The 71,914-nt window shown below is 38.1% G+C and overlaps 4 protein-coding genes and 1 pseudogene across 5 annotated transcripts in view; 4 read left to right on the top strand and 1 right to left on the bottom strand.

Moving 5' to 3' along the window:
• GLYR1 (glyoxylate reductase 1) overlaps window positions 1-5,901 on the top strand; it is a 10,191-nt gene extending 4,290 nt beyond the window's left edge. Inside the window, exons 5-8 of the mRNA XM_086254029.1 lie at window positions 597-712; window positions 4,678-4,756; window positions 4,825-4,995; window positions 5,613-5,901. Of these exons, the coding sequence (XP_086110155.1) occupies window positions 597-712; window positions 4,678-4,756; window positions 4,825-4,995; window positions 5,613-5,708 (462 nt within the window). The 3' untranslated portion in view covers window positions 5,709-5,901. The remainder of the gene's footprint in view (window positions 1-596; window positions 713-4,677; window positions 4,757-4,824; window positions 4,996-5,612) is intronic.
• Window positions 5,902-27,672: 21,771 nt separating this feature from the next.
• CRD1 (dicarboxylate diiron protein, putative (Crd1)) lies at window positions 27,673-30,314 on the bottom strand. Its single transcript, XM_086254737.1, has 5 exons — window positions 29,793-30,314; window positions 29,542-29,606; window positions 29,119-29,446; window positions 28,715-28,813; window positions 27,673-28,164 (listed from the first exon to the last, which is right to left on the bottom strand). Exons 1-5 carry the CDS (start codon window positions 30,252-30,254, stop codon window positions 27,901-27,903), a joined length of 1,218 nt encoding a protein of 405 aa, XP_086110863.1. The 5' UTR covers window positions 30,255-30,314; the 3' UTR covers window positions 27,673-27,900.
• A 9,331-nt stretch (window positions 30,315-39,645) lies between these two features.
• Window positions 39,646-43,313, top strand: LOC147299940 (uncharacterized). The gene is made up of 6 exons (XM_086232890.1): window positions 39,646-39,674; window positions 39,760-41,307; window positions 41,400-42,028; window positions 42,113-42,397; window positions 42,477-43,191; window positions 43,296-43,313. Exons 3-6 carry the CDS (start codon window positions 41,427-41,429, stop codon window positions 43,311-43,313), a joined length of 1,620 nt encoding a protein of 539 aa, XP_086089016.1. The 5' UTR covers window positions 39,646-39,674; window positions 39,760-41,307; window positions 41,400-41,426.
• A 205-nt stretch (window positions 43,314-43,518) lies between these two features.
• On the top strand, window positions 43,519-45,660 carry LOC147299939 (uncharacterized). The gene is made up of 7 exons (XM_086232879.1): window positions 43,519-43,530; window positions 43,697-44,098; window positions 44,194-44,409; window positions 44,533-44,625; window positions 44,720-44,830; window positions 44,920-45,168; window positions 45,262-45,660. Exons 1-7 carry the CDS (start codon window positions 43,519-43,521, stop codon window positions 45,658-45,660), a joined length of 1,482 nt encoding a protein of 493 aa, XP_086089005.1.
• A 24,889-nt stretch (window positions 45,661-70,549) lies between these two features.
• The window catches only part of LOC147299938 (uncharacterized), a 1,399-nt pseudogene continuing 34 nt past the window's right edge, over window positions 70,550-71,914 (top strand). The window contains exons 1-2 of the transcript XR_015119989.1: window positions 70,550-71,073; window positions 71,514-71,914. The exon at window positions 71,514-71,914 is cut by the window's right edge and continues 34 nt beyond it. The product of XR_015119989.1 is annotated as an uncharacterized LOC147299938 (transcript). The remainder of the gene's footprint in view (window positions 71,074-71,513) is intronic.

Below are 71,914 nucleotides of genomic sequence, written 5' to 3'. Positions count from 1 at the left end.
GTTATCCTGCCTGATAGGCTTGCATGCATAATATTTTTCTGTTCTGTTGCATTACATTTTGAGATTTTATAGGGAATAAAATCGTTAAACACCTACCTGTACTTGGTTATCAAGTATATATATTTGGTTTCATAATACTTCTTTTATGACATTTGTCCTGGAGTAAAAAGGCTCTGTTATTAGATTTGGGCAGCGGCCTTAGTCTCAGGCTTCCAAAGAGGATATTTCCTGAACTGTGCAAAGTTACAACTTTTACATGCTCAGGACATGGGATTCACATATTTTATTACTTAGGCCCACAAGAAACACCTCAAACTTTATACAGCTTCTTCAATTTAATGAAAGAGAAGTTCAGGCAGGAAAAGATAGTGAAGAAGAAAAAAGAAAGCAATAAACAAAATTAACCATCAGCTTATTACAAGCTCTTTCTCCTGGGGTCAGGGAGTTGCAGAGTTTTGAGTAAGGGATAGGCCACAAATAACTATATCATAGCTTAAGTAAGGAATAGGCTTCCTTTATATGTTTAATCCAGTCTACGGATTATTAATGTTTTTATCAGTAACACTGGTGCAGCATTTCATTGTTTATAAATGTAGGCACTGTATGAGGAAGTGATTCCAGCTTTTAATGTCATGGGAAAGAAGTCTTTCTACCTGGGGCAGGTTGGAAATGGAGCCAAAATGAAACTTGTTGTCAACATGATAATGGGCAGGTAATGGTTACTTTTTGCACAGAAATGATCTTTAATATAACGGACAGTCATTTTCACAGCTCTTTTTGGTAGAAAGAAAGTGAGCAATATTGTTTGTTGGAAAAACAAGTTTGTAGGGGGTGAATTTGCTAGTAGGAATATATAATATGCTGATGTATCAGGTTGATATTGTTCTGGAAGTTCAGAAGCAGGATTCACAATATCAGATATCATACAATATCCTACTGTATTCACAATATTTAATATCATACTGTCTTTAAGGGAAAATATCACACAATATCCAACGCCTATTGCTTTAAAAGAATGCATTAAGTTGTTTAAAAATATTTTCATGTTCATGGAATGAGTTTGTGCATTATGTGATATTTATGTATGTAGTGAATTAAATCCCCTTGTGACCTTGTTCTTTGATGTATTTAGGTTTTGGCAATAGGTATAAGCAGCGCAAAGAAAACAGCAAAAGTAAAAACACATGAGAACACAAGAGATTTATACTGGTTCGGCAGAACTTTTGCCTACTCCAGTTGTGACCTCTCTTGGAGAGAAATCACTGCACTATAGAATTAGATTTAGAGATTACATAGACTTTTGAAACCCTAAAACTAACCCTAACCCACAGCTTCTTCTTTCTCTCCCTATCACTCTGCTCACCCCTTCTGTCTGGTGCTTGAATTGATTAAAAAACAAGGCTTGCCGCAGCCTACGGCATACAAGCAGGTTACAACTGGGAAACCTATTCCTACTAGAATTAGGTAATAGGCCTAATTTCCTAATTCTAAACCTTGTACACCTAGGAAACACTTAGAACTGCTTTCCTTAATGTAGAAAAGTCTTCTTAGCCTTCCTCAAGTTTGCACCCTTCTCGGAATTACCCAAACTGCAACTTACCTGTTTTTGTCATTTTCCAGAAATTTCCGTCGAGCCAAACACAACAATGTATTCTGTAGTAACCTACATAGTGATTTGACAAATTTTTCAGTTTTGGCAAGAGAAGTACAAAATCATAATTTTCAATTGCATTTCTATGATAAATTTTTTCTACCCATGCATTTAAATATAGCAATCATTAAATTATTGAAGTTTCAAATGAGTTCTTACTTCAAGAAGGGATTTTCCTTTTTTTTTTTTTTTTTTTTTTTTTTTTTTAATAAGAAACATACTTTTATTAATAGAAAACAGAAAGTACATCATAGTGGACAAGCTATCTACTTTTGCAGAAACTAAAAAACTTACACAGTAAAGAACAACTAAACAGAACAAAACATAGCAAAAACCATCAAAATCTAGACACCACAGCCTTCCAATCCAGCATAATGATAGCAAAAGAAAAGTCTCTAAACTCTGAAGAAACTGAAGCCCAAAAGGAAGCCCATAATCGGATTCTCTACCACAAAATTTTCCAACTCTAACCCCTTAGCATTTCTCTCCATCCAAACTACCCAAAGTACAGCCATCACAGCATACCTCCCCAATACCACACCCCTCTTCTTTCCTCCTATAAACTGATACCTCTGGGACAGAAGAGCAGCAGAAGAGGTTGGGATTTCCCCAATTCAGATCAGTCTCCTTAAACATTTGCAACTACAAGGACAACACAATTGGACAGCGCAAAAAAAAAATGATCCGCACTCTCGGCATCCTTCTTGTACATCACACACCAATTGACGTAGCGAGATCACGAGAAAGGGTTAAACTAGCATATAGCCCATGAAAAATAAAACTGGAATCCACCAGAAAAAGAGAGAAAAACTCTAAATATTTTATTAAAACTGGAAAACTGATTAAATACAAATCAAGCGAGGCCTTTATATAGGCACCAAACCCTAAACCTACTAGGAAACATAAAGGGAAAGTCTAATTAATAAAGAAAACTAACATGAATCCGAATGGGATAAGAAAACCGAAAATTAGAACTTTCCTAAAAATTTACTAAAACCTAAAAATACGATTTTGATCAGTTTACTATGAGTCTTGTGGATCTCGTCTTTTCCCTTTAGATCGATTATTATTCGCCCAATTATGTCACTTCTACACTAAGATACGCCATCTCAAACTATTCAAAAAAACCACCTTCGGTCTTTTTCGGCAGTGCACAACCTTCTTGATTTTGAATTTCCTAACTTTGAACTCTTTTCTTGACTTTGAATTGCCTTAATGTCTTTAAATATTTGCGTATGAATTGACCCCCTTCTTGTTGTACATCACCAATGAGGAGAAAGACAAAAAGGTCTTCTCCTTTGAGAAGGTGTCCTTGTTACTTTGTTTCAATTTTTACAGAGAAAAAATCAAGTTTTTTGTTGCAATACACTTAATTATAGCAAATTTCGCCACTAATGTATAGCATCCCAACCATGATCATAAAATGTTAAAAATTAAAGTTTCTTTTTTTCTTCTAGAATCCTGTGGTAGAGAAGGTGGAGAAGAGGCTTCAAAACTGGAAAAGAAAGTTCTCTCAGAGAAGGAAGGCTCACTTTAGTCCAAGCGGTATTGGGGAGTGATTGGAAAGTTGGAAAGAGTGACGATGAAATTTTTTGGGAAGGGGTTGAGGAAGGTTAAAAGGATCATTTAATTAGGTGGGAGATAGTTTCTTGAAGCAAGGAAAAAGGGGGATTGAGAGTGGGCAATCTTACAGTGAAGAATAAAGCTTTGCTCGCCAATTGGCTTTGGAGATACCTGCTGGAAACTGAGAGTTTGTTGTTCGCCATAATTAGAAGCAACTATGGAATTTCAGATAATGGGTAAGATGCAAAATCCGTGGGGTTCGAATCAAAGCCCTTGGAAAGATATTTCACAGGGTATGGCGTCTTTCTTGGACACTGTAAGTTTGCAGTGGGAAAAGGGGATTTGGTGAGGTTTGGAAGGATGTTTGGTTGGAGGACAGGCCTTTGGCAGAAAGGTTTCCCATATTATATTTGTTGTCTTAGAGACACAATGCCAAAATTTCCAATTTTGTCTTTGAAGAAACCTGAATGAGATGGATGTGGGTGAATTCTCGGAGCTGATGATGCTTCTAGAGGAAGTACGCTTGTTTTCAGCTAGAGGGGATGTTAGGAAATGGAGTCTTGAGGCCTTGGGGGCGTTCTCATGTAAATTTACAAGAAGTTTCAGTGTAATCAGCCAGAATTCCTCTGTTTCAGCCTTGGAGCAGATTTGGGAAGTCAGAGTTCCCTCTAAGATCAAGGTATTTACATGGGCTTGTGGCAGCACGCGAGAGGGTTAGCACTTGTGATCTAGTCCACAAATAGAGGCCTTATTTGTGTTTTTCCCCACAGTGGTGCATTATGCGCAAAGAAGGAAAACAGTGCGAGGATCATGTTTTTCTTCATTGCCCACTTGCTCTAAAGCTTTGGTGGCGGCTGGTTAAGGTGGCCAATGCAAGTTGGGTTATCCCTAGAGGCTGTTAATACATAAGGCATTGAGAAGAAATAAGAAAGCAAAATATATATGGGGATGTATGGTGTTAGCAATTTTTTGTGTCAGTTGGATGGAGCAAAATAGGACTTTCGAGGACTATAAAGAGTGTAAGAGGAGGAACTCTGCGAGAGGATCAGATTATGGTGAACTTTGTGGGCATCATTATCTTCAAAATTTTGTGGGACTTGTTTCTCTGCTATCATGATAGAGTTGAAAGCTGCTATATGGTAGCGTTTTAGTTAGGGGGTTGCATTATATTTCAGATGTAGTGCTGTTGTGGACACCTTATCCCAAACCCTAAACCCTATCAATTTTAACTGTAGCAAAAGCCTAATTCCTTGGTTTAGTATTACACCGCCTCTCTGCATTGAGCTTTTAGAGAGGTTTTTTCTATATTTAGAATTCTATTTATTATATAAATTTGTAACATAAAGAGAAAAAAAAAAAAACAATAGAATGGAGTTGATTTTATCCCACTATTTTTAATTATTTTGTTTTACCATTTTACCTTTATTGAATAAAGTTGTGTTCTTATGTTGTCTCCATTGCAGTATGATAAATGCATTCTCTGAGGGACTTGTTCTTGCTGGCAGAAGTGGACTGGATCCTCGTGTTCTTCTTGACGTATTGGTGAGTACGAACCCAAATTTTGTTTAACTATTAATGGATCTTTAGCGTTGAAGAGTAAATTCTGGCAGGATCTTGGTGGAATTGCAAATCCAATGTTTCGGATGAAAGGACCCACTATGATTCAGGGCATTCACTCTCCTGCATTTCCCTTGAAACATCAGCAGAAGGACATGAGATTGGCTCTTGCCCTTGGGGATGAAACTGCTGTATCAATGCCAGTAGCTGCTGCTGCTAATGAGGTTGTGCTCTTCATTCTTCCTTGATAACTATCTACAAACTTACAAAGTCAGTCAATAGACTAAAAACACAACCCAAGTCTGCTGCTCTCCCTTTCTAAATTTATTTAAGAGATAATGCTATAGCAATCACATAGAATAGAAGAATTCATAAAGTACTGCGATGAGTTTATGCTTAGAACTAACTGCATTTATATATAGTTGAACATAGATAGTCATGAACTAAAATTTACAATGAGAAGATAGTAGAATAGCATACACAATCTTAAAAATAACTTAATATTTTGGGAAACTTGTAGTTTATGATGCAGCAATGAGATTTTATTAGCAGCTTTCAACTAGAGTACCTAGATTTTGAAATCACCGTAACTAACAATGGAAGGTTGTCCCTGAAACTATTGTCCTTTCTTTTTCACAAGTTCATTGTTTCGACATTTCTTGAGGTGGACATTATTATAATTCAGTATGTGCCATTATGTAATAAATACACGTGTTGTTATTATATTGTTATTTGTTAAAAAAAAAAAAAAAAAAAAAAAAAAAAAAAAACTACTGACATTATTTTATTTGAAGTAGATTGATATAACAGAACTAAAAAAAAATTATATTTATGTCTTTAGGCTTTCAAGATGGCTAGAAGCATGGGGCTTGGGGACCTTGACTTTTCAGCTGTCTATGAGACCGTGAAGGGTCTTGATCCATCTCCAAGCGGCTAACAACTTGAAGCAAAGGATTGGTGTAGAAAAATCGAGTGTTAAATAAACGGGCATTTGTTTCATTACACTCAAAATTTGTTCAAGCTTAACGGACCTCTCCTAGTATGTTCTCTTGAAGAAAATATGAGATATATTTTGTACTCAAGCATTTTTCTTTTATTTTTTTTAAAATTTTTTTATGATTCGGAAAATTTAGGCCACTATTTACTCCACAACTAATCTGGTCCAGATAGAGCTTATTTGAAATAGTAGTTGGAAATTTGGAATGTTTAAGATCCACACAGATGGAGTGACAAAAAAATGACCAAGGAGCGGAAGAAGCGAATGTCTAATATTTGCTAAAATGGAATTTGATTTTCCAAGGGAATTAGCATTAGTAGCGAGCATGTTTGTAAGTACCTTGGAATCACTTTCAAATGTGAGTGGCAATTTTTACATGACATAATAGCATGATTCGTTACTCAATGTAGCAATTATATGATTTGCAAATGGGTTTGGGCTGACCATTATTTGAGACAAATATGAATATGGACAACTTGTTAATAAAAATAACCAATTTAGTTATGTCAAATGTGAGTAACTTGATTTTGACACGATAAATCCATTTACTAGTATTATACGAAGAATATAATTCATCTTTTCCATTTCTTATTATGTACTACGGTTTGAACTATTGATTTACGTAATTGGAAGTAACCAATTAAGTTTACAATGAAACCTATAAATCGATCACTCATCCAATTTGAGTATCTCTACAAAATAGATCTCAATAAAAAACTGAAGAGTAACGGCAGCAAGTGATTGAGTTAAGTAATTCCTCATATAAAATTATTGACTAGAGATAATATGAAAAAGACAAAATTGTTTCAAGCACCTACAATACTAGAAGCGCCCCTTGTTTCAAAGAGAAGAGGACGGGTTATTCACCTTTCATTTGATAGTTAGAGGCAAATCGAAAGCTAAGCAGTGGTCTATATGAGTCATTGCATGTATAATTTTAAGATTATTTTTTATGGCTTTGTTAGAGCATCACTAATGGAGGTAGCAAATATATAGGCCAAAAGTGTCCTTTACTAACCCATGTGGTACTTTGATATGAAAATTTGCTACCTCAAAGATATGTCACTCTAATGGATGAGGCAAATAGTTAGAACAAATATTATTTTATTGATTTAGTAAAATCTACTTTATTGGAATTGATGAAATAATGAAGATGTTAGATTTTTTTATTGGTTGAATAGTAAGTGGGCCCCAATTTGGTCTAATTTGACATTGGGTCAAATATATCTTGATTCAGGAATGCTATCCACCTTCTCCACCGATCTTTTTCTATATTATTCTTATTCCACAGTGTATTTCCATGATCATAACCGTTTATTTTTTAGATAATTATTTGAAGATCATCTCTACAAAAAATCAACTAAATCGAAAATCATTTGGTCATGTAATCGTTATCAAATAAACCAACAGTGAATCCAATTGTTACCAAAACCTTCTGTTTATTTGATCATAGTTACATAACCAAACGATTTTTTATTTGACTGATTTTTTGTAGAGATGATCTCCATAGTTAGATTTTAAAAAATGAATGGTTCTAATCATGAATTTACATTGCAGAATGAGAATAATAAAGGAAAAGGTTGGTGGATAAGGTAAATTGGAGAATGTGGATAACATTCCCCTACCATGATTTTCCCTTGAATCAAATTTGACAATGAGTTTGCAGATAATCACCCAAGGACTAGAGTCGACCTCACCACACTCGGGGGGCAAACTGAGAAGTGTGATGAGGTACCTCCATGGCCAGAGGGGCCGGCGGTTTTGTGCACAAGGTGTAAATGTGAAGTAGGTCCTGAAGAATTCCTCAAAGAGACTGTTGGAATCAAAAAGGGGCCAACAAGAGAGGAAAAAGGAAAGGCCCTGATAATACAGGAGGTGAAACCTTGACGAAGGTTTTTGCCGAGTCAAGTGGAAAGAGTACCAGTAAAGGAGTCGAGAAAGGCATCGCCAGAGAAGAATTTTTTGAAAAGGAAAGAGATTAAAACCTGGCAACCTAAGGCCACGACGCAAGAAAGGTTTGGTGTGCGAAGGCATTTGGAGTTCGATGGGGTGCAACACGATTATTCACCTCAAGAGGCACGACGAGAAGAGCCATTTAAACCGCGATTGCCACCAAGAACTTTTAAACCACCCGTTCCAAGAGATAATAGGTGGTATCAGCAAAGAAGGAACGGGCATTGAGGCCATGACTAAAACTCAATTTAGGAGGTTTCAGAGAGAGATGGCTGCATTCAAGGCAGCAAAGAAGAATGAAGGCTTAACTCTGGAAAGAAGGATCGAGTTTGAACCAACTATTCAAATTGCCCAGTCAACTTTGGCGGGTTTGTAGGTAAGGCTTGAAGGAGAAAGCCCAAAGCAGTCAAGGCCAAAATGGATTCTAACTAAGCAAAGAAAGCTCTCACTCGAGGGGCAAGAGTCAAAAAGGATCCCGGCCAAGGAGAGATTGGGTAGCCGAGAACTAGAATCAGCCGTAAAGGAGACTCCTATAGATCGAGGAGAAAAGAAAATCCTGTCAAAAGGAAGGTTGGATATCCTCAAGCCAAAGCCAAGATCTGACGAACCCCTAGCACAAGACCAAAGGGAAAAACAGAGACCCAAACGAAATAGGGTTTGGAATTTTGGCTCGATGGAATTCAAAGTCGAAGATGAAACTAGTGTGACAAAAGCTGAGTGCAATGTGGTGTGTACCCTACCAGCAGAATTTGAGGCTCCACCTGGCCAAAGAGGATTGCTTGAGGGGGATTTTGTTGATGAAGGGTTGTCAGGAGTAGAAGTCAATGACATGGATATCCCGGCCGAAGAAGAGATCATTCAAGTGACAGGCTTTTGAGAGAATAAGGAAAAACAACCTAAAAATGAACCCTCATAAATGTGCCTTTGGAGTCTCTGCCGGTAACTTCCTTGGTTTCTTGGTACAGTACTAGAGAGGGATCGAAGTCGACAAGAATAAGGCACGAGCTATCATTGAAGCGCCGGCCCCAAAAAATAAAAAGGAATTGCAATCCTTACTTGGAAAAATTAACTTCTTGCGGAGATTTATATCAAATCTAGACTGAAAAATACAGTCATTTTCAACTCTTTTAAAACTCAAGGGAACAGACGAATTTGTTTGGGAAAATGAGCACCAAGGAGCATTTGAAGCAATTAAGGCTATCTGGTTCAGCCTCCAGTTTTAGTGCCTCCTTGCCGTAATCAACATCTAAAATTATACATCTCCGCGGCAGAAAAGTCAATTGGAGCATTATTGGCTCAAGATAATGACGAGAGAAAGGAACAAGCTATCCACTATCTCAGCCAAATTCTTCAAGAAGTGGAAACAAGATATTCACCAGTGGAAAAACTTTGCTTAGCTCTCTATTTCGCCGTGACTAAGCTTCGCCACTATTTATTCCCAACTACGGTTTTAGTTATTTCTCAAATAAATGTAGTCAAATACATGCTTACAAGGCCAATCATATACGGCTAGATCGAGAAATGGACCATGGCATTGTCAGAATTCGATTTGAGATACATTCCTCAAAAGGCAATGAAGGGACAAGCCTTGGCTGATTTCCTGGCACACCACCCGTCCAAGGAGATTGAAGACATGGGTAAGGTCGGCATAGGTTTGGCAATGTCAAACTACGTGGGGATTGAGCCATGGAAACTTTGGTTTGATGGGTCAAGCCCAGATGGCTCGGCAGGAACTAGAATAATCATTATGTCTCCCCAGGGAATGAAACACCAGTTTGCTTTTCAATTAGGCTTCGCGTGCACAAATAACCAAGCAGAATACGAGGCGTTGTTAATCGGCATTGAAATTTTAAGGGAATTGGGTGCGAAATATGTGACCGTGTTCGGCGATTCGTTACTCATCATTAACCAGATGATTGGTTGGTACCGGTGTTTAGATCCAATTCTCAGTCAATATTGGGTAGTAATTACTCAAATCGTGGGAGATTTCACTGAAATTACATACAATCATATATTGAGGGAAGAAAATTTTGAAGCTGATGAGATGGCCAAAATCGCGTCAGGAGTGACAATTCCTGAGGGCGCCGAATCAAGAACTGTCAAGATAGAACGGTGAGAATTACCTCATGCACTGAAAAGAGTCAAACCCGGCGCAATATGTTGCATCCAAACAAGCATGAATGATTGGAGATGGCCGCTTATCCAATACTTGAAAGATCTTCACCATCTGCACCCAAGGAAAACAAGATATCAAGCTAGGAATTATGTCTTGGTGGACGAGGACTTATACATAAGAAGTAGGGATGAATTTCTAATAAAGTGTTTGAACGAGCAAGAGGCACGGGCTGTTATGATCGAGGTCCACGGCGACGTTTGTGGTGCCCATCAGTCGGGTCACAAGATGAGATGGCTAATTCACTGGCACGGCTATTATTGGCCGAGCATACTGAAAGATTGCATTGAATTTACCAGAGCATGTGTTCCATGCCAGATGTGCGGCCCAATTCAACACGTCCCGGCTACATCATTAAACCCAGTAATTAAACCTTGGCCTTTCAAGGGATGGGCAATGGATATGATAGGTTAGATCACGCCAAGTTCAAGCGCCAGGCATAAATTCATCTTAGTCGCTACTGACTATTTTACCAAATGGGTAGAAGTCGAGCCTATGAAGAAGGTCACTCACGCTGAGGTAATTCAATTTATCAGGGAAAAGATAATTTATCGTTTTGGGTTGCCTGAGACCATAGTAGCAGATCGTGGCACAATGTTCTTAGCAAGACAGATGCAAAATTTCGCTGCAGAATAAGGATTTGTTTTACAACATTCAACGCTGTATTATGCGCAAGCCAACGGCCAAGCTGAGTCAAGCAACAAGATCTTTAAGGCCATCATTCAAAAAACAATTAAAGATAAACCTAGAATCTGGCATGAAAAACTATCTAGTGCTTTATGGGCTTTTAGGACTTCAAAGTGCACGGCGACAAGGACCACACCATTTGCATTGACCTACGGCCACGATGCTGTCCTTCCTTTGGAAATGACAATTAAGTTTTTAAGGGTAGCTGAACAACATAATCTTTCGGCCGAAAATTATAATCAAGCTATGATGAAAAAATTAGAAGATCTGGATGAAGCACGTCTCGCCGCACTCAACAGGATGCAAATACAAAAAATAAATGTAGCAAAAGCATACAATAAAAAGACTTGGCATAAATTTTTTGCTCAAGAAGATGTAGTGTTGAAGGCAATCTTACCCATCGGTCAGAAGTGCCGAGTTACGGGCAAATGGACCCTTACTTAGGAAGGGTCATTTCTGGTAGAACAAGTTTTAAGAAAATGTGCTTACCAGTTAATGAATATTAATGGAGAAGTGCATGCAGTGCCAATCAATGGCCAGTTTTTAAAAAGATATTTCCCATCTACATGGGAGAGCTAAATATTAAAAAAAAAAAAAAAAAATTTTGCAAACATTCTTTCAAGAAATCTCTTCTTTCATTAAGTTGGGAAGTGAAAACATTACATCACGGCCAATTAGGGTCGAAGAAAAGAAGAAAAAAAAATTACAGGCTAAATATATGGCCGCAGGACCGATTTTAAAGCCTCTCAGCTCCCGGCACCAGCTTGCTCTATCGAATCGTGCTCCCTTTCTTGTTGCCGAAAATCATCCACTGTGGGCTTCAGCGTTTGATACACGACAACATCATCTTTGATATTCAAGAGTGTTTGACGAAGTTTTTGGGAGTTTTCCTCCTTTTCCTTCTTCAATGCTGCCACCATAGCCTCAGCTTCGGCGATCCTCTGGTCGATAGTAGACTGGGCTAGTCTCAGCTCTTTGTATTCTTCAGTTTTAGGCTAAATTTTAGCCACCAAGTCTTCAAGTTGTTTAGTCGCCTTACACTCCACTATGATCTTATGAGCAACTTTACGAGTAATCTGGAGTTCAATCTCGGTGGCAGCAAGTCTGCTCTTTATCAACTTTGCAGAGGAGGTTTTGATTGAGGAAGAGAGGCGCACAAGATTTTCTTCCTGAAGAATGATAGGTGCGTCAAAAGCAGGCTTTTTATTGTTTCCATCGCCGAGATCACGACCGGAGTTTTTGGTGGGCTTGAAACTTTGGGAGAAGGAGAAGAAAAAGTTTCTAGGAATTTAGCCAAACCTGCCTCCATATCCGATGTGAACTGCAAAAAAAAAAAAAAAAACTAAGGTCAAAAATAAAAAAAGGGAAACAAGAAATCCTAAGTTTTAGTTTAACTTACATGTTCAGCATGAACGGCCTCTGGCTGGGAGATTTCAGCCCTAAAAGATCTAATAGGGCTAACGACTAGATACCCTTTAAAGTACTTCTCGATCCCCGGCGGACCACGCCGAGATGGATCGCTCGGGGGGTTATCTAACCCACTTGAACTACATGAGGTTTGAAGATGGGTATGCTTAGATTTTTGCTTTTCAAGCCAGGCTCTGGAGTTATGGCGAAGGTGGTCTGAATCCTATTTAAATAAGGTCTGAGTGAGTGCTTAGCTTATGATGTGGACAAAAGACATTGAAATGAGGAAAGGAGTGCTTACAGAAGAATCGCTGATATTGACTGTTTCTAAAGGATTTGCCGAACCCGACGCGACGCCTTTTGTTCCCTTAGCCGTCTGAGATCAAGAAAAGGTTAACAAAAATCTAAAACAATGAAAAGAAAATAGAGAAGAAGAAAATCACCACTGGGGACTCCGCCGGAGACGGAGCTCTCAGTGAAGATCGTGAAGGAATATGATTGCTCGGCGGGATATATAGCAGGGGGGATGGTTGGTTGATCGGCCGAAGTCTGGTCGAGAGGTTCCTGGACAGAGATAGATGGCGGGTCGTCACCGGAGACATTGACTAGAACGACACATGCACGGCCACATTCTCTTGAAGTTGTTCAACAACTTATTCTTCGAGAATGGCACCATGCACGGCCACGTTCTCTTGAGATTGTTCGATGACTTGATCTTCAGGAGTAGTTTTTTTAACAACCTGCTCCTTGGCACTCTAAAATAAAATAAAAAAATAAAAAAGAAAAAAAAGAAAAGGAGCTTTAAAATAGTTGAAATATGAGAAATCTAAGTTAAAGTCGTTTTTGAATATGGTACCTCAGGTTCGCCTGAACCTTTCACGACAGCGTATTTTCACCAGGTATGTTTGCGGCGAGGGAGTTCCTCGTGATCACTTTCATCTAAAACAAAAAGGGATGTTAGCAGCTGCCAAAAGAAAGATACAAAATTATAAATACGGCCACTTAACAACAAGCAAGGGTTTTCTCTTGCAAGAAATTTCGCCGGAGGGTTGAGGGGCCATATTAGGTTTGCTCGGCATGTTTGTTTGCATGGCCGCCATGAGTTCTTTTCCTTTTCCAAGAGCTGCAGCCGAGAGAAAATTAGAAACATAAACAAGATGTGTTTTGGGAATGAATGTAATTAGATGAAAAGAAGTGTACCTCACGGCGAAGCTTTCTGAGACCTGTTTGGCTAGGATTTGAAATCCGGGATGCCTTGAAGGGCCTTTTCCTGAACCTCGCTAACTGCCCGGCCAAAATTGTTAGCATAGAGAAACAGAGCCAACTGTGGTAGTTTGAAGTAGTTGCCGAGGAAGCACGGCAGAATTTGACGGTCAGCTCTGCACTATTCTCGTCCAAGTCCTTTTGCAACTCCTCGAAGACTTGGCCGTCATTGACGACTTTTCTGAAGGAGCTGAAGTGGTTGTGCGCTTCAATCAGAGGCAAAGGCACAACTTGGAAAGATCCGAACTGTCGAGCACAGAAATGAGAAGCATAGAACTCCACGCATCCTTTTTGGCCGGGCCCTTGCCAGTCGCGCCGCATGCTATTTCACGGCTGTCAAGTATGCTACTCCATAATGCCTTCAGCTTATCCAAACACTTTTGGTCCGTGGGGAGTTGAATGTTGTGATAAGGAATGAGGAAGGATGGATAACTCCTCCTCAGGCAAACATGCCATTGGTCTTCACTTCGCCCTTCAAGCTCATAAAAGAACTTAAAGTAATCTTGAGCCGAGTAATAAGGTACGGCGGTGAAAGCACGTTTTCCGTCGAGGACTTCATTATTCTCACGGCAGGCATTGGTGACGCCATTTCTGGGAAATAAACTTGGAGCCATACTTGGAACATCCATAGTGGCCTACCGCGTTTCGCCATCATCCCATTCGTGGTTATGCCGTAAAGGCATTTGTACATATGAGCCAGGATGAACAGTCCAAGGTTGAAGGCGTCGCTGGATGCCAAAGCCTTAGCGAGGGGAATAAATTCCTTGGTAATTTTTACACTTTGGGTGCAAAAGACAAACTTGCAGAGCCAATAGCACATGAATTGGGCGTGCTCTTCTATAGTCACTTCGCCTTCAGTTTTGGCGAAGATGTTCAACCAAGACTCGTAGTTCAAAGTCTTGTCGTGGGTGTACTCTAGTGCCACGTCATAGTGGTAATCATTGACATGGATGTCAGTGATGTTACCGTGCGCTCGGAGGCCGAAGATTGCGGCTATGTCTAGGACAGTAGGTGTCCAAATTTTAGATTAAGGGTGTTGGTCGCAGAGGACCAGAAGCATAGTGTCGCCAAGAGTAAAGCGCGATCCACAAAGACTTCTTCCAGACACATCAGGATCAAGTCTTCAATCCCCAACTTTACCCATAAATCGCCGTGGGCGACATCCATTCGCAAAACTCATTTCTGCCAATCAGTCTTGACTGTAGGCCATTGAGACTGTGGCCAAGCAGTATTCCATCCAGACCAATCTGCATACTTGAAGAAGCAAGAGTTATCTGGCCAGCGCCTTGTAAGAACATCCTTCACACTTTCTGGAAGATTCGCTGCGAAAATTGGGCCAAGACAACGTGTTTCACCCTTTTTGCCGTTACTCTCGCCGTTGTAACGTTTGGTTAAGACATTGTGAGTCTCACTCTCAGGCAAAGCATCCACGGCGCGAGCAAGGGCCTCTTCAAATTTAGCAGAATGCGCAACAATTGTTTTTTGGAGGTTCTTGGGCATGTTTTCCATCACCACCACAGAGCCTATCATCAGCGGAATAGGAACAGGTTGCGGGGCAACATTCCCAATGAATTCAGGTGCATTGAGAGGATTGTCAGCAATGGTAGCTTTCACAACTCTCCGATTCTTTGGCATGGGGATAGGAATTCCAGCCCCAACAGCGACGGTGACGTCAGAACCAGCGGCGGCGGATGCAGAAGAAGAAGCCATTAAGGGATTTAAAAGAGAAAGAGTTTTGGGATTTCTGGAAATCTCGAAGAACAAAGAGAAGTAGCAGGAAGAAAGTTGAGAAAATTTGAGATTCTGAAGATTTTTGAAAGCGTAAAGAGAAGAAAATGGTGAAATTGGGTTTATATAAGAGATGTGAAGATGAAGGGATGCGCGTAAGGATTGGTGGGAGTTTCAAATTTGATTAATCAAAGTTAGTGATGATGAATCACAAAAATCGAGGCAGTTTTGGAGGCTGAAGTGAGTTTGATGATTGAGATTGATTTCGGGCCTTGCGAAACGTGCGCCGTCAAGTCACTTATGTGATGGGGGTGGTTTAGATCGAGTATTTAATGCTAGGGTTTCGTAGCTGTTAGAGATCTTATCCTAAACTATATCCTCGGCGTGAAAAGTGAAAAAACCAAAAGGAAGATTTGAAATGTTACAAGAATTAAGTAGACAATGGTGCCGTGCCGTGACTTGTGAAGGATTGAAAGACAGAAACGCATTTCCTTAACCAAGTCAGCAATATGTTGCCGAAGATCAAGGAAATGAGGGGGCATATGTTTACACCTTATTTTGGTTTTAGGACGAGATCACGGCCAAGCCCATCCTCTTATTAATAAAGCCTAATGGATGTCACCCGAGTTTTTATGCAAGCAATCCCAAGAGTCAAAGCCCAAATCGAAAAGATCAGTTAAGAGAAGTCCAGCCCCGCCAAGAGTCCTTAAGATATTAGGAGTTCTGAATAAGGCAAGAATTCAGTAACTTGGGTGGAAAGAAAGGAAAAAATCAAGAAGGAGATAAAAGTCCAAAGTCAAGTAGGAATGGGTCTCTAACCCTAGAAGTTGATCACTATATAAAGCAAGGCATTAGAAGGAAAAAGCTCTCTCCAACACGTTCAACACAACTTAACTCAAATTTCAGATCAAGCATCTTGATTTCTCAAAGTTCTTCAAGCTCTCAAGCAAATTGTTTCTTTCGTTTTAGTTATGCTAGGATCCCGTTGTTCTTAGTATTGATTTTTTTTGTTTTTAAGTCTAGTTTTTCATGTCTTTTCGTCATGAGATTTGTTATTAGAACTACGATTGTTACTTGTTTTCAAGATAATCTGATCGTTCATACTTTTTACATCAAAGTTCATAATTTCTCGTTGCATCCAATTACTCAAACACCTATTTATCGCATCTTTACTTTTGAGCACACTGTTGTGGTCACACCAGGTAATTAGAAGTCCTTGAGGATCAAGGCAATCGAACCAAGGCGAGTTTCTTGGTCCTTTCTCACCGAACAATTGTCTGGTTAGAGTGTTAGTTCACAGCGCAGTATATCAATTAATTCAGTTTTAAAATTCTGTCCACGGCTTCTCGGCCGAAAGACAGTGGCACGCCTGCAAGTTTATTTTTAAAGGACTACCAGTGTTCTAACCAATTATCTCGACAATCTCTGCCGTAATTTTTTAGGGTAACAACTACGAATTAAAAACAATTATTATTACATACTCTTAGTAATTAATCAAGGAAACTGAGTCTTTTTATGAGTTTTATAAGAAGCTAGAAGCACTGACAAATGAAGCCATGTTGTTGGGAAAACCTTATTGTATTGTAAACATAACAACAAATTTTTTAATCAAAAGAATAATGTTTTTCCCATTAATTGGAAAAACCTAAGTCATTAATTCACCAATCTCCTAGTTAGCTTTAGGGCATATTTCCTACAAGTGCTTGACTGCAGCACAGTTGACTGGCCATTCAACTTTTGCCAAGTGTACTAGCCATTGGACACAACAAAACACAGCCACATGTGGGACCTGCGTCGTATGGGTTAAATTAGAAAAGGAAAATGTTGACTTGTGTGTGTCTCGCTTCCAAAAGCAACTAACAAGTTCAGCTTTTCCGTGAGCTCAAGTTCAATTAAAGTTCTTTCAAATGCAACCCATAAAAAATTAATGAACCCTATATTAGGATCTCATTTTCACCAAAAGTGGCAAGTCTTGCACTTGAACTACTGCATTGGGCTAACTCTAAGAGCATGTGCAATGCGGTGGCTATTGGCAGTTCAGTTCAATAAACTTGATCTTTAAGAAACTTCATGAAATAACCCAGTTTAATCCTAATTCTACTTTTTTAACCCTCTCTTCCCAAAACTAACAATTATAACCCTTTTTGCATGTGAAATATCCATTATACCCTTGGCATAAATACACCTACCAAATGCCCAAATCTACCATTGTACCTAGCTCCCACCCAGCATAGCTCCTCTCTCTTTCTCTGCATAGGCAATTTTGTAGTTGAAGTAAATCAAAATGATGAAACGGAAGGAACATATCATGCAAGTGCAACCCAGATCTCTCTCTTCACTCTTCTCTTTCTCTATCTCTTAGAGTACATATATATATGACACAAAACACAAGATCTAAATAAAGCCATGGGTTGTTGTTGAAGCAACCATGGGTTATTGTTGTGAAAACCAATCAACCAACCTAGAAAAGAAGTAACCAAGGCTTAAAAGCCAACACCCACCTCTTTGCGTAATGGATTTTTGTTGTCTTATGAGTTCAATTTTGGTCAAGTGCTTAGAATTTAAATCGGTTTTGGTTAATTTGGTCAAGTGCTTAGAATTCAATGGGTTTTTGTTTTCAACTTCATAAAACAAGATTTGGCTAATGTTATTGTGAAATAGATAGTTTCTAAGCTTAGAGATTTCCAATGGGCTTTGAAGCTCAGCATTAAATTAACCCATCAAACCCATATCTAATTTTGGTAAGCATCAATAAAACCCAAACTCATATCTGAAATTTCGATGGTCAACATTAATATTATGGGTCGACAAATGGTCCACGTTATGGTTGATTGCGCCACTTTAAATGGTTTTGTAGGTATTTTAGATGGTGTTGAAGCTAGTTCATCTTGTTCATCATATTTAAAGAGAATGGGCTGAGTATGTCTGAGGGGGGCTATAGAATTGTGTTTTTTTGTTTATCATGTTCATCTTCTCTCAATTTTTACCTTTCTGTTAAACTCGATTTTTTGGTTTATATTTGTCGACCACTTTGTCTACTTAAAAGGGTATTTTGGTCCAAAAAGTAGTGAAATAGTCATTATTGTTAGTTTTGGGAATGAAGGGTTAAAAAGTAGAATTGAGATTAAATTGAGTTATTTAGTGAAGTTTCCCTTGATCTTTTGGGGAAAAATTCAGCTCCAATTGCATGTCTAAGTCAATTGAACCCAGCGGCGCGACGAGGCGCAGTTGAAAACTCCACATGTTCCTTTTAAATTGTGCGTCAGCCAACCACCAAGGGTGGCCCCACATGCTCACACGCCGCTACAAGGTGCCTAGGTCGAGGCTCCAATTTTTTTCTCGATTGCCCTTTTCCTTCTTTTCTCTTGGTTTGGACTTGTGTAGTTTACTGGGTGTCACTTGATTTTTTATTTATTTATCTTGAAATTGTATTAATTTCTCTGGTAATTATTTGAGGTTGTTAGAATTTCCTTCTATCTATTTAGGGTAAATTTGAATTTTATCCTCTTGAAATTGTCACTTCTTTTCCAAGAAAAAAGGTCAAGGTGGGACCATTTTAGTAGGGTGCTGCTATTTGCACACCCTATTTCCACTCTTTGCACACCCTCCCTAATTTAATTTGTGAATTTACCTAATAGACACAAAGGGAAAAGCCCTTACACAACCCATCTCTCTCTCTCTCCTCTCTCCTCTCTCCCTTTCTCTGTCTTTGTCTAGAAACACAACTCAGCTCCCTCCCTCTCCTTTCACCCAGCCATTCCCCTCTCTCTCACTCTCTCTCTATCTCTCTTCTCTCTCTCCCTCCTCTCTCCATCTTTCTCTTCTCTCTCTTTCCCTTTCTATGTCTTTGTTCGAGGAAGCCATAGCCCTGCCCCGCCTCGTCTCACCATGCATCGAGCCGCCACCGTCCAAGCGCAGCAAGAAGAAACCCATGTCGACACCACCGAGCCAGCCACCAGAGCTAGCCCCACCACGCCGCTCTCTTTCAGCGGCGTCGCTATCGACGGCTCTAAAGAGCCCAGCAAGCCCCCCAAGCCCATCGATGCAACCCAAAACCTTAAAAAAATAATAATAATGTAGCTGGTTCGACTGTCATCCACTGAACGATCTTGTTCTATTCAGCGGATGACTGCCGAATGAAACTAACATTTTCAATGGACCAGTGCTGAACTAAATGAACGACCTTCAATTTGGAGGCTTCTCTTCTGTCCAGCTAGGAAAGTGCGAAAGAGAGAGGGGGGAAGGAAGAGAAAGAAAGATGGGGGTGAGAGACGGCAATGATAGCTGGAGGTGGGGTTAGGGTGGGGTGGGGTGTGTTTGTTGGTTTTGGTTGGGAGGTGGGGTTGGGGGTGGGGTGTGTAGTTTGGATGTGTTGGTGGGGTAGGGTGGGGTGTGTAGTGAGAAATTTGGTGAGATTAATGAGGTTGGGTATTTTGGTAATTGGGAGGGGTGTGTGTGAGAAAATTCAAATGTGAGAGGAGTGTGGGAGGTGTAGTGAGAAAGGGTCTACAAAGAGAGGAAATGAGGTGTTCAAATAGCAGCACCCTTTTAGTATAATACTCATTGTTGAGCTTAATTTTAAGCATTTATTATCTCTAAAATCTCACATTTTAGCCCATGTCTTTTTGCATTTTTAGTATTTTATTTTTTAGTTTAAATATTTATTTAATTTTTGGATAGGTTTAGTTTTTATTTATTTTTATATTAATTTAGTCTATTTTCTTTCATTTTAGGTTTTATTTAATTTAGTGTGTTTCTTTAAGTTGATTATTATTTTGTTTTTTAGGATTTTAGATGAAAAGCCCAAAATAGAAGATTAAGAAAGAAGAATCCAGCCCAATCCAAAAGAAAAAGAAAGGAAGAAAAGAAGTGCAGCTGGCCCAATCTCTCAAGACCAGATGCCGAGGAGCCACACCCAAGCCTAGCCTGCCTCACCTGGGAGCTGAACGGTCACAAAAGGAGGAAGCTTCCTCCCTCCTTCAGCATCGTCACTCTCTCTCTTTCTCTCTCTCTCTCTCTCTCTCTCTCTCTCTCTCTCTCTTTCTCTCTCTCTCTCTCTCCTGCTTGACAACTGCTATGCGCCAGGCTGTTCCCGGCCACCACCCGCCACCAGCCGACCACTATCTTCGGCGATCGGCCAGCCTCGCTTTCCCTTCTCTCTCCTCTCTCCCTTTCCCTATCTCTCATCTCCCTTTCTCTCTCTACTCACTCACTCTCTCCGATCTGGGTGGGGGCTGGCTAAGAGTAAGATGGGGCCGGGCGGGGCAGGGATGAGGCTGGGCAAGGTAGCCCAGGGAGAGGATAGGGCTGGGTGTGTAGAAGGAGAAGAGGGACAAAGAGAAGAGACGAGAAAGAGGAAGAGAGAGGGAGAGAAGAACATAAAGAGAAGATAAAGATAGAGGAGTGCGCGGGAGGAGGGCTGGTGTTGAAGAGAGAGAGAAAGAGAGAGAGAGAGAGAGAGAGAGAGAGAGAGAGGAGATGTCCAACTGGATAAAAGAATGACAAATGTCAAAACTCGGGTGGGTGGCATTCCAGCCGCACCCAAGACTTTCTCCTTGTCTCTAGCTCTCCTCTTCTATGACTCATTCTCTCTCTCATCTTGCTGGCCTTCCTCTCACCATGACACATGTTCCCCTAATTCTAGATATTTTTTAGACTTTCCTTGAAGTTTCTCGGCCCCTCCACTTGTATATTTGCCAATAAAAGGCAGCTTCTAGACCTTGCAATTTATGGATGGTCCCTCTTTCTTTTATTTTGTAGCACTTTAATTTATGCTTTTATTTAATATCTTCTTTTTCTCTTGTCATTTCATTTTTGTGCTCTTCTTTCTTTTGTTTCTTGCTATTTATCTTTTTGTTTTTAGAACATGGGTGGTCCTTCTTTCCAAGGTAAGGGGGAAGCACCACCATGTTACATTTTCTAGTTAATTTTTAGTTAATTTCTCATGTTGTAGTTCATCAAAGTTATAGATCTTGTTTACAAATCGTGAAACGAGCAAACTTTCACCCATGATGCCATGTATCATGGGTTGTTGGAAGCCTCTTTTCCACATCCATGCTTGGTTTTTAAAGTTTCAATGCAAGATTCTTTGGTCTCTAGTTGTTATTTAAAATTTGGTTTTACTTGAGATGCTTAGACTTTGTGCTCTTAAGAAAAAACAAGATCTACCATGAAAAGTCATTTCTTTTGTGCTTTAAATATAAATACTTTTGGTGTGGGCATCAAGTTAAGTTGAGTCTTGGGTGCCCTCCAGTTAAAGATAATTCTCAAGACGTTTCCTAGCTTTTCCTTATATATTAAGATTGTGTACTTACTTGTTCCTTAAGAATCCTAATTGTATCTAGCTAGCTAGGTTAACTCTTGTATCCTATATATATATATCATGTATGTGACACGTTAATACTCAATAAAGAATACCAAGTTTACATGGTATCAGAGCTTAGGTTCTTTTTCTCCCTCCCACCCAAACCCTAGCCGGCCTCCCTCATCTTCTTTTTCTGGCGGCACATCATCATGTCTTCCTCTTTGGATTCTTTCTCTCTTTGCGCCAAACGTGGCTACTTTTCTTAAACTCATAGACTATAATTACTTGTTATGTTCGACTCAGATGTGTCTGTTCCTTGTTGGTTATGACCTATGGAAGTATGTCAATGGCTCTTCCCCCGCTCCTGATCATACTCTTTCTTCGATTCCTCCTGCCACTGCGCCCACCCCTAACCCTGCCTCCACCTCTTGGAATCATAAGGATTAGTTGGTGTTAAGTTACCACACTTCCACCCTGTCTAAACTCATTCTTGCAATGATTGTTGGTCAATTCATCACGAGCTGTGTGCGACTGTCTCCAGCAACATTTTTCTCAACACTATGTTTCCAATGCCACTACCATCCGCTTTCAACTGCTTGGCATGAAGAAGGGTAGTAAGACTCTCTCTGAATATTTGCAACATGCTAAGTCTCTCTCTGAGTCCCTTGCTGCCATTGATGATCCAATTTCGGGTGTTAATCTTGTCACTGCCACCTTACGTGGCTTGGGTTATGAATATGATATGTTGGTGACTGCTCTTCTCAACAGTTCTCCTTTGCCTTCGTTTCCCAACCTTCATGCTCGCTTGCTCTTTTTTGAGTCTTACTCGTCTCGCCCCTCTACTGCCTCCAAAGACTCCTCCACTACACTGCTTACCCACCAGCAACCTCATCGGCCTCCACATCAGCGTTAGTCGAGCACCTATTCGTCGAAGCCATCTGGGCAACCGTGGTGGTCACCACTCGGGTCGCGGTCATGGTCGTGGTCAAAACCACCATACCTAGCAGTTTTCGCAGCCTTCCTTCCCTCCGGCCTACGCCTATGATCCCTATGCTGCAGGTCGGGGTATGTGGAATGGCCCGCTTCCGCGTGGTACTGGTGTTTTGGGCCATTCTCTCTCTCCTTGGTGCTTTACTTGCTCCACCAATCAGCACACTTCTCACACTTGTCCGCATAGCTACAATGGGCCTGATTAGTTTCAGCCACCTCCTTTTGCCGGCATGCACCTTGCCTATTTGCCGCTATCCTTCCCGGCGATGACTTGGTATTCCAACACTGGTGCTACTCACCATATGTCTAGTCAAGCTCCTGCTAATCCCACACCTTATACGGGTTCCAACTCCATTTATATGGGTAATGGTGAATCACTTAACATAAGCCACACTAGTACAATCCCTTTCACTCTTCATTCTAAATCTCTTAGTCTCACTAATGTCTTTCTTGTTCCGTCTCTTAAGAAAAATCTTCTTTCTGTTGCCAAATTTACTAAGGATAATTCTGTTAGTTTCACTTTTCATCCTTTGGGTTATATTATCACTGACTTCCGTCCTGGTTTACCTCTTTTTCAGGGCCCATGTAAGGATGGTCTTTATCCTTTATCCTTGCCTTCTCCTCAAGATCTCTCTGTCGTTTTCGCTGACATCTGACACAATCGTTTAGGTCACCCTTCGTCAATGGTTCTTAGTCGCTTAGGTTCTAGTTTAGGTTCTATTTCTTGTAATAAACACTCTTTTTGTAAGAGTTGTGTTTTTGGCAAGTCTATTAAACTACCTTTTCCATCTAATAATAAGAGAGCTTTATTTTCTTTTATTTGTGCATTATGATGTTTGGATGTCTCATGTTCTGTCTTCAACTGGTTATCGTTATTATGTGTTATTCACTGATGATTTTTCTCGCTTTTCTTTGATATATCATATATGCTGAAAATTTGAAGTTTTTACTCATTTTCAGACCTTGGTTTTAATGGTTAAAAATCTATTTAATTCATCTATCAAGTATTTTCAAAGTGATGGGGGTTCTGAGTATGTTAATCATATATGCTTTCACGACTTTTTGTCATTCTTTAGGAATTGTTCATTGTCTTTTTTGTCCACATACTCCGGAGCAAAACGGTCTTGCTGAATGCAAGCATCATCACATTGCTACCATGACACGCATTTTGCTCTCTCGATCTCACGCCCCTCATCACTTATGGGTCTAAGCCGCCCTAAATGTGGTTCATAATTAATCTTTTACCCACAAGCCTGGTTTAACAGGTTCAGTTCGTTCCTTCTCCACTTTGGTTTTATCCAAAGTAAAGCTGATAGCTCTCTTTTTATCTACATGCATCATGCACAAGTTCTTGTCTTGCTCTTATATGTGGATGATATAGTCCTCACTAGCAACACTGATTCTCTACTTCATAGCTTTATATCTAGTTTGGCTAAAGAATTTGATGTCACTAACTTGGGTACCTTAAGTTATTTTCTTGGTTTGAAGGTCCACCCAACTTCACATGGCATTCATATTTCTCAATTGAAGTACACTCTTAATCTTTTGCATCGGTACAACATGGTTGAGTCCAAGCCGTGTTCAACACCATTAGCTACCAAGACTACCCTTGTTGCCGTGGTCGGTGAGCCCTTATCTGACCCAACTGAGTCCAAGCCGTGTTCAACACTCATGTTGGCTGCTTGCAGTATTTGTGCCTCACACGTTCGGACATTTCCTATGATGTTAACACTATTGCCCAATTTATGAGCTCTCCACGACATCCTCATTTGATTGCTGCCAAATGTATATTAAGATATCTTAAAGGCTACCTTGGTTTTGGCATTCCCATTACTCGTATTTCAGGCACTCCGATTCTTCAAGCATATTCTGATGCCGATTAGGCTAGTTGTCCTACTACTCGTCATTCTACCTCTTGCTATTTGATTTTCTTGGGTTCTAATCTTGTGCCTTGGTGTTCTAAGAAACAACCAACAGTCTCTCACTCAAGTGTAGAGTGCGGGTATCGTTCCCTTGCCCATGCTTGTGCCAAGACTATGTGGATGAGCTATCTATTAGATGAACTTGGTTTTCGAATCACTTTCCCTATTCTCTTGCATTGTGACAACATTAGTGCAACCTACATGGTGGCTAACTCGGTGTTTTATGCTCGTACTCGTCATATTGAGCTTGATTATCACTTTGTTCATGAGCGAGTTGATAGCTCTTTGCAGCCATAGGGTTCATTTTGTGCCTTCGGTTGATCAAACTGCCGACCTTCTTACCAAGGCCTTATTCAAGCCACGTAACTTGCATCTACGATCCAAACTTGTCTGCTCTAGGCCGCCAAGTTTGAGGGAGAGTGTTAAAGATAATTCTCTAGACGTTTCCTAGCTTTCCCTTGTACATTAGGATCGTGTACTTACTTGTTCCTTAAGCCTCCTAATTGTATCTAGCTAGGTTAACTCTTGTATCCTATATATATATATATATCATGTATGTGACACGTTAATACTCAATAAAGAATACCTAGTTTAGACCTCCTTTCTATGGGAAATTACTAGATCTTTGCTAGAAATAAATACATGGTGGTGTGGACCCTAAACCTTGGTTCCATACAAATTTCTAGACCCTTACACCCATATTTGCCATTTTATTTAGTTTCTTTTATTAAAAACTCACAAAAATCTTTCAAGCTAGGTTAGAGATAAATTAACTTTAGTTTAAACTATTGTTTCCATTTTGCAACACTCCTTGAGGATCGACCTCGTAAAGTGTTGTCTATACTATAGACTCGTACACTTGCGAGTAAGAATTAAAACACAAAACTCATTATTACGGACCCAAAAAAATTTAGGTTGTGAGAATCGGAGATCAGGAGAAAGTAGCTTTGAAGTTTCAAAGTTGGATAAGTATTTAAGTTTATCTTTTATTTTCTGAAATTTAATTTGAGTTTCATTTTTCACAAAAGTTATGTGTATCAAATGGTGTTTTGAGGTCATAGATAAATATTGTTCAGAGAGACGAGTCCATAGGATTTTATTGGATATTTTTTGGAGCTTAGATGCATTTTTGGTGAATTAATGAAGTTTTGAGAATTTAGAAATTAGAATTTCTGACTCAGCGCTGACAGGTTTGACAAGAACTAACATGGCACGTTGTGATTCATCTATTAACTTATGAAACGACACGACATCGTTTGACAAGTGCATTGACAAGGCAAGAACCAAACACAAAACGACGTCGTTTCAACATGGAAGACCCGCGCACTGAACCTAAACCCACACGTCAAGCCCTGCTACAACCCATTTTATCTCGCCCGTTTACCCACATTTCGGCCCGTTTATAGACTCAGCAAGATCCACACCTCGACCCAGCGGATCCAGCATAACCTGAGTCGCCTAACAACATTGATCAGCTATTTTGTGAACATATCTGGAACCTTGATGCACCAAAGACCATCTAAACGATCCATTTTTATGAATCAATCCTAGCCCTCTATTTCAGCCCTCCAACTTTATAAATAAACCTTCACCCCTCTTCATTTCCTGACGCTTAATCCAGTTGAGTTTGAGAGTTTGAGATCAGATCTCTCTTTAGAATTCTTAAGACAAACCAATTTTTGGGAGTCTTTCTAAATCTACCGTTTAAGATATACCACCTATTGGGAGTTCTTAGTTGAAACTTTTTCCCTCCCTTGGAACAAGCTTCATTTTTTAAGTAGTTCCTAGTTTAAAATTTGGTCAAATTGTCCGCTAGGGTTTTGCATTATGGACATATCGAAAAAACATTAGACTAATTGTTTAGAGACTCTGTTTGATTTTCGACCCTAAATAAGGTAATTTTGGTACGATATCTTGAGATTCTTGAACTTGGTTAAGTTAAGTAGATTAAGTTTTAATTATTAATTATGCTTCAATCATTTTATTTAGCTTTTTGAGGGTTCATCCAACAGATGAGATTTAAGCTAAGAATGTCTACAACCAAGTAATCTTCGCAACCATCTTTTTAATTATTATATGCTTGTTAATTAAGCATGATTAATTAATTAAGTCATATTTAATTTAACTATTTAATTTGGAGAAATAATTAATTAGTTTAAAGGTTATAGTCAAATTAAGTTTAGTATTTAAATCAGAGAATTAAAGTTCAATTAATCAAATTGAATAATTGAATTGCTACAAATTAAGGCTTAAAGTTGGATATGTCTGTTAATCAATCAACTTAATAATGGATTGAGACCACTCCAATGATTGCACATGACATGATGTCGAGGTCAGTTATTGAGTACTGCTAAGGGTAATTGGGCCGGAGCTCCCCTAGCCCCCTGGCCTTGACCTGGGCATGTTATGAGTGCTCAAATAGTCAACTTTTAGACCTAAGATAAAATTTGACTTAAGTAGAAACCATTAGGAAAACTCATAAAGTACAAATACTCGGTCTAACTAGACTAGTTTTTAGAATTTTTTTGGGAAGATATGACCGAAAGGAAAGGTCATGTTGGAACTCTGTCGATTCTAACTTTGACTAAGTCGTTACTATTGCCAAATTAGGATTTCCAGTTACTTAGAGAGGAGGTTAAGGACATTGGTACTCTAGAAGTGCACTACAAGGTTAACCTTTGACATAGATAAGGGGAACTCACACCCTAACTATTGAGACTGTTTCGTGTGTGTGTGTGTGTATAACTTCTTTTTAAATGTTGTTGTAGTGAAACTTGCATTGTTTTATGCCATGTTGTGTGGTTTTCACATATTTGTTATGATTGGATGATTTGAGTGTTAGAAATATGCCCTAAAATCAATGATAATTGTTTAAAGTGACTCAAAGAATATTTCAATTATGAACATATACAATATTCATTACACTGTAAACTCTAGGATTAATGTGTAAATGAATAAATGCGTCCATGTAATTTTAGAATGGAACATGGTGAGCTAAATTAAGGATTAGTCATTGAGACCCATGTTGACTCATGTTTAGATTCCTATATATTCCTAGTCGATGAAGACTAGCACATGTTAATACTTTCTTGCTTGAGCTGATTGTGAAGCTCATGTCATAGTGTAGGGACACTAGAACAAGTATGTGGGTGCATGGTGGAGACACATACAGAATTTGGTTAGATACAACCTGATCTGGCCGACTTGGTCAGAATTTGCATGTAGATAATTGAGGAACTCAAAATGTAAATGATCTTTCTGCAAGGAGTTCTGGTATATATTTTGTATGTATTCCTTCTTTTAATGACAATTCAGTTAATTTGGATGCGCAAAAGCTTTTCACATTTTGTCGAGCGTTAGGGAAGTATCTGAAAATTAAAGCTTCTTTAAATGGATGTGGAATTTCATTGTTTGCCCACAAAGTTCTTTTTTTTTTTTGATCAAGGCCCACAAAGTTTGAAACATAAGCATTTTAGATGTTAAGCCAACTAAATTTAAAAATAAATAAATAAACCATGATACAGAATATTGTGAAATAGAAACCATTTATACAAAAAATATTAATCGTTATGAACTAAGTGCGCACTGAAACAATGCGTTGTGTCATAACAAGGCCACAAGGGTTCATAACAACGTTTTCTTGGTCTCTAACATAATTACTTGAGCTGAACATCACATGGGATGAGAAGGAAGTTGTACAAAAAATCAGTACACCAGTTGGGGTTCAGACTCTGCAAAATCGACAGATCCGGATTCAATGGGTGGCATTAAGTACGCAGCAAGAAGTTCAGAGGCCAATGCAGCAACAATCGGTATCCTCTTTAAGTTTTTCACCAAGGGAATGTCATTGCTCTCCCCGACGGCAATCAGCTTCTGGTTAATTTCCACCATGCGGTCAAGTTTCCTTTTGAATTCTGGGTTCTCAACATCAAGCACAGCTGGGAAAATTCTGGCTGTTGTGCGATTCGTCTACAATAAACAGAAAATAGACCTACTGAATCTTGCCATGCATACACATTTTACTTGTCCAACAAACAATGGGAGTAAAGAGTTAAAGACAGCCTTAATTATGATTTTTCTGGTGCTTAGGTGCTTTAATTATGATTTTTCAGAAACAAGACTAGCTGTTAACATGCTTCTAAGTTCTATTTTTTAACAGAAGATTGAATGTCTAAAAAGTATAAACATTATCCCTCACCCCCATTTGGTTGCCAATAATGTAAAGGAAAAAGGAATGCAAACACTTTGATATCGAAACTATTCCGGTATACAATACAAACTGTGACTTCTATCATTCTACCTCATCATCTTGGCAACCAAGAAGGAAATTATGATTAGGATGAGTAACCTTTCGTGAAAACAAGTTTGAAGATGATAGCCATTAAATGGATGCTTCTAGCATATTAGAAATGGCTAACAGTATCTACTGCATAAGAGTCTATCTAGAACTGAAAGTTTATTCCATCAAGGTTTGATGAATGACTAAGCGTAAGCAAAGGATATGAAATTGCAGGCTCACCTCAATGATAACATGCATATCAAATTCTTTTGTGTTGAGCCCAATGCCTTCATAGAAAGCTGTACGTTGACAATCATTTAGGTACATTGTGACATATACCTGCACCACAAATTTGTGAAGGAATAGAAATTTAGGGATAGATGACAACCTTATCTAATTTAAATTTAACTTCCCACAAAAAGATTTTGTTTGGATTACAAGGAAAATGTATTGACAACCCAAATCATCTGTATTTCATAATTAGCTTTACAAAAGTAATTTAAAAAATACAAAAACAAAGAGGAATTTTCCCTCTCTGGTTGTTTTTTTTTTTTTGACCAATTTCCCTCTCTGGTTGTTAGCAGCAACAGCTGTGACATTAGACTAGTACAGAAATAATTGTTATCTCCAGACTAAGAAGTTACCGATAAGCAGAAGAAGCGAGACCACAACTTTGCCTTCCAGTCATTTAGGAATTGGGGTTGTGCTTTCATGAGTGCCGAAAAGAAGTCACCATGTCTGTTCTCATCCTGGCACCAGTTCTCAAAATACTTGAAAATGGGATAGCACTGGTACTCGGGATTTGCCTTGAGATGCCTGTATATGGTAATGTATCTCCAGTATCCAATCTTCTCAGATAAATATGTAGCATAGAAGATGAACTTTGGCTTGAAAAATGTGTATTTCCTGGCCTTGGTCAGAAACCCCAAGTCCAATGCCAAATTGAAATCAGATAGGCCCTTGTTCAAGAAGCTGCAAAAGTAGAAACAATGGTGTCATTCCAATATATGGAACAAACATGCAATATTTTTGGTGAGAGAAAGGGGATAGATATATTAACAGCATACCCAGCATGCCTGGCTTCATCCCTGGACATGAGAGAGAATATCTCAGCCACCACTGGATTGGTTTTCTGCAACATTAATCCTTCAAGACATTAGTCAAATTTGGAAATTACAAGATTAAATGATTAATAAATTGCCTTTCATTGAAATTTGAAAGCAAAATCCACGAAATTGAGTTTTTTAGAAATAAATAAAAACTAATAATTGAATCAGAATTTGAATAAATAAGAGAATAAAATTGAAGGCTGGTACACCTTAAGCCTTCTTCCAAGCTCTTTGTAAAGAAGGAAGCCAGAGAACTCGGCAGTACAAGACCTCTCCAAGAACTCCACAAAGATCTGTCTGAGAGGGCCTTGGAGTTTGTCAGCAGCCTCCTTGAATTCCTTGCTCCTCACAAAGTGGGTCTGGTTGTAATCAGTCTTGAACTCCTGAAGCAAAGCCTCAAACTCAGCCTGGTTCAAGTTCCTGTTGATCTCAGTGTTGAAAAGGGTCTCCATCTCATCAAAGTCGGTGGTGTAGAACCTTGGGGCCAAAAGGGTCTCCTTGATAGCAGTTTTCGCAGCTTTCTTCGTGGGCTTTTTGCTTGTGGGCTGCGCAGTAGCCGACATTCTGATGGTGGTGAACTTGTTGTACGAACAAGTTCTGGTCTTTCCAAATTTGGGATTAACATTGCTGAATTTGGTGATGGGTTTCACAAGGGCCATTTCTGCTGCCATTTTTGGAGCAAGGTTTTAACAAAATGTTGGTATGCTCATATAACAGTGCTGTGTGTGGTCGGGTTAGAGACAATAGGAGGTGAGGGATAAGATGGGTGGGCGTTACAATTGGTTCACACTCATATAATCTCATCCAATGAAATCCATGAGTTTGAATGAGTATTTGACACGTGGCAATTATATCAGCCTATCTTGATTGGTTGATTCCTTTTAATAATGCCACGTAGGATTGGACTTATGGTCTCCATTCCAATACTTTTGATTCTTCTTACGAGTTTTATATTTTTCATTTCCAGTTAAATCTGTTTCTGTTCTTTGAAAAAATAATTTTTTTTTTCATTCTTTCTTTTTTCGTGTTTAACTTGGAATGAGATTTTAAGGATGCCCCCCACTTGTCTCTTGACACCTATGATTTTCTTATTTCTTTAATAACAATATGTCTGTTTGGACTTAAATTTGTCACCAACTGGAAGGATTGTTTTTTTTTTTTTTGGCCACTCAACTGGAAGGATTGTTGGTAGTGAAGAATTCGATATCAAATCAACCGGGCTGCCTAAAGGTTGGGCAACATTTGAGATAACAAACTTTGATGGGGCATTTCATCAAACATATGTGGTGCATACCACATGGGTGGGGGTGGCTGAGTGATTATTAGTCAAACTCGCCAGAGCAATCAGGTCGAAGCCAAAGATGGTGAGTGACTTGGGGTTGGTTGAGTAGCTTGGATTCGCGAAAAAACGATCAGCTTGTTAATCTTCAAGGTTGACCTCACAATGCCATCGACAAACCAAAGGTTGCATGCAACCCTTACGATCAGTTTTTTCAAGCCAAGTCAATTAGTTTTAGGATTTTTGGAAGAATTATTTAGAATTCCAAATTATTTTTTGTGAATTTACAAAGTTTGGAGAAATTAAAAAATAAAAAAAAGAAAAGAAATTGAATTGTTGACTAGGCTAACAGCACGACACATGGCGCACTACCATTGGCCCAGCACAGCTGACGGAGACACAGGTGGAGCGAGCTCATGTAAGCTGCTTTGGGCACGTCACACCGGATCATCTTCTGCGTTTTAATCTCAGCTGTTGGGCTTCATTAAAACTAAGTTGATCTGGGCCGTTGAATCAAGTAAGGGACCGATCATAGCCAACCAGGTCCTCACGACTTGCATTTTTTTCAAATGAGCCAACCCGGTCCATTTGTCTCTGTAAACGGGTAGTCCGACTGGGTATTCTTGACGCAATTCAAGTTTTACCTCTTGTTAGTGCATTTTGTCCCACATATATTGAAAACTTAAAACTTATTCCCACCCTCTAGTGCTTATAAATAGAGACCTTTGTACCTCATTTTCACTTGCACCACCAAGTGAAGTTAGAGATACTCACTCCTTGGTTTATTTGAGAGTCTCTTTAAAAAGAAACAAACCAAAAGGGAAGAAAATTTTTATAGTTTAAAATTTTGCAGAGAAAGCTCTAGGAGGAGGAGTTCAAAGGAGTAGAGTCTAACTAAGGAGGTCTACAACCGAGTAATGTTCTAATCTTTCTTGTTTAGTTTTAGGCTTTAATTTTAGGATTGTATGCTTAGATTAATTAAGTATGATTTATTTATTAATTAAGCATGCTTACCTTTATTTTGGAGATTTAATTGCTTAATTGCAGGTTAATAGCATGCTAGGTATAGCAAGTTTCTATTGTAGAGATTAAATTAGATTAATTTAAATTAATTTGTGAAATTCCTTTGAGTTTAAACAATAATTAGCTAAGTGGTTTGACTGGAATGAAGGTATTCAAAGGCAAAGAGGTAAATTTTATTTTTTTTTAAGAAAATGGGTAGATATATAAAACTTGAAACTTGTAAACTCTTAACTAGCTTTGAAAGAGTAGAGTTTGGTCCACCTAGGACTAGTGATTAGTAACATGTGACGTGTAACTCAAGGAGAGGTCATACCATCTTTCCTTATTTGTTCTCGTCCCCTAACTTAGAATTTGTTTTCTTTTGTCAAAATTGTATTTTCTTGATTACTCGGTTACCCAGTTGCCCAAATCATTAAGAGAATAAGGTTGTCATTGTGATTAGTTGCCGAGGAGTTGCCAAGATAGGATCGTGCGCAAACGTGGAAGGTTGTGAAAGAGAATATGTGAAGAGCATATATAAGATTCCAGGTAGAGAGATTTATCCTACATTCTTGACTATGGACTTTGTGTGTGTATGTGTAGTTTTTAAACTATTATAACATGCTATTTCAATGTTGATTATGATTGGTTTGAGAGTAAAGGTAGTATAACTTGTGACATTGGGTTCAAGTCCCTAAACTTTCTAGAAGAAATGATCATTAAAGTTATGAATGGCCTAACCAAGGCAATTACGCGGCGTATGCCTATGCGAAGCAGTTGCTCATAATTGATCAAGTGGCAGGTGGTACATATATATACGTTACTCAATTGCGAGTTCCTATCTCTGTTAACCATGACACTCTCTCTATAGTAGTTGTTTCGTTGATTATGACTAACTGTAGTTGTACCTACTATGTATCGAACATCTGAGTTATTGTTATTTATGAGTTTTTATGCATGTTTACCATATATATATATACTGCTGCAGCTGAGGTGTTCAAACAATTTTGTGGAGATATTTTTATGTTTTGGAAAACCATCTTTCACTGGTAAAGGTTTTCAAACCAAATAGGGTCCTCTGAGGGGAAACAATGATCGTATTTGATGCTTACCCCTACTTTCTCTATGGTAGTTGTTTCGTTGATTATGACTGACCGTAGTTGTACCTACTGTGTGTCGAACATCTGAGTTATTATTATTTATGAGTTTTTATGCATGTTTACCATATATATACGGCTTAATTATCGATTTGCCACCCAAAATTGTAACTCATTCCCACTTTACCACCTGAAAGTTTTTTTGTCCCAGATTACCACCTATAACTTACATCTGTGTCCCATTTTACCTTGTTCCGTCAACAATTCCGTTAATGCTGACGATCTGGCCGTTAATGCTGACGTGACGCGCTAGATGTGCGCCACGTGTCACATCTTTTTTTATTTTTCACATTTTTTTATTTTTATAAACTTTGAAAATTAATTAAAAATAGCTCCGAACTCAGAAAAATACACGAAAAATTTCTACAAACTCGTCTTGACTAGTACTAATTTACTATAAGGTTAAATTACCAAATTTTCCTCTAAAAATTTCCAAAAAAATTAGAAAGTCCAAATTTATTTCTAAAAAATTAAAATAAATTTTCCTCTATTAAATAAATTCTAGAAAAAATTCTAGAATTTTCGTAAACTCTTGGACAAATTCTCAAAAATATTTTGAAAAATTACCAAAAGCCTGTTTTAGAGAATTATTTTGAGACTTTACAGAAATTCTAGAATTTTTCTAGAATTTATTTTATAGGGAATTTTATTTTCCTCTAAGACCGAGAGGTCTTTTGGGTAGCAAGTGTTCACGAGAAAGATATTGTTAGTTTTTAGAAGACTAACGGTGCAGACCTCATATTTTTTGGAGTTCGGGAGATTATTTTATGAATTTCCAAAGAGTCTAGAGTATTTTAATTTTCTAGAAACAAATTTAGACTTTCCAAATTTGTTGAAAAATTTTAGAGGGAAAATTGGCATTTTGACCCCATAGTAAATTAGTACTAGTCAAGACATGTCAGTAGGAATTTTCCGTGTATTTTTCTAAGCTCGGAGCTATTTTTAATTAATTTTCAAAGTTTATAAAAATAGAAAAATAAAAAAAAAATAAAAAAAAGATGTGACACGTGGCGCACATCCAGCGCGCCACGTCAGCATTAACGGAATTATTGACGGAACAAGGTAAAATGAGACACGGGTGTAAGTTACAGGTGGTAATCTGGGACAAAAAAACTTTCAGGTGGTAAAGTGGGAATGAGTTACAGTTTTAGGTGGTAAATCGATAATTAAGCCTATATATACTGCTGAAGCTGAAGTGTTCAAATGATTTTGTGGAGATATTTTTATGTTTTGGAAAACCGTCTTACACTGGTAAAGGTTTTAAAGGTTTTCAAACCAAACAGGATCCTTTGAGGGGAAGCAATGATCGTATTTGATGCTTACCCCTACTTTCGTTGTCTTATGTTCTTTTTTCTTGCTTATGCAGATTTAACTCTTGGAGATGATCTTGATTGAGGGGTGTGCAACGTTGAAGTCTCTTGTCTGGTGTCCTAACGTCTCATTGCTCATATCTTTTGTCTTACAGCCATTCCGGCCTTTTCTTGATTATCTTATACTTATTCCCTTTAGGAGCTTATTTGAACGATGATTTAATCAGTTTACTTTGAGCTTATTCCCTTTATGTTTTAATCAGTTTGTAAACTTATTTGAGTTTTGCTATACTTTGGTAATTCCCTTTTTGGGGTGTTGATTCAACTATTTCACTCTAGCGGATTGGTTAATTTTATTTATCTATTTTGATCTTATTATTTACTTAAAAGATCCTATTGTGCAATGGGTACTCTGTTCCAACCCAGTCTATTTTAAACAAAAGAACCGCCTTGAGTTTCCTAGGGGATTAATGTTGGATTATTGGTGTTAATTTCTTGGAAAATTCAAGAAAAGTGCCTTTGTGGCATGCTCAAGGTTCGGGGTGCGACAAAAGTGGTATAAGAGTGATTTTCAAAGCGCATAGGGAGTTTTCCAAAAATATTTTCACAAAATTTAAAACTTTTCAAACTTATTTTGAAATGTTTTCCGAAAGTGTTTTTCGAAATGTTTCAAAAAGGATTTTGAAACTTGAAATTTTTTGTTTGTCGAGTCTTCTTTGATTATCCCGTTTAAGTATTCATTTCTACTTGAACACTTTGTTAAGACCTGAGTTTTCTTTCAGTCTTATCGGCAAGATGCCGCCCCGTTCGATCCACAGTTTGACCCTCAACAAATGTCACAGTTTATGCAGACATTCCTTAATACCCAACCGCAGATACTTCCAGCTGAGATGGAGGAGATGAGAAGGAGAGAGACCTTGAACGATCTCCAAAGAACTAAACTGACTAGGTTTCATGGGAGCACCAAAATTAGGAATGCTGAAGTTTGGAGTCAGTATATCCTGAAGAAGATGAACGTTAGTTATTAACGCACCGCCTGAATACCGAGTGTTAGCTACCCAATTCTTGGAAGGAGAAGCCGACGCTTGGTGGACCTCGAACTGAGACCTCAGTCACTCGAACTGAGAATGTAGCTCTTATGCGTTAGGAAGCTTTCAAAGTACACTTTGATAATCGATATTTTCCCAAGCCAGTTCATTTGGGCAGAGCTAAGGAATTTATGGAGTTGGAGCAAAGAAGTATGACTGTTGCTGAGTATGTAGCCAAGTTCATTGATTTGGGAAGGTTTGCCTAATCATTTATGCAAGATGATGAGATGAAGATGGCTCGATTTCTCATCAGATTGAGAGATGGAATATGTAAGCACATTGTGAGCAACAATCACACCAATTTCACTAAGCTAGTAAATGCAGTTTATGTGCAAGAACAAGACTATGTGCATTCACTGAGCAAGAGAACCGAGAAAAAGGACAAGAAGAGGAAAAAGACTGGCCAAAGATATGACAAGGGACAGTCTAGTGGAGTAAGTAGTAGTGCACCAAGGCCAAAGACTTGTTTCTAATGTAGTGCAGAATGACACTTTAGGAACCAATGCCCACAAAGGACAGGAGTTCAAGGCATGCTACAACAAGCTCATACTCCACAAGCCAATGCACAAGCATGTGCACCTTTTAAGCAACAATGACATCAACAAACTCCGTAGAATAAAGCACAAGGACAGCGGAGAGGACCTGGACCACAACAAGGAGGAAGAGCGTATGCACTCCATGGATCGAGAAAACAATGAGGCAACATTGGATGATAAGTTACTTTTGTCTAATACACTTGCCAATATTTTGTTTGATACTGGTACATCGCATTCTTTTGTATCTGATTGTGTTACTAGAAAGTTAGGATTACGATCTGAACTATTGGTGGTTTCGTTTGACTTGAGCATACCTTTGGGAGACAAAGAGGAGATCAACAAAATTTTTAAGGACTATGAGTTAGTGATACAAGGACTTACGCTTTACGCAAATTTATATCCGCTAAAGATGGTGAACTACGATCTAATCCTAGGAATGAATTGGTTAAGAAGGAATAAAGCACAGATCGATTGCGAGAGAAGACGAGTTCGTATCGTAACACCTAGTGGAGAAGAGATAGTGGTTCGTTTGGACGAGGAAGTAACTTCTCAAAACCCACTATGGAAGGTGAGCCTTGGGAGTAGAATTAAGGACCTCACGATGTTATTCGATAATTTCATCAATGAAGAAAAAAAAGGAGGCTAACGAAATTGTGCCTATCGTAGACAATTACCCTGAAGTATTTCTTGAAGAGTTAACTGGCTTACCGCCAATAAGAGAAATTGAGTTTGGAATTGAACTAGTTCCTGTAACACAACCTATTACTATACCACCATATAGAATGACACCTGCTGAGATGGTAGAACTCAAGACCTTGTTAGAGGAGCTATGAGCAAAAGGATTCATTCGAGAAAGCACATCGCTTTGGGGAGCACTCGTCTTGTTTGTAAAGAAGCACGATGGATCATTACATTTGTGCATCGACTATCGAAGGTTGAATCAAGCAACGACTAAAAACAAGTACCCTTTACCAAGGATTGATGAGTTGTTTGACTAACTTGCTAGAGCAAAGTATTTTTCGAAGATTGACCTAAGGTCTAGATATCATCAGTTGCGAGTAAGAGAGGAGGACATACTTAAGACCGCATTTCGTACTGGCTATGAACATTATGAGTTTACAATCATGCCTTTTGGATTGACTAACGCACCAGCTGCATTTATGGACGTAATAAATAGTGTGTTTCGACCTTATCTCGATAAGTTCGTGATAGTCTTCATTGAAGATATCCTAATCTACTCAAAGTCTTATGAGGAGCATTAGAATCACTTAAGAATTGTTTTAGAAGTACTGTTGGACACTACACCAAAATTGAGCTTTCACGGCGTGCAATTTACGGCGTGCACTTGCTGATCGCCGTAAATAATTATGTTTTACAGCGTGCTTGGGTAGCGCGCCGTGTATTTTATTTCTATGTATCAATTTACGGCGTGTATTAACTACATGCCATAATGGCATATAAATCAGGGCAAACATATTTTGCGTCGTTAAATGTGAGACAATTTACGGCGTGCATTTTTATTATTAATGGCGTGCATACTTTATGCCATAATTAAAACTGATTTTTTTTATTTTACCCGCGAAACCAAAAAAAGAACGAAAATTTCCCTCGCGTATTTTCATTTGGCTCTTTAGTTTCTGGAACTTCACAACAGTCACTCCCTCTTTCTCTGTCTCTCCTACTCTTTCTCTCTCGCTCTCTCTCGCCAAAACACTCGATCAGTCTATCCATTCTCTCCCTCTCTCTCTCTCTCTCTCTCTCTCTCTCTCTGTCTGTGGATCCTCCCTCTTTACTTTTCTGGGCGTTGGTGCTGGATTTTTTTTAAGAAACACCCAAATGGTGTAAGGTACTAGTATTCCCCTTTTGTAATTTGCTCATTCTCTACTAATTTCGTTTTCTGCTCACCTAATTTTATGGGTTATGAATTATATTTTCTTATTCAAATTTTATACATTTTATGGGTTTTCTATTTTTTCAATTTATGGGTTAATGGGTTGTTTATGTTTTGCCAATTTAATGGGTTCTATTGCCTTTTGGAAATCAAGATAACCAATCTTGATCCCTTTCAATATTTCAGGAATGTAATATATTGGGTAGCTTATTTGTTGAAAACCTTGGTTTCAATTTCAGGTTGGCAATGATCAAAATGCAAAACTGACACTTGCTTTGGTTAGTTAAGATGCGGAAGTGAAGGTATGTTTCAAACAGGCCCATGTGTTGTGTAAAAACTTTAACTTGATGTTAATATATTATACATATATCCTGAAGTGTAGAGTTCTCTTATTTTCTTTCCAATGTTATGCTAATAATCATGATAAGTTTTTGTTTTCTTAAAGCAGTCTTTGAAAACGACATGAACTCTAAATGTAATGTACACTTTCACCAACCAGAATGTATTTGCAATCATTTTATAATATTGAAGATACTGTAACTGCTAAAGCTCATAAACGTAGAAAATTGGTTTACTGGTGTTTGCTACAGAACATTTGACTAATATTTGCTTAATTTGTTTCTTGCTACAACTTAAAAATTAAGTAGTTTTGAAATCTGTACAGTATATGTTTCCTATGTTTGATGAATTGAAAGCTTTCTCATTTCCCTTCAGCATTTTCCTCTTTTGATGATACACTAAAATTTGATTGAGGCCATGCAAAGTTTGTTAACAATTTATTGTCGTGTAGAAAAAATTTTGGTGTGATGCAGAAACTTTATTAGAATGCTGATTGCAAAAGCCTAATATGTTGTAGCAAGTGCATCTCAAACTTGGCATGACAAAATGGCCATCTGACATCATTCTTTACACTCAAAAAGTTTCATCTCATATTCTGTATATCTAGACCCCCACATAATATTGATTCTAACGTTTGTGTGTGTTTTGGATTTTTAAATTCTTCCACATATCCCCACCTAACCCCATTTTCCCCTCCAGAACCATGTCTATAATTCCTGAGTCTGGGAGTATTGAACCATTAGGTACATTAGCTTTAAGGGGAAAATGTCTTATCTTTTTATCCATCAAAGTAAAACTGAGTTCTATACCAAAAGAAAAAACAGTAAAACAGAGGTTAAAAATTTGCACATTTTTCATTGTTATAATTGTTCTTTTAATTAAAATTCAATGTTTATTGCAGAGGGCTATGGAAAACGTTTTTTCCTCAAGCTTTGTTTGCAAAACTATTGAGCTTGCAAGACAGGTAGGCACACCTTTGCTACTTTGTTCATGTCAACTGAAGATATAGTAAAAACTAGAAGATTAAAGTAAAAATCTAGCACTAAAATAAAAAAGAAAATACAATATATTTGTACTTCTTTGATTTCTCCCACACTTCAATATGAGAATCTAGAGATAAACAGAAACTGCATTTTCTTATTTCAACTTCAATTATATTACCTTCATTTACATTACCTTTTATTGCTTGGTAGGCTTGAAAGAGTATATGAATGATAGAATTGGATTTCTTATGTATGTGTGGATTATATTCATTTGCTTTATGGAGTGAATACATACATAGCTGTGTGTGCATTTATACATGTATTGGTTTGCTGCACTACTGTATATTGTTTTCCTTGTGTTTTTTTTTTTGTGTAAGAATCATTTAATTCTTTTATTGACAAATATATTGTATAATTTTAAATTGGAAAGGTGTCTAGACATTAATTAGAGAGCAACACCAAGGAAAGACAGAGACCATGGATAAAGAATGGGTAAACTATGCAAGGTTATTTTTAAGGCCCTAGCTATACATATTTAGATAGTTTATATGCATGTAGTACTTATTAAAAATAAGATTTTTTTTCCTTTAGAAATTCTAAAGTGTATCGTGATGGAGCACGAAGGTTTGTTGATATCGTCCAAGCGAGTAAGGGGAATCCAGCAAAGATCCAATGTCCTTGCAGTCGTTGTATAAACCTCCAATACTAGCATTTTAATATAGTGTATGAGCATTTGGTCATGAATGAGATGGATTCTACATACACTACATGGGTGTTTCATGGAGAAAATCCAAGTTCATCTGTACAAGAGAGAACTGATGAATTGCCAGAGACATATAGAATGTATAGGGATGCATTCTGCTAAGATGATGATGATGATGATATTGCAGAACCACCACAAGAAAGAAGAGAGCCAAATTTTGAAAATTTAGTGGAGGATGCAGAACTTCCTTTATATACAGATTCTACTTACACAAGGATGTCTGCAGCTGTTGTTTTATATAAGTATAAAGCTAGATATAGTCTAACTGACAAAGCTTTTGATGAGCTTCTTGAGATTTTTGGTGATATGCTACCACGTGATAATAGGCTTCCGGATTCCTTGTATTCAACAAAAAAATTACTCAAGGCATTTGATTTAGGCTATGAAAAGATACACGCATGTGTAAATGACTATTGTTTATTTAGAAAAGAGTTTGAGCACATGGAGACATGTCCGAAATGTGGTTGTTCCCGGTGGAAAATGAATGACCGAACAAAAAAATTATACATTGGAGTCCCTGCAAAGGTCTTGCGGTACTTTCCAATCATACCGAGATTTAGGAGAATGTTTAAGTCACCGGAATGGCAGAACAATTAACATGGCATTACACTCATAGAAGTCAGGATGGAAAAATGAGGCATCCAGTAGACTCGTTGGCATGGAATATAATTGATAATAAGTGGCCTTCTTTTGCTTCAGATCCACGTAACCTCAAGCTTGGCCTTTCTTCTGATGGATTCAATCCGTTTGGTGATCTTAGTTCAAGATATAGTTGTTGGCCAGTGATTTTGGTTACTTATAATCTTCAGCCATCTCTATGCATGTCCAAGGAAAATTTAATGTTGACTTTACTTATCCCAGGGCCAAAGCAACCTGGGAATGATATAGATATATACTTGGAACCACTTATAGAAGATTTAAAGGAATTATGGATCAACGGTGTAAGTGTTTATGATGCATTCAGTAAGTCCACATTTAATTTGAAAGCTATATTGATGTGGACAATAAATGACTTTCCTGCTTATGGGAATTTATCTGGATACTCCACAAAGGGTGAAAAAGCATGTCCAGTATGTGGTGTTGACACATGTTCAAAATGGCTGAATTGTAGTAAAAAATTTGCATATATGGGTCACAGAAGGTTTCTTCCACACAATCACCCATTTCGGGTTTAAAAAGATTGGTTTGATGGAACTAAAGAACATGGACGAAAGCCTAGAATATTAACTGGTTCAGATATTCATCAGTTTGTCGAGAATTTTGAAAATGATTGGGGAAAGTCGAAGAATAAGAGAAACAAAAAGAGGAAGAAAGATAGAAGTCCTATTTGGCCATGGAAGAAGAAGTCGAATTTCTTTGAGTTACCATATTGGGAGGTTTGTCGCTTTCCCCTTTATTTTTATTAAATTTTAAAAATACTTCATAGTTTTTGTTGTTGAATTTTAGATAACTTTGGATAATATTGCAGACATTACTATTACGCCACAATTTGGACATGATGCATGTGGAGAAAAATATTTGTGAGAGCATTATTGGTACTCTCTTGAATATGAAAGGCAAGACAAAAGATAGCTTAAATTCTCGTAAAGATTTGGAAGAGATGGGCATAAGAAAAGAACTACATCCAAAAAATGATGGGGCTGGTTTTCTTTGTGCAACTGCATCATATGTCTTATCCAAAAAAGAGAAACAAGTTTTCTGTAAAAGGCTATTAAATTTGACATTACCAGATGGTTATAGCTCCAACATTTCAAATCGTGTGTCATTGCAAGATTGCAAGATTTTAAGTCTCAAGTCTCATGATTGTCATGTCCTAATACAACAAGTGTTGTCAGTAGCATTAAGAGGACTTTTGCCAAAGGGACCAAGGGTTGCAATATTCAGATTATGTGCATTTTTCAATGAAGTATGTCAAAGGGTGATTGATAAAAATAAATTAGAAAAACTTGAAGATGATGTTGCAGAGACTTTGTGCATGTTTGAAAGGTTTTTTCCTCCATCCTTCTTTGACATTATGGTTCATTTAGTCATTCACCTTGGACAAGAAGCTAGGATTGGTGGCCCTGTTCATTTTCGTTGGATGTACCCATTTGAAAGGTGACATTCGCAATGTACTTTATTAATTATAACCGAAGTTAATATTAATTATAATTTTTAGTATGACTTTTTCTTGTGATTTAGGTTTATGAAGGTACTAAAAAGCTATGTTAAAAATCGTTCAAGACCTGAGGGATGCATAGCTGAAAAATATTTAGCTGAAGAGATCACACGGTTTTGTAGTGGGTACATAAAACAAGCAGCTGAAATAGGTGTTCAACATAGACGCAATGAGGATTTTGAAGATGAAAAAATAGTAGAAGGACGCCCAATTGGTTATGGAAAGTTGAAGACAATGAATTCTGACATGCTAGAAATTGCTCATCGTTATGTTTTGTTCAATATTTCAGAAGTAAAACCATACAAAGAGTAAGTAAAATTAACATTTGTGGCAGTGAGTTGTATTGGTTTATATAGTTGTTACTCACAGTCTAAATTTCCTGTACAGCATGCATTTAGAGGAACTTAAGCGTTCAGATATGCGTCTTTTGAAAAATGAAAGCCTTTTACAGAAGAGACATATAGATACTTTCAGTGCATGGCTATCAAATAAAGTGAAAAAAAGTGGTAGTAGTGAAATGTCACATATGCTGAGGTGGATTGCATGTGGGCCTCTGAACTATGTTGAATCATTTTCTGGTTATATTGTTAATGGAAATCGATTTCACACAAGGAATGCTGAGAAAAGCACACAGAATAGTGGGGTTTCCATTGAAGCAGATACAATGTGTCGAGCAAGTGCAAGAGACACTTCACATGTTCTTGGAAAAATACCATACTTTGGTGTTATAAATGAAATTATTTTGCTAAACTATAGCCATTATAAATTCCCTATCTTTCATTGTGATTGGGCAAATATAAGAAATGGTGTCAAGGTTGAAGATGGGTTTACATTGGTTAATCTCCACCAAGGGCAACATCAATTTGAGAAAGATCCATTTATATTGGCATCACAAGCAAAGCAAGTGTTTTACTCAAGAGAGAATGATACGTCCAACTGGTATGTTGTACTAAAGGCACCACCAAGAGGTTTTTATGAGTTTGAAAATGTTGATGAGAATGATTACACGCCATCTGCACCAGTAGATGTCTCTCGACTTGACCTAAACCTTGATGATGAAGATTATGTTAGACATGATTGTGAGGACATGACTTATAATTCGGTAATTATAATCGTGAATTATTGGTCTATTGGTTTCATTTGCATATATTATTGTTTTACAAATTTTTGTTTATATACCTCTAATAATTTTTGTTTGCTTAACAGAGTGATAATGAAGAGTGACACTAGTAACAGAGCGTGCATGAGCTACTTCCTATAGCTTTCTTTCTGGGTTCCTGTAGCTTTCTTTCATTTGTATATATACTTCCCTGTAGCTTTCTTTCATTTGCATATATACCTCTAATAATTTTTATTTATATTACATTTGCCATTGCTAATTGGACCTACATTGTGCACTGCAGGTCAGACTTGTTTAAGGTCTTAAGTAATGGCTGGGGAAGTAAGCTTCGACCTATTTCTCATTTAATATGTCATATACATTTCAAATTATGTTTTTTTAAAACAATTTTTTTATATGTTGTGCTTGTTATTCTTATAAACTTATTTGTTGGGCTTGTTATTCTTATAAATTTTTTTTGTATGTTCTATGAAGTCTTCAAAAAAAGGAGCTAAGAGATCGAGGGAAAAAGCAACAGTTAGCTGCTATAGCTGCAGCCATGCAACAAGGGAATGAACCCTTACGAATATCAGGTGGAGGGTCTAATTCTCCACTAACGGTTTCACCTAATGAAGTACCTAATAATCCAGAAATTCAAGATGAATCTAACCCTGAAATATCAAAGAAAAAGCCTAGGGGAAAGACAAAAATGGTGAATCTTAGCAAAGGAAAAGAAAAAACGTCTCGTCTTATAGTGGAGTTCAATTATTATGGCCAACCATATAGAGGTGATGTAGCAAAATTTGCTTCATTCCTTGGTACCACAGCAAGAGAGCTACTGCCAGTGACATTGGAGAATTGGAAGGACCTTTCACAAGAATTTAGAAATCAAATATGGGAGCATATCACGGTATTGTAGAGAAATATATTTCCCACATTCACATTGAATAATTTATCTATAATTTCACTCTAATTTTACTTTGTATACATTTTTTTTTGGTGCAGCAAAAAGTCGCTATTGAGGAATGCCACAAGAAATATACATTTCAAAAGTTGAAGAAGCATTGGAGAGATTTTCGATCCTTATTAATTAAAGAAGTGATGCAGCAAGCTAAAGTGGTCGGCCTACAACGTGCTGCTGCCCTCCTCAAACCAGATAACATTCACTCCATGGAGGAATGGCAATCTTTTGTCAAAAAACGAACCTCTACAACATTCAGGGTAATGGTTTTTGACATTTTCTTTCAAGTATACTTGTGGGCTATCTACTGTTTTCAGCCAATATTCTCCAACATTCTATTTGTTTTTTTATACTAACTAGTTATTTATATATTTTTTTCATAGGAAAAATGTGAAAGATTTAAAAGGATGAGGGCAAAACAAACTTTAGTGCATAGGACAAGCCGTAAAAGCTTTGCTCGTTTGGAAGAGGAAATGGTAAAATCTTTTTTAATTTCATATGAATTTTGTCCTGTGAGAAAGTCTGCAATGTAATATTAGCATTAGTTGATCTCTACTTGTTATTTTATAGCGACAAGAAAGTGAAACACCAGATGCAATTTCAAGGGTTGATGTCTGGATCCGTGGTTATGAAACGAAGAAAAATAATGAGGATGAAGAAGTTGAGGATCCAGAGATAGTGGTAAAAAATTATCTGCTGTATACTTTTATGTTTATGGTTAAATTTTTATTTTTCTATTTATATTTATATTTTCAATTATGTACTTGAAGCAAAAAGTGAAAAAATACAAGGCAGCAGACTTGGAGAAATGCTCTATTAAAGATGATGCCCTTACAAAAGTACTTGGTCCTGACCCACGAGGAAGACTAAGAGGGCTTGGATTTGGGGCAACCATTTCAAAGGTGGAAGGTCAAACACATATGCGTGATAAGTTCAATAAATTGGAGAATGAGATGCAGGACTTGAAAAATCAGATGCGAGATCTTATTTCTAAGTTAGACAAAGGAGGGATTAACACTGTAAGTAATGAGGATAAACATAATGATTTCATTTTGTTCATATTAGATTTGTGTGAAAATTTGGTTTAATTGATGTCTTAAGCATTGTTACAGCAAAAAGAAAACACAAGTGTTCAACATTCTGTTAATGAGGCATCACAAAGAAAACAGACAACAAATCCAAGTGTTCAACATTCTGCAACTAATACAGCACAAAGCAAACAAAAGGAAAATGCAGCTGTTCTATGTTCTGATCATCCTGAGAATACAAAGTGCAAGTTGTTAAGTTGGCTTGGGACAAATGAAGTTGTTGCAATTGGTGATATTGCATCCAAGGATCCCACTATATTGGTCCATCATGTGCCTCTTGGCCATGAGTGCTGGAAAGTTTGGGTGAATGATGTGTTAGATGATAGTGTGGCTCTATATCGACCAACACGTGAGTTCTTTCTTCTTCGTGAAGCATTAGGAAGTACAATTGCGTGGCCAATAAAGTATATCAAAGTATATTAGTCTCACATTTTCGAGGTACATTCTTTTTTCTTTACTTAATTTACTTAATAGCTTTATGGAATGTTGTAAGATAGGATGATATGTGATAATACCAAGCTTTAGCTTTTGCATACACATGCATTAATTATTGCGTACAGACTTTGAACCAATTCTATTTCACCATACCCATATAATTTTGCAATTTAAAACAGTAATTTAACACCATGAGCATAAAAATGGATATGATCAATGCAATGAGCCAAATGTTGGAAACTTAATCACCAATGACAACAAAGAGCTTGAAACTGAGAAGAAACCACGGATATTCAGCGTAAGCAGGGTGAACCAACTTTTACAGAAACTAGAAGGAAAGTTATTATCATATAAGATGTTTGCACGTGATACCAAAGCATCCAGAAATGAGTAAGAATTGAGACTCAATTTCCACTGGTAGTTGCCAGAATAGTTGTGCTTGAATACATGTATGCATAGGACAGGCAGTGTCTATTGGGAATATGTATGTATGAAAATCTATGCTCACCAGCTGTTTTATCAGAATCTAATGCCTGACGTTTATTCCAAAAAGAAAATTATTTTATCCGGATTTAAATACCAGCCATTGGATTTTGATCCAATGGCTGGTGAGCATGGATTCTGTGCTAACCAGTGAGGAGATAATAATTGTATATGTATGTAAAATGAGTGTCTTTTAGTTTCCAAAAGAAATAATCTCAAAAGCCAAGTTGAACTAGACATATATATGTATATATGTATTCATATATCAATATATAATATATGATGTAATTTTCTCTTACCGGACAATTTTAAGTAGTCAATCATGGTTCATGACTACATATTCATACATGATTCCACCTTATTAATGGATAACCAAGATTGGTTTTATGTTGGAGGCATGCTAGATCCTTTAATTTTCGCAACTCTTCAGCCCCTGTTTGTAATTGTTGGCTGGGTGAGTTTTGACCAATTGGCTGTAATTGAAGGCTTATAATTTTCTAGATTATAGGTAATTACACTTAATTTTAAGTTTGGCTACTAGTTCATCAATTCTGGGTTTTTTTCTTTTGCCTTATCTTTTTGTTTTCTATCTTTCTTGGGTTTGGCTGCATAATCTTTGACTTTTGTTTTGAATAGATTGTTTTTCCTGATTGTTATGCATATTTGCTCAAGCTGTGGTATATGTGGTTGAGATGATGTTCTTACTAACTACTGGAACATCTTTCTTTCATTTATAGGATCCATTACTGATAAAATATCACTACAAGAAAAACTGAAATAGACATCACTTCTTTAATATCAGTTTTTACATTAACCGATATTATAGAATTTTAGATATCAGTTAATTTTTTAAGTGATATCTAAACTCACTCACATATCACCAATTTTTGTTTCCGATATCTAAATTTTGCAATTTAGATTATGATTTTTTTAAAATCGATATGTAAGCCACACCATCTGATATCTATACTTCACCTAAAAAAAACACGGAGAATTTTTTCCCCAACTTAAGTTCCCAACCCCGGCCCAGTCACGATATCCCTCACAAAACACACACCTCACAAAACACACACATTCGCATCGCGCTCTGCAGACATCTCCTTCTCTCTCACCCTCGCTCACACTCACTCGGTCCGTCTCTCTCACTCGATCCTTCTCTCTCGTTCTCATTCTCAGTCGGCCCTCAAATCTTCATCTCCCCATCCTCTCTCTTTCTCTGCGCTTCGCTTGTTGAAATCGACGATGAACAGATTCTGGTGATCTGTGAGCTGGGAGGGTGGGGGGGAGGGGTGGGTTTCGGTAGGGGTGGGTTTTCGGGGGAGGGTGGGTTTCGGTGGGGGTGGGTTTTCGAGGGAGGGTGGGTTTCGGGGGGGTGGGTTTTCAGTGATCGATGAGCTGGGAGGGTGGGGGGGTGTGGGTTTCGGTGGGGGTGGGTTTTCGAGGGAGGGTGGGTTTTTGGGGGGGGGGGGCGTGGGGGTGGGTTTTCGGTGGGAATTAAGGTGGGTTTCGGGGGGGTGGCTTTTGGTGGGGGTGGGTTTTCAGTGATCGGTGAGCTGGGAGGGTTAGGGGGGGTGGGTTTCGGTGGGGGTGGGTTTTCAGATTAATTGCATTTGAAGTGGTTTTTTTGTGTGCATGTTTTGCTGCTAAGCCTGTTATTTTTGTGAATCTATTTCTCTGCCTCATGAGTTTTTGTGGGCTGCTATTAACCAGGAAAGTCAACGCAGAGCTGTTGTAGAGTCATTGATGGCAGCACAACAGTATTTCTTCAGGTTTGTATCTCTCTGTCAATGTCATACCTTAATTTTGTTTATTTGTTTAATAAAACATGTTACATTCTCTTTCTTTAATTCAGCTCTCTCTGCATGTTTGATGTCTGTGTCTATTTCTGAAAGCTTTTAACGATTTGTTTGTTATTTGTCCGACTGAAGTGAATTGATGAACTGCTTTTATTTGAGAGAGATGTTCTGATTTTTATCTTGGCTTCTGTATAAATCACCAGTGGGTTCAGGTGTTTAGTTTTCTGCCTTAATAACACTCTAGGAGTCAAGACTAGAACCTCTCCTATCACTTTCCTGGAAAACAAAATTTCTTGGGCTTAATAACAGCCCAAGACAGCACTCTAGGAGGCAGAGTTAGACCTCTCAATTCTGCCTTTTAGCCAATGATTTGCTTATGCTGAATAACACACACACCTGAGGTAGACATCTGTTGGTGAGCTAAATAGACAGGTTCTAGAATAAGTGGGAACAAAGCAAGATTAAATTCTTCAAATCACATCAATGCTTTAAGCAACCAGCTTTGACATTTTTTAATATTTGATTCCCTTTCTTTTTGCCTTCTTTTGACTGATCCTTTCCAGTATAGCGAGATTAATTAGGAATCATTTGCAGGGCTCAAATATTTTATCAGGCATCAAATTCAGACCTTTGAAAAGTCCCTAGAAGTTGTAGTCTATGAGTTTCCCAATTTGCATATTTTGCATACTGTACTGGGTGGTGTTCTTCATGTCAGTGAAGCTTTTTTGGTCAACAATTTTTCTATATATATAGTTTATCTTAGGCATCTTTTTGATTGGTGGTGTAGGAAATAAATACTCGTACCTAGTTTCTTCTGTACATGGCATCTAATACTTCATCTTTGAAACATAATGAACAGCATCAATATATCAACCATGTGGTCTAGAACAACATGTCAGGTATTCCCAGCCATCAAAAATTTTAAAACATAAAAGAAAATAGACAAAAGAAACATAACGTTTAAAAGTTGGTTTTATGCTCAATTAACTTGTTTTGATAACTCATAAGTCAATTGAGCATATAGAAAGGCTCTTATTTAAATAAAACAATCAATAAGTACTTCTTGGTTGACATCATTTGTATATGGGCCTTAATTAAGTATTTTAGATCTCTCTACTTCAAAGTCGATATGGAACTCAGAAGTATTAATACAGGTGCTGCTCTACAAGTTATATATGTGAATTATGCACTCAATTATTTTGCTTATTATCTCATGTCACCTATTTTTTGTTGGTGCATGTTCATATATATAGTGAGTTATATAGACTGATATATGAATGTAGCTGATCTTAATGTTTGAAGCACCAATTATGAAGGTTGACATGGAGAGAGATAAACTAAAATTGGATTATGTTACCATGTTAAAATAAGTAACAACTAACACACTGCCATGAGTTGAGCAATTTTGTTGAGTAACAACTAACACACTACCATGTTAAAAATCTACTAGAACATACATAAATATACATTACAATAATTAACTACATCTTGATGAGTAAGTAAGCACATCTGCGCTTCTTCCTTTAAGAAGATGATCAATCACTAAACTTCAGCGCACAAATAATTAACAAGGGGGGTATTTATTTGGAGCACACACATCAAAGAATGAGTAGCCTGGATCTTTCCCTTTGTTTCCTTTCTTGACTTTATATTGTTAACTAAATTCATTGGTTAGTTGATTGATGATTTTTAAGTTCAGTTTGTGTTCGGGCTCAATCACCATAAATTTCCTTCATCCTAGATGAAGGAAATATAGGTGATTAATTGGTTGTGGGTTATTGGTATTTTTGTATGTCTTGGTGAATCTGAAATTGGGTTTTCAATATATGGGGTGGCAGTATGGAGGCCAAACAGGCAACATTGTAGTTTGGATGAGAGATGAACTGCACAAGATCCCTTTTTTGGATCTTAGTAAAACCAGTAACTTTTCAGATTGGTTTAGATTTTCTGAGATTTTGCAGTGTGGTAGGTTTCTTATTGTTGTCTGTATACAAAATTCCTTCACTAATTAAAAGGAAATAATGTTTATTTGGGGGCTGAACTTGTTTTATTTCTTTGCAGGGCCTTTAAATTTGGCTAGCTAGGATACTAGTTTCTAAATGGGCCTTTAAATATGTATCAAAGTACATATTTTAGTATTATGTAGGTGATATTGATTCTGTAAAAACAAGAGTTAGTTTCTTAATGATTCCCCTATCCTTTATCTTCATTCTTCATTCCTTTATCTTCTACCTCAAAACACAAAATAATTGGGGTCAGTTAATGTCACAATACAGATTTACTTGTTATTACCTATCATACATATAAGTTACTAATATATTTTTCTGGAAATAATGTTGTGATTATAGAGAAAACGTCAAATAGAAGCAATTAATGGCGCATGGGCAATGATGCTAGTAATAGCCATTTATTAGCTGGATGCTTCTCAATTCCTCACCAGTTTTAGAATAAAATGGTCTTAGTTGCATGCCTAGTAATAGCCATTTATTACCAAAGTCTTGTTCAGGAACAAAGTGCTGGGTTCATGTTTTTGTGGAAATGAAAGTTTACGAGGAAGAAGAATAATGATTCTTGCACAAATTTCATTTCATTTCATTTCCACAATTGATGCTGCAAACCAGTTATCACATCAGTAAACTATTTTTCACAAAATCTATGGTGTGCGTGCATTCTACATGGCTTTATGAACAGATATTTATGCAGAAATCATTATTGGTGAAATAATACCATGAAGGAGCTCTGTAGTTTGTACTAATCCTAATAGCTAGGATACAGTTCTAACTTGGGAAACTTGTAAAAGGGAATTACAGGAGGAAGGGATGGCCTAGCTAGGATACTAGTTTGTTGCTGGTTTTTAAGACTTTGTTTTCTGGCTTTGCTTTTAATTTTTTCTGTGTATGTGTGTTTGGGTTGGTGCTGTGTGCATTAAAGAGTGTGTTTGGGTTGATAGTCTGCATTTCTCTTCTATTTCCATTACTGCTGAACTCTAGGCTAGGCTGAACTCCAGGCTAGATTGCTGAATTTAGATTGCTGAACTCTAGGCTGATGGTTTGCGAAATGTAGGCCATTTGAATCATATATATGTGCAGCCATCTAAATTCAATACTTGTTGCAATCTTATTAATGCTGAATCATATATATGTGCAGCCATATAAATTCAATACTTGCTGCAATCTTATTAATGCTTTTGGCCTATATTTTCTTAATGCTCTTTGGAATCTTTGCTGAATGCACTTTTCAATACTTTGGGATCCTTGCTCATATAGATTTATTAATTAATGCACTTTCTTTCTTGTTTTCAGTGGAGTAACCTAAAGAGCAAGAGGAGCAGTTACACACAGGAACAAATCGATGAAGTCCGGGTTGAATGGGGAGATTATGTTTCCATGAATTTTATTTAGTAGTCACATGCATGTTTTTGGTACCTTTTTGAGCATTTTGTTGTAGATATGAATATATATACTAGCTAGTTCACATTCAAATCTTTTGAATAGGCAGAATTTAGGCCTAGCTGAATTGCACTGTTATGCCTTCATTATTTTTGTACATGTTGGCATGTGTTTAATTAGGATCTAGCTAGCTAGAAATGGATAGTGATTTTGGGGTATACATGATGAGGGCTATCCATAAATCTATATGGATTTGTAATCTTATTTTGTTAACTTCATTACTGAGTTTGGATGTTGGATTCATTTACATGAATGGAATAATTTAAGTTGGATTACTTTAGAATTAAGCTTAGTAATTGTTGCGTGGATGCATATTTACCAATTAATTTTTATTAATATCAGAAGCCTATTGCATATCAGATTATGTAAAAATGCAACGATAAGGAATGAAGTTTCAACATCATTTAAAAAACAAAAAATCGATATCTAAAGAATACTTTTATATCATATTTTAAATACAAAACTGATATGTTATATACCTTTTATATCATATTTTAAATATAAAACCGATATGTTATACACAATTTATATCCGATTTTAAGTACAAAATCGATATGTTATACACCTTTTATATCATATTTTAAGTACAAAATCGATATGTTATATACCTTTTATATCCGATTTTAAGTACAAAACCGATATGTTATACTCATTTTATATCTAATTTTAAGTACCAAGATGATATTGAATACATTTTTTATATCGGTTTCAAAATTACTAATGATATCATAAGTATCTTACATATCGGTATGCAGTTTTTAAGATATCAGAAATGATTAATATCTGATAACGATGGTGGTGTATCATATCAGATTATCAAACAAATACGATATCTAATATAGTATAGACATCAGTGTATAACTGATATGTAATATGGGAGAATAGATATCAGCACTCAATATATCGGTTGGAAACCTAAATAGATATCGGTTTATCACTGATATATATTAAGGTTTTTCTTGTAGTGTATCAAGTGCCACAATGATATGTTTCTAGATTAACCAATTTTCTTTTTGGCACTGCATTTGTTTCCAAATGTATTAATCATAACTGAGTACTACAGCTAATTGGGGTTGGAGCATGGATTTACTTAATTTTTCCTTTCAAGTCTAAACTTAATTTTTATTACTTGATGTCATACATTATGCTAAACTTCTCACTATTCTAATAATTATTTTCAGGTACGAGATGAGGTTCCTAGAGTAGTTAAAGGGAATGTCAACATTTTGTTGGTGGATCCAATATATGGCTGTATGGGAGGCTAGTTTATTGCACCTTTTTTTATATCAATCAGGGCAGCATATATAGTTAGGAACTCTTGGTACTTATGAAATATATCTTGTTTTGGCTTGCATTTTGTTATCTACTCTTTAATTTCTAACTCTCAAAAATGTGACTTTGTATTTGGAATTGATTACCATAATTTCAATGAAGTGTGTATTTCTCTTACATTTATCTTGATGCAGTATTTTATTTGGTAAAATTAAATGGCAGGTGTATGAAGCTAGATAGAAATTAAGTTGCATATGTATAAATAAGCAAAAAAAAAAAAAAAACTCAAAGACGGCGTGCAAAATGTAAGCCGTAATATGTAGAATAATTACGGCGTGCAGATCATGTCGTAAATAACTGAAAGACGGCGTGCAAATGTAAGCCGTAATATGTAGACTGATTACGGCGTGCAGATCATGTCGTAAATTGTAATCTTAAACGTGAAAGATCTTTATTTATGACGTGTTTTGTTTATATTTACGGCTTATATTGCACGCCATTATAAGTATAGACTTTTCACGGCATGCGCTTCAACGGCACACAGCGGCACGCCGTAAATATCAATTTACGGCATGCAACGCCCGCCGTGGAAGCTCCATTTTGGTGTAGTGGGAGGAGCAGTTGTATGCCAAAAAGCCTAAGTGTGACTTTTGGTTAACTGAAGTGCAGTTTCTTGGACATATTATTTCCAAAGGGGGAATAAAAGTTGACCATAGTAAGGTTGAAGCTGTAATGAATTTGAAGAAATTAAATATGTACCAAAAAAAGTCAGTTGCGAGTAAGAGAGGTAGTCTAAGGTTGAAGCTATAATGCCCAAACTCTATCGATTTTACCATTTGACTAAAGTCGGTATTCTGTCAAATTTGTATTTCTAGTTTCCTAAAGAAAGATTTAAGGACGTTGACACTGTGGAAGTACAGAGTAGTTAAGCTTGAACACCAGGTAGGGGGATTTTCACACCCTGACTATTGAGACTGTTTTTATGCATGTATGTATGATACTAAATATGTTGCTTGTGAACTTTGCATTGTTTTTGTATGCAATGTGGCGTGGTTTTGTTGTTAATGATGATCTGAGAGTAAAGGGTCACAAAAAACGATGACCTTGGGTTTCGATACTCTAAACTTTCGGAAGGGGTACATACGAACGAGCTAATCGATTTGTCCTTCTGAGAAGGCTAACTTAAGAGGTTCTACCATGGTAAAGGATACTCTCGCTACATTAATTACCAAGTATGGATGCGGTAAGTGTAGTTGGCCGTTAGTGATCGATCATCAGGTAATGATACTTTGGGATCCCATAAACTTTTTATAGAAGTTGCATACTCATCATCAAAGGTTTCGTGAATTTCAACGATTAAATTTTGATATTGGATTGTTGGTGAATCCTTATGAACTGTTTTATCACTGGCTATATTTATTAAGTATTTTAGTTATTATTTTCAAACCCAACCAAGGTCCCCCGAGGGGAAGCTATGATCGTATATGATACTTACCTCATATGATGTTCGTTTTGCTTTTTGCCTGTGATTGCAGATAACGTTCCGGTTGACGATCTTGATTAATCAGTTGGGCGAGGCACCGTATATCTTGCTGGGCATCCTCAGGTCTTCTTCATGTTTAACGTGTTGTTTTATTGGGTCTTCTACCCATTTTATTACCTATCGTTTTATCCATTTTTTAATTAATTACTCAGAATATCTTTCTAGTATTCGGTTGGTATCCCATTTTGGATTTTTGTTACACAAACATGATCTGTACTGATGACATGTTGTGTTAAGGGTTATTTTTGTAAAATGCTAAGTACCGCTAGAGGTCGATCTTAATTTTAGAATTTGTTGAATTTGGGAAACGGACCATCACTTTAGGCGGCCATCGCAGTGGTTGTGATCATCGAGCGACCACCCGGTGACTTTTAATCCATTCTCAGACCACTAATAAGTCCATGGTTAAATTTGGATAGGTTGAATGTGCTCGGAGCTAGCGGAACTCGAATTGAACCGTGATCAGACTCTTTTTCCTATACTGAAACTACCTTCAGACGAACACCCGATCGGGGTATACCCCAAATCACTTTCATATTAAATTAATAGATGGATTTGAATAGGTTGGTGGAGTTGAAATCGAACTCGGGGTTAATTAATCGGAGCGAATTAGGATTTTATTCAGTTTTAAATAATTAATTTGTTAACCAAGTGAGAACAAACATAAAGTAGGGTTTCTAGCTAACCGAATGACACATCTAGCCTAACTAAATCATTTTGGAGAATTTGGACGTAACGCATGTAGAGGGTTTGTGTTTAATTTCAGATTACACGGCCATTATCAAAAGTATTAATAATTATGCCCAATTCAGATAATGGATACCTCGATCTGTGTACCAAGGGTATTTTGGGAATCTAAGGGTTTGGGTGAGACGATTAAGCCACATGTACACTTTCTGAGTATTTGTGGTGAAGCTAACTTAAGGATTTGATTGTATATGTGACATCGCTTATAACGTATTTCGAGATGATCCCGAGAAAGATTGAATATAGTTCAGCTAAATTAGTATGTTGTACTTTTGTTTTCGAAATGAATTTATGATTTTAAGATTTATTGCATATTTGGTTTTTGGGAAGCTATATATACTTTTCTTAAGATTTAATTAATGGTTATGTAAAGCTTTGGGTTATTGATGCATAATTGTTCTTGATGCATCATATTTGAATGATAAGTTAGCCAGGACTTTATAATCTTGGAGCATGATTTTTGGAAATTATTTCATTAATTGGACTTGAGTATTCCAAGTTTTAATAAATCAAATGTGTTTTGGTAATTTCATGGTTTTGGAGAAAGTCATGCTCACTTAATTGAAAAAGGATTTACATGTGCATTTGTGGAACTTTAAATGATAATTTTAAGTAATGACAGATTTTTGTGTCATTAAACCTAAACCCTATTATATGCGTGGATTTGCTAAATAATATATTTCTGAGAATTATTGGATTTCAGATTTTACAAACTCTCTAAGCATATAAGAAATAGGGTTCATGAAATGAATTTTTATAATATTTATGAAATGTAACACGATCATGTTTAAATAGCTTTTTCTTACTTATTTATAAACTATGGTTTATTGAGCATGGAAAGCGATTTCAAACTGCGGTATTAATACCCTCCTCCTCAGCAGGTACAGATTGGCTTTGTACTTGCCTAGAGATTACTCGGCAGTGTATGACAGTGATATTAGTTAGCCTTATGTTGATACTAGACCTAAAAGGATGCCACGTGTCAGACCCTAAAAAATCGCACCAAAAAGAAGAATTTGACAAGAGTCAAATTAGTCAAAATGTCAGCCGAGAATCTTACCTCTCGGCCTCAATCAGTTCACCCCGGCCTTGTTTAGTTATAACCATCCACGACCGAGATAAGTCTGTAGACAGAGGGAATATTGATGATATCAGCTCAAAGACAGTCTCTGAAAAGCAACCCTGCTATGCCCTAATTACAGCTTGTAAAAGGATGTAGGTGGCATACATAGTATGCTGTGAAAGCTGGCATAGTACAGGGTTAGGTGAGATTTTGAAAAAGGAAGAATGAGATCCTATCAGCCCTACACGTGAAGCCCATTCGAGGGGACCCTTGAAGAAACCCTAGCCACACACTTCAATATATATAGAAAGGAACTTTACAAGAGTGAGAAGGACATCAACAACCACCCCCAAAAAATCTCCAGATCCTAAAAGCTTTGAATATTCAAAAGTCCAGTCTTGTCAAATCATTTCTCTGTTATTCTCCATTGTTTAGGTTTTTCTCTAGCTTTATATTAAGAAAGGCTTTTGGCTTTTAGTATTTGTCTACTTTATGTTTAAGAGTTGTTTTGTTTTCATTCCTTGTCTATTGAGAGTTATTTAATGACACTTGAAAAGTTTCCACTGATCTTAGCTTTAAATATCTTGGTAGTTGAATGAATGTTATTTATGATTTCCTTTGACTAGCTCTTTCATTTTCTCCTTCTCTTTGAAGTTATTATACACTGGGCAAAAAACCGCATTTGTTTCCCAAGTTTAGTGACTTTTCAAAGTATTTTTAGTTGTCTTCTTTAAGGTTATTATTTGCTTTCACTATTGTTTTGGGAAATGATATGATTGGGCATAAGATATGGCTCGGTTTGTGGTAAAGACCCTATTTGTTACCAGCCTCATCCAACCCACATCTCATTCGTATTTTATATTAAAGTGTATTGTTTTATCTTGAACCAAACCGATTTATCCCCCCACTATTTTTATTTACGAATTCACTTATAGAGTAAGGAACTATACGGACTATGCGAAGTCCTAGACTAATAGGCAGGAAAAGGACTCTGGTCGAGAGAAAGTGTTTTCTTGGCCCATGATCACCTGATCTCAAATCTCGGCCTATCCTAGAGATCTCAACCGAGATTCCTGTATTCACTCCTTCTTAGAGAAACAGTGGCACGCCCGCAACCCTCGTGCCTATGTGGCATTGGGACCCTCATTTTAGGCCAAAACAAATTTGGTACACTTGGTGGGACCTGATTAATTAAGCTAGTCCATGCATGGTTGAAACCCGGCTGCTGAGAATTTATTCTGCGTATTTGTCAAGAAATTTCTAATCGAGGACTGATGGTTTCTTGTGTTGTAGAAATGGCCGAGCAACAACCACCACCTATTCATCAAAATGAGATGGTGGTCGTAGAGGATCTTAGGGACGACTAGGACACACAAGCAGTCGTCTGCGTATCGAAAGAAGGAATGGAAGCAGGCTCTGGCCGTATAGAACGTGGTTTTGGACGTACGGAACATTCTATTAACAATCTCACAGTAGCCATCAATGTCAGCCCAGGACCGCTGCCCGGGCGTTCCAACTTAACAACGTAATTATTCCACAAGAACCTCTTTTGGAGCAACATCAACAGCTCGGGGCAATCCCCCAGTAACAAGAAGCACTTCAATGGCAGGAGGCATCTGGCCAGCCGATGGCTCGAGCTAATCTTCTTGCCCATAACCCACCAATGCAACAGCAACAACAAGCCCAGATGCATCAGGCCATAATCGAGCCAGTGGTCCCGACCTAATAAGTGGTTCAAGCTTATGTACCTCCATATTAGAGAAGGACAAATAACGTCCAACAACCAAACCTGGCCAGATGCGGACCAGCCCGCAGCACTCCAGCAAATTCCGTAGAGGAATGCTGAGGAAAAAAAGGAATTAATGGCCGAGATTTTCAATAAGTAGTTCTAAGCAATTTCGGTCCCACGAGCCGAGCTGAGGCCGCCAAGGAGTGATCAACAGAATGGTAGGAGCGGATGGAGGCAACATCGCCACCCATAACAGCCGTACGGGAAGCATGAGGAGCCGTGGAGAGATGTGGTGCCAAGAGAACAACACTTGACCAAGGCTGAAGTCGAGGAGATGTTGCATGGAATGATGGAGAATGCCGGCCATAAGGCTAGGCCAGCATATACTCAACCATTTCCAGAGATCTCCAACTATGACTTCCCAAGAGGGTTTAGGACCCCTGACTTCTCAATTTTCTCTGGAAATGACAGTGCCTCAACGATAGAGCATATTGCTTGTTTTACAACTCAATGGCTTGGATGAGTGGCTGAAGTTGAAGATGTTTGCCAGCTTATTGACTAGGCCAGATTTTTCTTGGTTCATGGCCCTACTGTCGAACTCCATCCGAAGAAATGTTTCATGAGTATTTCTACTAGCCGGAGAGAGAGGTCTCCGTCGCAGACTTGGCTGGGATGAAACATGCAAGTTGAAGCCGAGCCAGCTTCATAGCATATCAGAAACTTCCAACAAGCTAGAAGCAAGTACTGAGTGGTCATGCCTAAGCAAGAGCTAGTGGACATGGCTTTTCAAGGGTTGAACTTCAAGTATAGAGAACATTTTGACCAAACCAATTTCCATGATTTGTTCGAGTTGTTGGAGAAAGTTTCGAGATGTGAGAGCATGCTAAAAGAAGAGGAGCAAAGGAGGATGGCTGTGAAAGGCCAATACTATAGGAGCTCTTAGGTATACTTGGCCGAGTCTGCATAAGGAGCCGAGTATTTTTATGAGGAGTTTGGCGCATAAGCGGCAGTTGTTCAAATTGTCTTGGATAAACCCTTCACTTGTACGACCTTGACCAAGTATACTCGGCCGGGCTAGAAGCAAACGATTTTAGTAAAGAGGCTGAAGAATGTGTCATCCCACATTGTCGTAAACAAAGACTACTCATTCGACATCACTAAGGTCGACCAGATTTTTGATTGTCTACATAACGCCAAAAAGATCAAATTGTCTCAGGGGATGAAATTTCCGACCAAAGAAGAAATCGGAGAAAGACTTTATTGCAAGTATCATGAATGATGGAATAACCATTCCACCAATTAATGATTGACTTTCCGCAATTAGTTGATTAAGGACAAAGGACCAGCTTCTTTGGATCGAAAAGGCACCCTTTGGGGCCGAAGCAAATATGGTAGATATACAACTATCTGCGAAGGGAGCTTCGACCAAGCCAAGAGATGAGAAGGGAATCTAGCTGAAGAATGAGGAAATGAAAGGAATGGTTATCCTTTGTTCCCAGTGTCAGGCCGAGATCAAGTTGGAAGAGCTGATTAAGGGTGCTAAGGTTGTTCAACCTGTAACCCAAAAGAAACCTAGGAAGAAATCAGTCTGAGAAAGGACTTCTCGGCCAAATCCACCTTTAAAGGTGGAATACGGCCGAGAATAAGCGAATTCATTTGGATTTGAGAAGAGAAAAAGAAAAGAGCCAAGGAGGACGATGTATTGGATGCCGAAAATAACAGTGCAAACTGAGTCCAAATCGAAGACAACCATTGCTAAAGAAGAGCCAAAGCAACCATTAAGAAAGGCCGAGGAGAAAGAATGGTCTTCTGGTCGAAGAAAATTGAGGATGAGGGATGATGACCAGAGAGAATCAAGAAGAAGTATAAGCCTCTGGTCCCAAAAGATGGTCGTTAGTACCAGCATAGGCCGAACCTTGGGGAAGTTGTGCCAATGTCCAATTCTCAAAAAAGGCAACAATAGAGGGAAATACAAGACGCAAGGTAGGCTGAGAAGGAACAAAAAACATAGGGAAAGACGAGCCGCAAGGCAGGCTGAGAACGAACAAGAAACATTGAGGCAAGGGGAACTTGATGAGACGATAGAGTCGAAGGGAGCTATGAGGAAAGGAAAAGGGATTGCCCATACTTCAGTTTCGATGGAAGTTTTGTTGAAAATTGATCATATAAACGCAGCGGAAAGAAAAAAAATTCATATGATCAAGCTTCGGATTGAAATATGATGCAATAAAACATGATTTATCCAAAAGGGATTCGTACCTTGTTCTCTTGATTGGAGCCCATCAAAGTGCGAATCCACAAGCTCTCTACCATTTGATCCTTCTAGTCACACAAAGATCTATGACCTCTAATTAGTCCATGTTAAAAGGAGATGCAAGGATTGAACTCTCTGGAGAATGGGAGTGCTATCTCTCTTCTCACAAGTTATGGCCTTTAAGAAATAGAAAGAACGTAAAGTGATTTCTACAAGGGCTTCTTATGTACTGATAACTTGTCTCAAGCTCATATATATAGACTTAAGTGGAAACCATCTTTCCACTAAAGGGGGGCCAGCCACCTTTATGGACCAAGTTTGTTGGTCCATTTGACTTGGTAATTAATCTTTAATTTTATTATTAATTAACCCTTTAATTATTAAAATTAATTAATAAGTCAATTAGCCCAATATTAATTAATTAACCACTTAATTAATTAATAAGCCCAATAACTCAATGTCAATTAATTAACTACTTAATTAATAAACTCATTAGCCCAATGTCAATTAATTAACCACTTAATTAATTAATAGGCTCATAACTTCTATTTCTAGTTTATTAGTCGTAGGCCCAATTAATTAAACTTATAATTAATTATGTTCAAACCCATTTCTAATACCATCCCACACATATTGGCGTGTGACCTCTTAGGTTCCAATTGAAATATGTTTCCAAAATAACCTAATCCGAGTAAAATTATCATTTTACCCTTAGGTCTTGACAAGTCAAGATTGACACCTAGCAGAGTGTCATGATTACCCGGATTAACCAGAAGAAGATTTTATGAGGTGGAGAGGAAGACCATGATGAAGTGACCCAACAATATGAGGTGGTTTTGATTACCCAGAATGGGAAGGTAATCATTGAGAAGCCTGCACCTCATGTTGCTGATCATTTACGGCCCACTAATGGAGTGCCTGTTAATTGAGTGTTTGTGGACTCTGGGGCAACTGTGAACATCATGCCTAGGAAAGTCATCGAGAAACTCGGCAAGACAGATCATGACTTAATCAAGACGGACCAATACATTTTTTATTATATGAGTTTACCTCATAAATTGACGGGTTGCTTGCCAGTGGATTTGCAGATTCTCAGTTGTCGTACAATGCTTTGCTCGGCCGAGACTGGATACATTCGAATATGTGCTTCCCATCAATTGTGATCCAAAAACTGATTATGTAGAAGGGAAATGATTAAGGTTGTGGATGCTAACCCAAGACCTTTCCACGCCTCGGCAAATTTTGCTTTGGCAAGAACATATGATCGATGATGATATTGGGTGTCTACGACTTAAGGGATGCAATGAGAATGGGTAACCCACAAAGATGGTTTACTCTAAGGCTAAAGAGGAGTCTTCGGCCATATGAGGTTTTTTTAATCAAGAAATCCAATGATTAATACGGCCTTACCAGATTTGATTGACCTAGGGGAGGATCCAACCCCAGTTGAGAGAAGAGATGCAGCCGTAAATTCGTCTCCAGCTGAGGTTTTGATGGAATTTCTGTGTGAAGAACGGCCTAAGGAGATTGAGCTGAAAGACCTTGATTGTGCCCCGGCTAAACTTGAAGATGGTCAGACTGAAGTTCAAGACCCTCCAGAAATCCAATGATTAATACGGCCTTACCAGATTTGATAGACCTAGGGGAGGATCCAACCCCAGTTGAGAGAAGAGATGCAGCCGTAAATTCGTCTCCAGCTGAGGTTTTGATGGAATTTCTGTGTGAAGAACGGCCTAAGGAGATTGAGCTGAAAGACCTTGATTGTGCCCCGGCTAAACTTGAAGATGGTCAGACTGAAGTTCAAGACCCTCTAGAGGAGTAGAGGAGATCAACTTTAAAAATGAGGAAGACCCCCGACCAATTTTTATAAGTAAACTCTTAGGACCGGAGGAGCGAGTTGAAATGATCAATCTTTTAAAAGATTTCAAAGATTGTTTTGCTTCACACTACCATGAGATGCCAGGATTAGATAGAGAACTTGTTGAGCACAAATTGCTTGTAAAAGAAGGCTTTAAGCCATATGTACAACTACCTCGGCGGTTTTCTGCCGAGGTTAATTCAAAGCATGGTTACAGATGAAATCAAAAGGTTTCTCAATTTTTTTTTATTATCCCGTTCAATATGCATATTGGATTTCTAATGTCATTCCAGTAGTTAAAAAGAATGTGAAAATCAGGGTTTGCATTGATTTTAGGAATTTGAACTTGGAAACTCCAAAGATGAATACCACATGCCTATGGCCAATATCTTAATTGATAGTGCAACCAAACATGAATTTATTTCATTCATGGATGGGCATGCTAGGTACAATCATATCGTTATCAATAAGGAAGATTCTCTCAAAACAACTTTTAGGTGCCCTTTCTTGGGCGGATTGTATAAATGGTTAATTGGTAATGTCATTTGGCCTTAAGAACGCTGGGGCCACCTATCAAAGGGCCATGAACGCTCTCTTCCATGACCTAATCGGCAAGACCGTGGAGGTTTATATAGATGACGTGGTTGTCAATTCAGTACAAAGACAAGACCACATCCATGACTTCCTCGAAGCACCACCACCGAAAAACAAGAAAGAGCTTCAAGCCCTCCTAGGAAAAATTAACTTCCTTCGGCGTTTTATCTCTAATTTGACCAGGAAAATCCAACCGTTCACTTCCTTACTCTGATTGAAGAATTAGGATGAGTTTAGATGGGAACTAGAGCATCCAGAGGCCTTCGATCGCTTAAGCATATCTTTCTCAACCTCCGGTTGTAATGCTTCCCATAATGGGCAAGCCTCAAAAGCTCTACATCTCGGCCGCAAAAAATTGTATTAGAGACCTTTTGGCCAAAGATAACGAGGCCGAAAAGGATCAATCTGTCCATTATATCAGCCGAATCTTGACAGCCGAAGAAACAAGGTACTCCCCAATTGAGAAGCTTTGTCTTGCTCTATACTTCTCGGAGACGAAATTACGACATTATTTGCTCCCAAGTGTAATGCATGTTATTTCTAAAACCGACGTGATAAAATACATGCTGACTCAGCCCATTATCCAAGGCTGAATCGGTAAATGGACTCTAGCTTTAAGCAAATTTATGTTAATTTATGTTCCTCATAAATCAGTAAAAGGTCAAGCTAGTTCTTGCTGACTTCCTTGCTCATCATCCATCTCTAGAGATTGAAAATTGTAAGGAAATCGAGATTAGGTATGCTGAGATTGTCTATCCCAATGATATTATGCCACAACGACTCATATGGGTTTTGCACTTTGACGGGTCAAGCATGGATAATTCCGTCGGGGCAGGAATATTATTAATCAAATCACTAGAGGGTACAGAGTATCAATACTCTTTCAAACTAAAGCCAACCTTAACAAATAATCAGGCCGAGTACGAAGTATTATGGAAAGTGAAAATGCAGAAACACCATCTTGTTTAGCTACTGTGGCATGACAAACCAATTGATCAACGATTTTGCAGAAGTATGTATCATTTGTTCATGTGCCAAAGGAAGAAAACGCGGCCGCCAATGAGCTTGCTTAGGCCACATCTTCCATATCCAACCCTGATGGCGAGACAAATTAAGAGGGTAATCACCATCGAAAAACAAACCGTGCTGAGTTATTAAAAGAACCTTCCCATGGCCGAGGTCTACGCCATCGAAGTAGAAGAAGGAGATTGATGTTATCCTATCATCCAATAATTTCAAGACCCCAATGGAGCCAACCATGATCGAAATATCTGGAATATGGCAAGAAACTTTATTATCCTCAGTGACGAGCTTTGCCGAAGGGGGGCAAATGAATTGTTCCTAGTATGCCCCAGTAAGGAAATGCTAAACTCACCATAACCAAGGTCCACCTGGGTATATGCAGCACTCATATCAGGGCGGGAAAAGGATGCACTGGCAATTAAGGCGGTATGGCTATTATTGGTCAGGGATGTTAAAAGAATGTATTGAGTTTGCCCGGGGCTGCATGGCTTACCAAGTACATGGGTTGATCTAACATGTTCCAACCACCAATTTGACCCCAATAGTCAAGTCTTGGCCATTCCGTGGGTGGGCCTTGGATGCATCAACTCTCACTTTGGCCGAATCTAAAAGTAACCTGCCAAAAAATAGCGCCCGCCAGCTTTCATACTCCTTGGTGGTTTTGCAACACTTGGCGATGTGGCTAAGCCTAATATCCCTCCAATCAGCATTGAAGTCTTTATCCAATTTTTTAAAGTACTCTGGCTTATTCAAGTTCTCCCTATAAGAACATAAGCAATTGTGGGAGTTGCTAGAGGGCAATGACATGGCTTGGATAAAGCCAAACTGCCTGGCACATAGGTGGGCGGGTAAAACTCAACGCTGCCTCATTGATTAAATCCTTTGTCGAATGCACCCCATGCAAGATCATGGCTAAAAAGAATGCTCCCCCACAGTTCCTTAGTAGCCTTAACTTTTTCATTATCATCCCTTTTAGAGGGGTAGTCAAAGTATGGTATATAAGACCGGTTGAGAGAAATATGCCATAGTCTCTTCGGCTGAGATCTCAGGGCATAATCAGGTATAACATAAGTCAACTCTGGGAAATAATTTTAGAGCCATACCTGGAACATCCAAAGTGACTCGCCGTACTTCGGGTTCATGGCATTGGTGGTGATAGAGTGAAGGCAGCGATAGAGATGAGCGAGGACAAACGACCTAAGAGCAAGAAGATGGCTGGATGTAAGGGCGTCGGCGATGGGAAGAACTCCTTGGTAATTTTCCCACTTCGGAAAGAGAAGATGAACTTACACAACCAGTAAGTAAGTAAAGCATGGTGCTCCTCATATATTATGGTTGTACCACCACGACAAACGTGAGTTCGAATCCACAACTCGTAGTTGAGCGTATTGTCGTGGATGTACTTAGCCTTGTGTCCAAAGTCGTCATACTCACCAAGGCGCATGGAGACCTTCACACCTTGTAGCTGGAACCCAAAAATAGTAGCCATCTCCAGAATAGTGGGTGTTATTTGCCCAAACTCTAGATCCAAAGTGTTAGTCATCGAGGACCAGAAGCAAAGTGCGGCCGAGGGTAATGCACGGTCGATAGGAACTTCATGTTTAGACATTAAGATTACATCTTTGATGTCGGCCCTTGTACAGAACATGTCGTGAACCTTCTCAACTCGGTCCACCCAGATACACCAAGCAGTCTTCATTGTGGGCCAGAAAGTTTGAGGACGTTTGTTGTTCCAGGCCCCTCACTTTGCAAACGTGAAAAAACAAGAGTCATCAGGGACACCAGTTAGGACCTCCTTCACAGCGGCGGAAAGGTTGCCAGAGAACATTGGACCCAAGAAACAATGCTCGACATCCTTTCCAGGCAACGAAATCAAGTAGTCTCGTTTTTCTTTAGTTTCGTCTAAGACCCGAACCCGATCTTTCTTAAAGACAGGGATTGGTCGTGAAGGTAGAAGGGAGAGATTTAGGGGTATCTCTGTCAACAACACCGTTCGTAGAGATGACGATCGATTTAGGAGCAGCCATTTGAGCTTGAAATAGAGAAATAAGGGAGGAGGTACGGAAGTTGTAGAAAAGAAAAGCTTAAGGTGCAAAGAAGGGTTTCAGAAAATTTTCAGATAAAGGAGGGTTTGAAGATTTTGATAGCGTAAAGAGTGAAAAAGAAACGGGCTAGGGTTTATATAGAGATTTTGATCTGGTGCGAAACGAAACAGCGTGAGGAGTAGGTGGGAATTTTGATAAAATCAAAAATTGAAATTTAAGGGCATGATTAATCATGCCTTTTGAGATAAATTTTGGGGGCTGGCATGTGAAACTAAATCACTCGATTTATGCAAAGTGAAAGGTGGCATCTAATCACACAGACATGTCACATGGGCCCGGGCATTTAATGCTACTATCACCTGGGCTTGGTCACGTGGACAAAGCGAAAGGCGATGTCAGAGCCATTGAACCCTAAAAAGCGCTTATGAATTTTTGCTAAGTGTTGAAGCTTAGTATGGCTAGGCCGAATAAAATATAATTTTGGCCATGATCTCCACGGCGTACCTTTGATATTATGAACTTGCAATGCAACAAGTCCTTATTCTTTCGGCCGTATACTTAATTAGGCCGCAGAACTCGAATTTGGGGGGAACTGTTGCTTCTAGACCTAAAAGGATGCCACATGTCATACCCTTAAAAATCGCACCAAAAAGAAGAATTTGACAAGAGTCAAATTAGTCAAAATCTCGATCGAGAATCTCACTTCTCAGCCTCAATCAGTTCACCCCTGCTTTGTTTAGTTATAACCATCCACAGCCGAGATAAGTTCGCAAACAGAGGGAATATTGATGATATTAACCCAAAGACAGTCTTTGAAAAGCAACCCTGCTACGCCCCCAATATAAAAGGGAACTTTACAAGAAAGAGAAGGACATCAACAACCACCCCCAAAAAATCTTCAAATCCTAGAAGCTTTCAATATTCGAAAGTCCAGTCTTGTCAAATCATTTCTCTGTTATTCTCCATTGTTTTGATGATTCTCTAGCTTTATATTATAAAAGGCTTTTAGCTTTTGGCTTTTAGTATTTGTCTCATTTATGTTTAAGAGTTGTTTTGTTTTGTTTTGTTTTCATTTCTTGTCTGTTGAGAGTTATTTAATGACACTTGAAAAGTTTTCACTGTTCTTAACTTTAAATATCTTGGTAGCTGAATGAATGTTATTTATGATTTCCTTTGACTAGCTCTTTTGTTTTCTCCATCTCTTTGAAGTTATTATACACTGGGCAAAAAACCACATTTGTTTCCCAGGTCTAGTGACTTTTCAAAGTATTTTTAACTGTCTTCTTTAAGATTATTACTAGCTTGCTTTCACTATTGTTTTAGGAAATTATATGATTGAGCATAAGACATGGCTCGGTTTGTGGTAAGGACCACTATTTGTTACCAGCCTCATCCAACCCATATCTCATTCGTATTTCATATTAAAGTATAATTTTTTATTTTGAACCAAACCGATTTATCCCCCACTATTTTTATTTACGAATTCACTCATAGAGTAAGGACCTTTACGGATTAAGCGAAGTCCTAGACTAACGAGGCAGGAAAAGGACTCCGGTCGAGAGAAAATGTTTTCTAGGCCCATGATCGCCTGATCTCAAATCTCAGCCTAACCTAGAGATCTCGACCGAGATTCTTGTTTTCACTCCGTCTTAGAGAGATGGTGGCACACTCGTAACCCTCGTGCCTACGTGGCATTAGGACCTGTATTTTAGGCCAAAACACCCTTTGGGGATAGCTCTACGTGCACGTATGACAATTATTTGCCCTTCCTGGTATGATGCAGTATTTCGTACAAGTGTATGGCTAGTTTATCCTTGCCCTGCCTTGTACAATGGAGTATTCTATACAGGTGTACGTATAGCCATTTTATCCTCTCCATGCCCATGCAATGTAGCATTTCGCACGAGTGTATGACCCGTTTTCCCCTTGGGGTACTAGTGTAGTATGGTTTTACATGATTGGTTGAGATTTATCAAATGCAGGAGATTTGATTCATGATTTTCTGTATATGGAGCATATGAGACATTTCACATAGATGGTCAATTTCAACTTGAGCATATTTTAATGATTTTTCATTGAAGTATAGTCTATTTAGATAATTTAATTTTCAGCCGTTGATCTTTCAAATAAACAAAGGTTATTCATATTTGGCTACTATTGGGTTTTTGCTTTCTGCATGAGAATATTGGAATTCATAAATTATATTTTTAATTATTCGATTTACTAGTCAAATAAATATCTTGATTTATCTAAATAATATTGTATAGCATGTTTTAACTACAGAAGGTCGGTTTTTACCCAACAACCGACCCATTACCAACCTATTTTCCTGGCCGATGTGCAATCGACAACCGACCCACAAAATTCGGGTCGAGTGTTACCAACCGACCCATAAAAGTTGGGTCGAATGGTGGTTGCTAAAATGTGGAAAGTCAGTTGGTCGGATAACCGACTAATCAACCGACTTTGGGATTGTTTTTGGGCCTTTTGCTACTTTGGGCTGTGTGTATGATAGTTACTAGGTTTAATTATCCTCTCTTGCCTCCCTTTTCATTTCAATATTTTATCTATCTCTTTCCACTTACTTCCTCACTCTCACACAACAACCACATTAGTGTTGTGACTCTGCTTTTTGGAGATAGGACAGATCGAGGTGCCGCCGAGTTCCACCATCTGCAGTGGTCATTGGTTTTGAGTTGTTAGTCTTGTGATCATAAAAAAAAAAAAACTGCAGATTGCCAAAGGAATTTACCAAGGTCATTGATAAAATAAGTAATAACAAGCAAGTGTTGCCGAATCAAAAAAATAGAAAACAAAAAATGTTGTTGGCGTTTGGTAGTTGTCAAGTGCTAATTAAAATCAATGTCAAGTTGATTGGAAAGAACACCATGCAATAGAAAGAATACCATGGTTGTCAAGTTAATGAAGAAATACACAACATTGAAGATATGATAGAACCATAGCCTCAAGCCATTGTCTTCCTTAGTAGAAATCTTATCATCTTCCTTTTACCAAAGCATGGACAATACATTCAAATTATTCACTCTTTGAAAAGATAGGTGTTGGACCACATCAAAGAGCCCTTGGTCACTGAAGAAGAAGACATGGCCAGTACGGTCATTTCACACAATACATGTCCTTTTAACCAACAATGTTGCTATTTGCACACCCCCATCCCTTAATTAATGAATTTACAAAATTACCCAAATGTGAAAAAGCCAATTCACACACCCATCTCTCTCTTTCCTCTCTCTTCTCTCTTCATTTCTCAGTATGTCTGGCCCAATCAGAAACTCCCACCCCGACCAACATTGAAGCTCCCAGCCTCCCTCCCTCCCTCCCCCCTTCACTTGACCCACCCATCCCCTCCCATCCCCTTCCATCCCCTTCTCTCTCTCTCTCTCTCTCTCTCTCTCTCTCTCTCTCTCTCTCTCTCTCAACCAGCCTTGGCCAAGCCAGCCATTGCCGACCACCTCCCGGCGAGCATAGACCACCATTGGAAGAATTAATGAAGCTACCAGCCTCCCTCCCTCCAGGCGAGCAGAGACTAGTGCCAAACGGGTGTCTCGGGTCGCCATCCTTGGTTCCTACGCTCGGTGGTGGGCAGAGGCGGCGTAAGCTGCGAGCTGGTGGTCGACGTAGAGGAAGTTGGCATGACAGCGTGGTCGAGCGCGAGCTGGGCAAAGGCATAGGAGAGAGAGAGAGAGAGAGAGAGAGAGAGAGAGAGAGAGGTTGGGTGGGTCGGGTGAAGGGGAAGAAGTGGCTCGGTGAGGGAGAAGGGGAGGGAAGGGGAGTGGCTGAGTGTGGTTTTTTTTTTTTTTTTTTTTTTTGTGAGTTGATAAGGTGTGTTTATGGATATTATTGTAATTGGGAAGGGTTTGTATGAGACAATTTAATTGTGGGGTTAGGGTTTAGAGAGAGAGAGAGGCTGGGTGGGTCGGGTGAAGGTGAGGAGGTGGTTCGGTGAGGGAAGATGGGAGGGAGGGGGAGTGGCTGAGTGTGTGTGTGTGTGTGTGTTTTTTTTTTTTTTTTGTGAGTTGATGAGGTGTGTTTATGGATATTATTGCAATTGGAAATGGTGTGTATGAGACAATTTAATTGTGGGAGGAGTGTGGGAGTGTGAAGTGAGAAAAATGAGAAAAAAGTGTGTAAAAAGAAAAAAAAAAAGTGTGCAAATAACAATATTCTTAACTAATATACGTGTATAAATGATTCTTCAGTCCAATTTCTTTTTATTAATAAGTGTATTTAGGAGCTAGAAGTAATTACTTATTAAAAAAAAAGAGCAAATTTCACTTTGCACCCTTGAGGTTTGCTCAGATTGTCAAATTGCTCCTTCAGGTTTCAATTTTGGCAATTTGAAATTCAAGGTTTGAAATCAAAGACAATGTGGCTTTTCAATAAGTCTGACTTAGGACCTTTTTGGCACTGCTTTTTAGAAGCGCTTTTACTGGAAACGCTTCTGTTAAGAAACACAAACAAATTTTTATAAAAATTATAAGTAGTTCATGTAAAGCACCTGAAAGTGCTTCCTAAAGACATATGCTTCTCAAAAATATCTTAAAAGCGCTTTTATAACCAAAATCGCTTTTATTCATTTATGTCAAACGCAACCAAAAGCGTTTTTACTAATCTGAAAGCGCTTTTGACAGTCCTATAAGCAGTGTCAAATGAACCCTTAACAGTTAGACGTTAAATATTGCTTATGTGGCACATGTGGGACCTATATGGTTAATTGTTGATGGTTAATTGTTTCAAATAAATTCAATTGTTGACTTCTTGATAGAGGATTTATATCTCCGCCCATCAAATATACAACAAAACAGCACTTTCATCACAACCTAGGAAGCTAACAAGATCAACCACATGATTTTTTGCCTTTTTCTGTACTCTTACAAGATGAATATTTTCGAAATTATCCTTAAGATGGGTTGTAGACATTAATTGTTGATCTCACATGTGCTACATAAATATTTAACTTAACAATCAGACGCAAGCCACAAGAGTGCAATATGAAATTGCTCGTAAAAAAAATACAAAAATTCACAGCCTGATAACTGATAAGCCTTTCGCAACTAAAGTCAGTCCTCACTCCTCAGCAGCGACCAACGCCGACTTCCAAAGTCCCAAAGGCCAAAACTCTTCAATTCAAAACAGCAAATGGCTCCAAACCCTGTATCACTCACTCGTAAAACCCCGCTCTTAAACCGTTTCGTGGGTTATTCTCGTATACCCATTTGCATTCTGGTCCTGAGTCTAGGATTGCAGCAATTACAGTTCAGAAAAGGGGATTTAGAAACTCTTCTTTGTGCCATTCTTACTCGTATGCTCTGAATTCTGGTGATGGAGTTGTGGTTAAGAACTTGGGTCGTCCTGAAATAAGGTTTGGGAAACTGGGTTTTGACCGGTATCGTCTCTCGGTGGTTTCGGATGATGGGGTCGGGCGGAACTGGTGGATATGGCGGTTCTGGTGATGGACATTATAGTGGCGGAGGTGAAGGCGGTGGCGATAGTCGTGGCGAAACAATTGGTCCTTGCTCTCATGGTAACATTCAGCAATTTTTAGTTCTAATTTCCTAGCTTTGTGATGTTATGCGTATTTATGATAGCTAGAGCAATAGATTGACTTTTCAAGACGTAAAATGAACAAAAGAAAAACGAAAACGGTCTATAAAATTTGTAATGAAACAATTGGTAACTGGATTTCACGGATGAAAATAGACAATATACAACGGGTGTGTATGTATAACTACTTGTAGATCAACGGTTAGAATATATACAATAGGGTAATGTTCTATTGCTCAGGCACTGCATCTGGGCCACGTATTCATCAGTCAAGATATTCACAGTTTTGCAAGAGAACATTTCCGTGTATGAGAGTTAGTAATCTTCAGACACTTACGTTTGGCCTATTAGACTATTAATAATTAGTTACCAAATTCTAAATCAGGAGATGAAAATTTATCGATTTTATATTTATTACAGGTATTTGGATCTTCTTGCAAAGTATCCTGTGTCAATAAAAGCTCTGACATCTGCACTTTTAACTCTCATTGGAGATTGATCTGCCAGGTATAGTTACTGTAGTTGTTATTAACGAAAATTATTTAATGATTTATATCTCTTTCTTTGTGATATTCTGCTTGGTTATTTCTAAATTTTGCACTTTTGGTATGCCTGTTGTTAATTTTACTAGATAGTCAAAACAAAAATTGTACTACTGTATATAACTTTTTTTTTTTTTCTTTATGTTGAAAATTAAAATAGTTGATCAAAAGTATTCACATAGGTTGCATCATGTCTATACACTACAACTGCATCAGTATGCAACTTCTGTTTCAAGGTTGCATATATTTAAACACCATGTGCTTTCTTGTTCACTTTTG

This window comes from Dryas octopetala, chromosome 1 (genome assembly GCF_963921425.1).
Source record: "Dryas octopetala chromosome 1, drDryOcto1.1, whole genome shotgun sequence".
In the NCBI taxonomy this organism is placed as follows: Eukaryota; Viridiplantae; Streptophyta; class Magnoliopsida; order Rosales; family Rosaceae; genus Dryas; species Dryas octopetala.
Note: the sequence above shows the minus strand (reverse complement) of the source record. Positions and strands in the feature narration are given on the sequence as shown.

Excerpts from the sequence above, each read along its gene's own strand:
- CRD1 (XM_086254737.1), bottom strand. The coding sequence starts at position 30,254 with ATGGCAGCAGAAATGGCCCTTGTGAAACCCATCACCAAATTCAGCAAT. Across the intron at positions 28,814-29,118 it reads CTCGCTTCTTCTGCTTATCG|GTATATGTCACAATGTACCT; the intron begins GTAACTTCTTAG and ends TTTGTGGTGCAG. Across the intron at positions 28,165-28,714 it reads ATATGCATGTTATCATTGAG|ACGAATCGCACAACAGCCAG; the intron begins GTGAGCCTGCAA and ends TGTTTATTGTAG.
- LOC147299940 (XM_086232890.1), top strand. The coding sequence starts at position 41,427 with ATGATGCATGTGGAGAAAAATATTTGTGAGAGCATTATTGGTACTCTC. Across the intron at positions 42,029-42,112 it reads TGGATGTACCCATTTGAAAG|GTTTATGAAGGTACTAAAAA; the intron begins GTGACATTCGCA and ends CTTGTGATTTAG. Across the intron at positions 42,398-42,476 it reads GAAGTAAAACCATACAAAGA|CATGCATTTAGAGGAACTTA; the intron begins GTAAGTAAAATT and ends TTTCCTGTACAG.
- LOC147299939 (XM_086232879.1), top strand. Across the intron at positions 44,626-44,719 it reads CTCGTTTGGAAGAGGAAATG|CGACAAGAAAGTGAAACACC; the intron begins GTAAAATCTTTT and ends GTTATTTTATAG. Across the intron at positions 44,831-44,919 it reads TTGAGGATCCAGAGATAGTG|CAAAAAGTGAAAAAATACAA; the intron begins GTAAAAAATTAT and ends ATGTACTTGAAG.